The sequence below is a fragment of the Pogonomyrmex barbatus genome, unplaced genomic scaffold (genome assembly GCF_055798465.1).
Source record: "Pogonomyrmex barbatus isolate J1 unplaced genomic scaffold, ASM5579846v1 scaffold7, whole genome shotgun sequence".
NCBI lineage: Eukaryota > Metazoa > Arthropoda > Insecta > Hymenoptera > Formicidae > Pogonomyrmex > Pogonomyrmex barbatus.
This window is the reverse complement of record NW_028297171.1, coordinates 1,785,675-1,846,622: the sequence shown is the minus strand read 5'-3', so window position 1 is coordinate 1,846,622 and position 60,948 is coordinate 1,785,675. Positions and strand designations below refer to the sequence as shown.

The 60,948-nt window shown below is 30.8% G+C and overlaps 3 protein-coding genes, 3 long non-coding RNA genes and 2 pseudogenes across 10 annotated transcripts; 5 read left to right on the top strand and 3 right to left on the bottom strand.

Moving 5' to 3' along the window:
- Positions 1-9,786: 9,786 nt before the first annotated feature.
- On the top strand, positions 9,787-12,046 carry LOC148934878 (uncharacterized; annotated as a pseudogene). The gene is made up of 4 exons (XR_016140849.1): positions 9,787-10,320; positions 10,450-10,589; positions 10,712-10,929; positions 11,013-12,046. The product of XR_016140849.1 is annotated as an uncharacterized LOC148934878 (transcript).
- A 199-nt stretch (positions 12,047-12,245) lies between these two features.
- Positions 12,246-13,439, bottom strand: LOC112552392 (uncharacterized; annotated as a pseudogene).
- Positions 13,440-15,720: 2,281 nt separating this feature from the next.
- RpL23A (ribosomal protein L23A) lies at positions 15,721-17,466 on the top strand. Its single transcript, XM_011633958.3, has 4 exons — positions 15,721-15,879; positions 16,402-16,694; positions 16,894-17,021; positions 17,130-17,466. The coding sequence occupies exons 1-4, from the start codon at positions 15,846-15,848 to the stop codon at positions 17,389-17,391; spliced, it is 717 nt and encodes a 238-aa protein (XP_011632260.2). The 5' UTR covers positions 15,721-15,845; the 3' UTR covers positions 17,392-17,466.
- Positions 17,467-27,175: 9,709 nt separating this feature from the next.
- LOC148934877 (uncharacterized) lies at positions 27,176-29,139 on the top strand. The gene is made up of 2 exons (XR_016140818.1): positions 27,176-28,871; positions 28,954-29,139. It is a non-coding gene; the product is annotated as an uncharacterized LOC148934877 (long non-coding RNA).
- A 1,790-nt stretch (positions 29,140-30,929) lies between these two features.
- On the top strand, positions 30,930-34,023 carry LOC148934876 (uncharacterized). Its single transcript, XR_016140817.1, has 2 exons — positions 30,930-31,555; positions 32,104-34,023. It is a non-coding gene; the product is annotated as an uncharacterized LOC148934876 (long non-coding RNA).
- LOC148934875 (uncharacterized) lies at positions 33,839-34,427 on the bottom strand. The gene is made up of 2 exons (XR_016140816.1): positions 34,245-34,427; positions 33,839-34,164 (listed from the first exon to the last, which is right to left on the bottom strand). It is a non-coding gene; the product is annotated as an uncharacterized LOC148934875 (long non-coding RNA).
- A 170-nt stretch (positions 34,428-34,597) lies between these two features.
- SWIP (strumpellin and WASH-interacting protein) lies at positions 34,598-39,557 on the top strand. Of its 3 annotated transcripts, none has more exons than XM_011633956.3 (3): positions 34,598-34,739; positions 36,012-38,282; positions 38,367-39,557. In XM_011633956.3, exons 2-3 carry the CDS (start codon positions 36,043-36,045, stop codon positions 39,388-39,390), a joined length of 3,264 nt encoding a protein of 1,087 aa, XP_011632258.2. In that variant the 5' UTR covers positions 34,598-34,739; positions 36,012-36,042; the 3' UTR covers positions 39,391-39,557. The 3 variants fall into 3 exon arrangements, with proteins under 3 accessions (XP_011632258.2, XP_011632259.2, XP_088939173.1); XM_011633957.3 differs by having other exon boundaries at positions 34,622-34,764; XM_089083047.1 differs by lacking the exon at positions 34,598-34,739 and adding an exon at positions 35,518-35,654.
- On the bottom strand, positions 39,552-42,473 carry LOC105423949 (CUE domain-containing protein 1). Of its 2 annotated transcripts, none has more exons than XM_089083048.1 (5): positions 42,083-42,473; positions 41,866-42,000; positions 41,401-41,773; positions 41,235-41,318; positions 39,552-41,143 (listed from the first exon to the last, which is right to left on the bottom strand). In XM_089083048.1, the coding sequence occupies exons 2-5, from the start codon at positions 41,971-41,973 to the stop codon at positions 41,007-41,009; spliced, it is 702 nt and encodes a 233-aa protein (XP_088939174.1). In that variant the 5' UTR covers positions 41,974-42,000; positions 42,083-42,473; the 3' UTR covers positions 39,552-41,006. The 2 variants fall into 2 exon arrangements, with proteins under 2 accessions (XP_088939174.1, XP_011632257.2); XM_011633955.2 differs by having other exon boundaries at positions 41,866-41,997; positions 42,083-42,472.
- Between the last annotated feature and the right edge of the window lie 18,475 nt (positions 42,474-60,948).

Here is a 60,948-nt window from a genome sequence, read left to right as displayed (position 1 = left end):
TTCCATATCCTGCATATATATACTTAGGGTGTCCCAAAACTCTCGCATTTGGAGTACGTGATTCTTTATGCTAAAAGAAACTTTTTCCTTTAGCAAAATTACGATGAGTAGTTTTTATAGTGGATCAGATTAAAAGTGACGAATATGCACGCGTATATACATACATAGCGGTCAGGATCGGCGCACGTTTCTCAGACCGGCGCAGCCTGGTACCTAATCTTGACGATTTCGCATACTATATTGTTTAAAATATGATAAAAAAGTTAACAAAAGTTAACAAAATAAGTATTATTTTCATCTTTTACGTAACGATTCAATAAAAAAATTGTCTGATTTCGTAGCATTATCTAGAAATAAAAATAAATGTAAATAATATGATGTATGAACTGAGAATTTTATTATTTTAATTACTGCGCAATTGCATATGACAATAAAAAAATACTGAATTTAACGAATTATTTATAATTCGTTAAATTTTTCGTTAATTTTAATTATTCGTTAATTTTTTTTTCGTTTAATTAATTTTTTAATTATTTTTTATTTTGGAAGATTTGTCATTAAATATACGTCGAACTATATTATTTCAACGTGACGAATCACCTCCTTATAATAGTAGACGTGTTAGACATCATTTGAATAAACACTTTCCAAATTGAATTGGTAGAGGTGGACCTGTTGCATGACCAGCAAGTTCTCTTGATCTAAAACGACTTTTTTTACGGGATTATTTAAAAATTTTTATTTATCAAGATTCTGTAAATACATTAAAAGAATTAGAAAAACATTAGAAAAACTCTACTATGCAATAGAAAGTATTACATCGGAAATGCTCCAGCTTACGCAAGATAGCTTTATTCACAGAGTCAATGCCTGCATACAAATAAGAGGATTGCACTTCGAACATCTTTTATAAATTTTAAACTTTTAATCAGCCCTTTTCAGGACTACAACTATTACTATTAAAACTTATGAATATCTCTCTACATTACAAATGCTTACGAATTGTGTTTTTTTTATTGTTTTAACCGTGTAATCAATAGAATGTTTTCTTTTAACGGAATATGTAACACTTAATAATGAGAAATTGAACTTTTTAATAATTATAAATAATTTAATCAAATTGTTTTTTATGAAGGAAAATTTTTTGTAGAGCATATACGCAATATGTATAATATTTTAAATACGATTATTTCAAAATATTTAAAATATTTTTATAATATTTTTGACATATTTTTAAAACAATTTGCATAACGTCTAGATCATTATCAAAATTATTCATTTTAACAAATATAATTTTTTATACTTTTTTTATTTAAATAATTTTCATCTTTTATAATTTTTTTTAACTTCTCTGATACAAGATATTAGAAATATTTTTATACATTTACGAAATATGTGACAAAATTTCAAGATATCGATACAATTGTTATTGAAATTTTATGAGATTATTTTATGAGATTAATTATTGTAATATTACAAAAATAAATATTTTTGTACAAATCTTTTGTTAATTTTTTCTGGAAAATAAGGAGAGAACCAATTCTCTCAAAACATCTTAAATTATAAATTTAAATATTTTATCTTTAAATACTATTATGAAAAAACCAATTTTTTCACTCTTCGTGATTACGTACTCATGTAATTAATAAGTATTTGTTAAATTCAGCTTTTTTTTATTATCATATGCAATTGTGCAGTAATTAAAATAATAGAATGCTCAGTTCATACACCATATTATTTACATTTATTTTTATTTTGAGATAATGAAATCAGACAATTTTTGGGAGCGTCCTAGATGCGCATATTTTCAATCAGACCATTCACATCAGCCGATGCCTAGGAATTTTCTAGTGACTTCATCCGTCGCTATACGTGTCTGTTACGACACAACACAAACACATTTTGACACAACTACAAAGCAGAGTCGGACTGTGTCTGCATCATGGTTGCCAATTTTTACGTTTGACGAAAACTTTTATGTTTGTAGCACTGAATAATGAAAAAGAATTTTGTCTTTCTCTCTGTGTTGAAATTAATTGTTCATTTAAGATTTGTTTAAACATCGACGAGATACTATTAAAGACCGACAACCGTAGGTAAATTTTAATTGAAGAACGTTGATATTATCGACGGTTTGACTGTTCCGTAGATAAATTAATAAAGATATAACTGTGATAAAATAGATATGAAAGATAAAACAGAAATTATCATATGAGTTAAATTAGAAAATATTTTATAATTTCTTTAATATTTAAATTTGTTTATTTAGTTAACAATTATATAAAAATGTATACACTGACATATATTAAATAAAATTATATAATGATTATAAAGGTAATAAATTGTTATTTTGATGTCAAAAATATGTGACATTTATAAAAAAAAAGATTCTATTACTTTCTCCTTGCTGCACTTGTACTCCTTTTATACACTCTGTCAATATATTATAATATATTACTTTGTCACTTTGTTGCTATATTCTGTCTACTTTATTTTGCCACAATTACACTAATGTTATTAATAATTTTATGACTATTTAATTATTTTTTTATCCTATTATTATTTTTTTGTAGAAAAGTGAAATTATATAATAGGAAAAATATACGTATAAATATATTTTATATACAATTATATGTATATATATATATATGTATATATATATATATATATATATATATATATATGTATATATATATGTATATATATATATATATATATATATATATATATGTTCTCATTTATATATAAACAATTAATTTTTTGCTGGAAAAGTAATAAGTTAAAACATTAAATTATTTTCTAAAGCTTAATGAAAATAATATTAATTAATTATTACTTATTAGTTGGCCGAATCAGTGATCGGTTTTGCCTTATAACTTAACAAATACTTAACAAAAAGTAACTTTATTAAGTTGTAACGGAGCGTATCCCTCCGCTCCATTCCTCCTCCGAATTTCCCCCGACCGACCATCCGTCGGAGACCGCCGAACACCAGGCGGAGTGCGGCAGTGGCCGCAAAGAGGCAGTAATGCCTCCTTTTTTATATATATCCATACGCGAACTCCGAAGCGTCGGAGAATACCACGAAAACATGTATGTTTTCGTGGTATTTTCCCACACCACGCACCGTACCACCGAGCGTGAACGCGTCCCGCGCCGCACCGACGCCGCGCCACGCAACCGAGCGAGCGTCTCGCACCGCGCCACGACCGCGTCCACAAGCGCGATACCATCCCCGCACCGCGCCGTTACCTTCCCACCGAATTCCTTCCCTACCTTTAATCATCCCCCGCTCCTATCCCCAAAAAACCAATTATACCCGGTTCTTTTTTCCGCTCCTGGGGAGAGGGATGTTAACCCCGAGATCGACCAATCCGACCGATCCGATCGAAAATGCCGAGGTCGATCTCGGATATAAAAAGGCATCGCTCTCCACAGGAACTGACTCCTCGTTTACTCCTGTTCCTAGTTCGTCTTCCGAGAGTCCGTCTCAAGGAAGCGAGCATCCGAAACTGGTAGCAAGCCTGAGATTTGTTGGGGCTCTCCCCAACGCGCCAAATTCGCTTGGCCTGGCCGAAAGCCGTCTCCGTATCTCGCACGACAAACCGCGAGTTGCTGGGGTCTCCCCAGCGCGTCGAGTTCGCTCGACCCGATTCCGCCGTGCCCGAGATTTCACCGCCGAGTATCGGGGTTCTCCCCGATACCACCTCTTCGAGCACCAGGGTACACCCTGGTCGGCCGAGTACACTCGGCACCGCCACTTTCTTCTCCGCACGCAGCCGGGGCCCTCCCGAGTTCACTCGGCATTCACGCAGACAGACGAGGGGCACACCCCCGTCAGCCGAGCTCTCTCGGCAGGGAACGGGCACACCCGTTCTCCGATTTCAATGATACGACGACCTCGCGAAATATCCACCCTCGCGACAACACCCGCGACACGCGTGCACGTTTAAATCAACGCCGATTTAAAGGCCCGCGACGAACACGTGCGACACCGCCGCCTCCGCGCCACCGAATCGCGCGCCGCGATCAATATCGCGACGACCGCCCGAGCGATATCTTATTTTATATCCACGCGCTATCCGCGCGCCGATCGCCGTCTCGCCTGTCCACGGCCACGAACAATTGACGCGAAGATTCGGTGCATTCCATCGCACCCCTATTGGTTAAATAAAGCATCGTTATTTGTTATAATTATCGTCTAACAATTTAATAACAACTTTCTGTCGCTTCCCTCCTGGCAACCGACTGACCGCTCTCCGCGCGGGAAAGCGAGACCGTTTTAAAGTTATAGTGTTTTGGAAAGCTCTCGAGATAAGCTACAAGAATATGTAATAAAAAAATTAAGGTTTCCACTTAAAAAAACATTAATGACCTTGACCTGATTTTGACAAGGTCACTCAAAGTCAAGTCCACATTTCCATTATGTATCCTCCTTCAACCATGCAACTTTCGTTTTCGAAACATTTTTCAATAAAATCACCGATTCGCGAGATAATCGAAATAAAACCATATAACTTTAAACACCTTTAACTTTAAAACACCTTGTATATATATATATATATATATATATATATATCTATATATATATATATATATATATATATATATATATCAATATATTATTGTATAATTGGGACAAAAATCTTGATTATTAAAACAAAAGCATAATATAATTGTTGATTTTTTAGGATGTTGAATCATTGATTTAATTAACACCTCTTTAATGTGACAAAATATTTCTGAAATCGTTAATTTTGTAATTTTATAACACAAAAAATATTAAGTATTAAGTATTAAAAATATTACAAAAATATTAAGTATTAAAATAAAAAGTTAAAGAATTAATAATAAAGTCTTCCTAAAGATTAATATTTAATGAATGAAGTAATAATATTTAATGAAAATATATTCAAAGTCTATTTTCTATCTATTAATAAATTATATAATATCTTATATGTTAAATAAAAATTTTTTAATTAATTTTTCTTCGTATTATTTCTTCTTAATAGTGTTATTATATATCTTTAACAGCTTGAAGTGTCACAATAGCTAATCAGCTTACGGTTGTCCGTAAGAGCGTAAAACTGCCACAATGCTTTTCGTTGCTAATGACATCAATCATTATCGATAGTTACATATGGAATATGGCTTGAGAAATTAAATTAGACAATTTGTTACAAAACAGATTTTCTAAAACATGTAAATTCTAAACATTAAATTCTTTTTCAAAAATTCTTCTTTTCTTCTTTTCTTCCTTTCTCCTTTTTCTTATTGTTGTTTTCTTTTAAGTAATTGAGCGTAAATTAATTAAGAAAATTTAACGAACCTTTAGTAATACATAAATATGTATTTACAGTATGGAAATTTAAGGACTATTTTTATTTGTGAAAAAATTATGAGATTATCCTAGATTGCATTTAAAAATAATACAAAAAATTTTGCGGTGATTTAGAAATTTGAATTTAAAATTACTTAAATATAAAATAAAAATGTGTTTCAATCAAAATGTAATTAAGAAAAAATGATAAAAATTACGACTTTTTTTATATAAGTACTTTAAGATTCAAAAGATTTATATACTTTCATCGTGATGCAAAAATTAGTTATTCTGCTAACTTAAATTTTTATTAATCTGAGAATAGTCACCTGGGATATTTTCTACATCGCATCGTCAAAAAAAAAATGAAATCACATCACAGTTACTTAATGTTCTTTTTCCATTTGTTTATTATCTTGGTTTTTCTTTATTTTGTTCAAAAAATGTTGATTAAACCTATATTCATACCTATATTCATTGATTAAACCTATATTCATTGATTAAATCTATATTCATAATATCTTTAGATATTAATAAGTTATAGAACAATCAATAATTACAATAGGTAATGAATAACAATGACTTTTAATTGGGGTGTAAAAAACATCCCAAGTGACCGTTTACGCAAAAAATAAGATGACTATCCTCGGGTTAAGAGTACAAACAAAAGAGTGGTAGTACAAATTAAATAAAGTTTTTCTCTACAGAACAACTAATTTCTGCATAAAAAGTTTAAAAAATGAATAGTTATATAAAAAGAATTAAGATTTTCGTTATTTCTTAATTACATTTCGATTAGAGCACGCTACTTATTTATTTAAGTAATTTTTGATTCAGATTGTAAACCTTGCTAAATTTCTTGTATTATTTTGAAATGCGATTAGATAAATCTATAAGTTTTTCATAATGTTTTTATTGTGAATGTAAGAATTAGAAAAATAAATATAATACATCTTTAACAGAATCAATGTACCAATAGATTTAAGTTTTTATATATTTTTAAATAAAAATCCTGCTATTTTTTCTCAGGATAGTTTAATTTTTATAAAATAATGATAATTTTTAACAACTTAAGAGCTTCTCATTCAAGTATTCAAAGTCCAATGTATATTTTCGCTTATACTAAATAAAAAAAAACGTAATACATCAAATTGATTATTTTACATGTTGTGCAACAATCTCGTCGACATTGTAATTATTATTAACTAAAACATAGTAAATTAAACTTTTAATTTATTTCGAATTTTTAAGAAAATAACGAAATATATATTACAATCGTATTAAGAAAATAATTTTATATATATTCTTATTTATTATATTGTTTATATATAATTTTTATACATAAAGTTATATACTACCTTATTGTAATAAATATTATAAAATATAAAATATAAAATATATAATCATATATAAAGATTTTCGTTTCGTATTATCAATTCTGCAATTCATTCATATTATTAATACTGTTTGTTACCGTTTTTTTTTTCAATGGATACGCTATATGTCAACAATAGCGAGCGGTAACCGAAAACGTAGGAAACGCCAAACATCGTACAGTGCATTGAGGGCGAGAGAGTACGATAGTATCTCTATTCTCTTCTCGCACACGTCAAGCGCGAGAAAGTACGATAGTATTTCTATTCTCCTCGCGCAGCGCTTCGAGTGTGAGAGAATAGAATAGTAGTCCTATTCTTTTCTATCGTCCAAGGGTAGTCGAAATTGACAACGTGTACTATGCAACGTACACGGATATAGACTCACGGTTCAGTGTATGCTGACACACACACGCATGGCCCATGTTCGTGTACTCTGCACAGCGTAACGCTGCGTAAACAGATGGCCCGCTAGCCGAGTCAGGCATTAGCTTCGAGTGATAGAAAAGGATATATGATCTGTTCTGTTTTCTCTCTCGAGCTTATAGCAAAACTAGTAATATGATGTTGGACCTTAAGTTGCCGAATTGACGACGTGCGACATTATTATCAATCTATTTTCAAAACTTTTACATGTTTCTGTAAAATTATTATAATATATATTTTGTACAAATATGTAAATATAAAAATCCGCTGAATGTTTATTTTTAATTAATTATTTAATTTAAAGTAATTACCCAAATAGCAAGATGACGCCATTATGATGATGATTTAAGGTCATTTTTCGTCATTCTACGTCAGTATACAAATAATGATGTAAAATAAACATAACATTTGTCATGAAATATTATCGTCATAAATATATCTTCATTATTTTTAAGTAATTTTTAATGAATGAAATAACATTATTATTACTATCTTTCTTAATTAATTATAATATATAAATAAGAAAAATATTTCTCATATTTAACAATTATTAACAAATAATTAAATAAACAAATAAATAAAATATATACAACAATTTATAAACAATTTTTATAAAAACAATGATTCTTATTAAAAATAATATAAATTCACGACTCTATATATATAATTAAATTATCTACAAAAATTACATATGCAATCGAGATTTTAAAATTGAAGCTATTTATACAACATAGTAACATTCATTAACCAGATCTATCATATTTTATGTCAAGATCCCATATTCACTTATATCATCATTTAGTAGCAGATTTCATCCCATATGCAAGTTAAGCAACATCGAGCAGGATCCCAAGTAAAGATGAGTGGACCGTTTTAGAAACATACGGCGATAGAAGATAAAAGATATTTTTAGCACTTTCACTTTTTTTCATTTTTTCATTTCTTTTTATTTATTTTTCGTAAAAGGTGTCACGTATATTATAGATTTTTAATATTAGCAATCAATATCGGAACATAACCGTTATTTTGTCGTCATAAGTATCACATCACCGGTCTGTCACTTATAGACGTCATTATGTATTCCTTTTTGACATCTTTTATGACGTAAATTTGATGATAATAATGATTTAAAATAGACATTATATTGACGACATCTTGCTACCTGGGTATTTAGTTAATTTAATTACTTTATTATTTAGTTTATTTAATTATTATAATTATTACTATTATTTAATTAATATTATTTAATTAATTATTTAGTTAATTTAAAAGATGTCCCTTATATTAAAACAAATTATTTCTAGTACTTTTAATAATATTTAGATATTAATTAAAATTATAGTTTTTAATATAGTTTTTTATTTTTCTTTTTAGAACAAATATCAACAAATACTTTTTCAAACAATAGTTTTAACAAATAAATTAATTATATTTTAATAACTAAGTAATTCATAGTAATATACAATACTATTATAGTAAATATTTTAGTCTTACCGACAATGAGAAAAAAAAAAGTATATGTAAAGCTGGCGTCTCATTTTGCGGAAAAAATCGTACAAATTATTGAGAATTCTGGCTTTCTTTTTAATAGTTCTACAGTTCCTGATAGGTTAAACAAATAATTTTTGCATTAAAGCAAAAAAATCGGTTTGGACAAAGTGGACGCTAGGTTCACGCTGCGGCTCATTTTGTCCTAAACAAGTTCCGACGTTTGCAAACGTAAGATTTTGAAAAATTTATAGTTCTATAAGAGTCCTCTCATATAAAAACAAAAAAAATTTTTAAATAAGTTGAAGTTAAAGTAAGTTCAGTGCAATAAACAAATTAAGCTGAAACGCCAATAACTCAGAGTTTTGGTTTAACAAATATACTTTTCGTATAGTTCTGAACATATTAAAGGATTTTCTAAAGAGTTCTAGGCATTGGCGATAATGTACGATTTTTAAATAAAGAAAAATCGGCCGAGCGTCACATTCTTAGATGGAAAAATATGAAATCTCGAAATTCTGATTTAACAAATATACTTTTCATAGTCCTGAACATGTCAAAACGTTTTCTAAAGAGTTCTAGGCATTGGCGATAATGTAAAAAAATGTACGATGTTTAAATAAATAGATACAGCCCAAATGAGTATTAATATGAGACGCTGTTTAAATGTCGGCACATCTGATAGTCCAATACACTTTTCGCATACTTCTGAATGTATTCTAATGCTTTGGTAAAAATTCTAATCACAAAAAATATTTCGACCAGCGTCTTATACTTTTCCGTTTGTCTCTTTGTTAATTTTTAATTTATTAATTATACGGAGTTCTTAAATTGTATTGTTTCTAAGATTTATGTTTTTTTTTTTATTTAATATAATTTTGACTTTTATAAATATAATATATAACTTATATAGTTATTTTTTTTAACTTAAATCTATTTTTATTTTCTTGTAAACTATTATTACGTTATTAATTTTTACATTATTTGCTATGCCGTACGAATTCCTTAACACTAATAACATTTTGGGATAAGAAAAGTGAAATGTATTCACTGTGAGTCTAATAATATCTTATCGATATGTTTCTTATTTTGTTTCCTCTGACCGCAACTTTTCGAAGAGGGCATTAGCGTACAGTGAATTTTTCCTGCCCTGTTAATTCCCGTAAGATCGTTAGTCTTCAATAGTATCTCATCGGTTTAAAGCATTAGGTCTATTCTCTAACGACAATTCAATATCATTAGTGTCGGTCCACAATAGATGATTTAAGCTTTAAGAAGTAAGAAATTGACCAATTGTAATCGAATATGAAAAGAATACTCGACTATGATTAGTCAATTTCTTACGGCTTAAAGATTAAATACTTATTGTGGACCGACACTTACACTGTCCTTGCACGGATTTTTTGTATTATTATTATTATTTCATTTTTTATAAAAAATCTGCGCAACAACAATATAACGATACCGAATTATCTTTAAGAGTTAGAATAAGCCGGACTAAGAAAGAAGAAAAGATTATTTCTTCGATTATTGCTGATACAATATTTTAAATAAATAAAAATGAAGTGCAGTCACTATTTTGAAGAAATAATATCACTTGATAATGCTTCACAGTATTCATGTTTTATTAGAAAAGATGTATTTATAAATAATGGAAATAATTTATTTACACAGACAGAATAAACAACATAAGTATGACAAAAAATAAACAACGTATGTCAATCTTTTAAATTGAAATTTTTAATTTTTCGTTTAATATAAGTTTTAAAATTATTTTTAATAAACAGAAATTTTATTTCTTTTGTTTAATTTACTAATGAAATTAAATCATATTTTTTACAGCTGCTATTTGGGATAGAAACGCTACATTAGCTCTTCTCAGTCTTTATGAAATTAAAATAGATATATTGGATCATCCAAAGAAGAAAAGTAAAATATGAGAAAGTAGATTTATTGATTTACAACATGATTTTGGCATTCAGGTATAAAATAAATCTGAATTTTATACTAATAATATTAATATTAATATTAATATTTTATAATAATATTTTGTATTTATATAATTAAATTATGTATGTATAATAATGTTCTTTTTATTTTTCAGATGTCTATGGATCAAGTGCGTTGGAAAATAAACGCTTTGATAAAAAAATAGAGTATATTGATAATAATTCTAAATTAGGGAGAAGCTTAATGACCTTTGAATGGTTTGATCAACTGGATGAGATTTTAGGACAACAAAAAAATGTTGCAAAATATACTGTGTCATCGAAATTTATACATTTGTCATCAAAATCTTCTACTTCGTTGGCAAATTCATTGGTAAAATCTTTTACTTCATCGACAGCTTTATCAGCAAAGTCTTTTATCACCAAAGCCTTCTATTTTATCAAAATTTAATTTAGAATCTTCTACTTCAACATTAATTTCAACAGATAATTTCGATATTTTATGAGAAAGTTGCAATGAAAATTTACAAACTATTTTTAATTCTAAGTCTACATTAAATACAAAAAATAATAGAAAACGTCCATTACATGGAAGTGGATCTAATTTAGCAAGCAAGAAAGTTGCATTAGAAAATCAATTATTAGCATATTTAAAAACAAAAGATGAACAAGACAAGATAAATGATGAAAAACATGCAGATATTTTAGAGCAAAAGAAAGAAATAATAAAGTTAAAGAAAAAACATCTTGCTTTAAAAGAAAAAGAAATTGATCAACAAAAAGAATATTTCATAGCTAGATTAAAAGAAAAGGAAAATAGACATGCAGAAAAAATGGCAATAGAAAAAGAAAAATATAAACTTCTAAAAAAATTACTTAAAACTGAAGCTTCAGATTGTGATTAATTTAGATGCTTTTATATAGTTAACATTTTGTGCAAATAATTAATACAATATATTTTAGATTTTTATATTTATTTTATTATATGTATTTTAGTATTAATTTTTGAAATTTTCTTTTTTTAAAAATTTATTTTGAAGTAAATAATGTCAAAGTATTATTAATTATAAGGAATGTTTTGTTATATGTAAGAATTTTATTTATTTTATTGCAAAGTTATTTAAGTAAAATTTAAACAAAAGGAAAAGAAAATAGACAATGTGTATAGGTGTATAGGTGTATGCACGTGCGTGCGTATACGTATAAAGTATGTGCAAAAAAAAACAACATTTAAAGTTAAAATCGCAGTTTTTTTATTTTGTCGATAAATTGATATAGATTTATTTTTATGTTGAAATTATGTAAAATCACGTGAAGTTTTGTTGATATTTATTTTATTTTAAATTACCTAGTATATGTATTAAAAGCTAAAATATTATTATTAATTATAAAATTTTATTTTGTTTATATATATATATATATATGCACTTTACTATTACTTATATTTAAAACTTACATATAACATTTTAATATTACTTATAATATACGTCTAAATTTAATGAAAAAAGAAAAATGCAATTATAGCCTTATAATAAAAATATCTTTTTACATATGAAATTATATTATTGTTTCCTTATCGATATATTTGAATATAAAATATAACTATAAAAAATAAAGATATTAAAAAACCGATATTAAAAAGATATTAATAATTTTTCAACATATTTTACTTGTAATAATATCTTTAAATTATTCAATAGAATATATTTCATTAAATAATTGCATCCTGTGATTTATTCCTATTTCACAATTAGGAATATCAACTTTATTGTTATATACATTTATATAATCAATATCATTATATTCGGAAAAATCATATACATCATCCTTATCAATACAATAATTATATAGTATGCAAGCTGCAATCACTGTATTAGTAATGAAAGTCATATCACAATATTCTGTAAAAAAATTTTACACATCAAAAACGTCCTTTCAACGTCCAAATGCTTTTTCAATAATTATCCGTGTCGATGAATACATAAAATTGAATTCTATTTGTTGAGGTGTCAAATTTCCATTATTTCGAAAAGATGAAACAAGCTATGATAAGCACGGATATGCCGAATCACCTAACAAAAATGTTTGATTAGGAAATAGTATATTTTTATTTTCAGTAGCTGTTTCATATAAAATAAATATAAAAGTGATCTTCTAAATACGCGTGCATCGTGCAGAGAATTGGGTTCAATATATATTAGTAAAATGCATGTCTGCCTCTATAACGGCTTGTAAATTGATAGAAAAAAATTTTTCTATTAATAATTCCACTATATATCATACTACTTCGTTAGAAGATTTTATAATTTTAATATGAGTACTATCTATCGCGCCTAAAACATGAATTCCTCGTTTTGTGCTAAATTTTTCGTATGTAATCATAACTTGATGTTCTTCTAGCCATTTAATAATTACATCTAGTTTTGCTAAAAGCCAAGCTACAATCCATCGAAGAATCCAAAGAACAGAAGAGATTGAAACATTAAATCTGTCAGATAAAATTCGTAATGGTTCTGTGTTAGCAATATACCATTAAAAGAGTAAAAAACTTAATTTTGCTGATATTGGTCTTACATCAAAAGAATGTGATGGAATATATCCTGATAATTCTAACTCTTCAATTAAAATTGAAGCAGTATCGAGTTAATATCGTAAATATTCCTTGAATTCTTGATCTCCAAGTCCAGGTCCAAGAATCAACAATTTATAAATAATTTTCAATACGATGTCTTTTGGTATTCATTAAGTAGCGTAGGTCAAAGGAAACAATAATACATCTTCATTTTCCTCTTCAATATTTATTGATGTTAGGCTATTGTCATCAGTGCTCTTGAATATAATAGTGTTTGATTCATCACTACTCAAAGTACTAAACGCTTCCATTAACTGATTAATTATTAGCCGGTCAATCTGTTTAGAAATTATTAATATTAACAAAATTAAGATTATATTATATCTAGATTATATTTACATCAATTTTACAATTTTTACAATTTTATAAAAATTTAATACATTATTAATGTTGTATAAATAAAATTTGTATTAATAAAATTTGTAGTAAATGTGTAAAAATACAAATTATCTTTTTCTTTCTTTTAAATTAATATATAACATATTTTGATATATTAATAGGTATCGCAAATTTTTTTTAAGTTATATCGAAGACGGTATGATTACAAAATTAATTGTCTCGTAAATATATTTCATAAATAGGTCGAGGGCCAAGATTGAATCTACTATCCACCGATTGTGAATCAAACACCGAACGTAAGCCGAACGTGCATCGCTCCCAGATGCAAATATTTTAGGGTGAGGTCCAATCGGACACATTGACGATTGGTCGATTAAATAAAAAAATTTTTGATAGGTGGCTCACTAGAAAATTCCTAGGCATCAGCTGATGTGAGTGGTGTGTCCAATTGAGAATGTGCGCATCTAGGACGCTCCCATATTTTAAGAGTTATGTTCGAGAATAAAGCAACCAAAACCTTCAACAAACTTCAATTAATGATTATATCTAGAATTAAAAGGCATTCCATCAAGCAGACATTGTGTTTAATTGTGTGACACAGTACCTATCTGTGTCTTCTTGCTTCCAGTGCTTTCCAACAACGACACGACATTATACAGCTTAAAAGCTAAGTTGCTTGTACGTCAAGTACATGACTACCAACTATTTGGAAAAGATTAAAATTAATGTGCTATAAAAATTTGGCAATTCTGGAAATAAATAATACAATCATGATGTAAAAAAAAAGGTGTAACATCACGCACGTATGCGCAGTCTCGACCAATAAGAATTGAGTCAAAATGCTGAAAAGCAATATGGCTGCAGCGCGAAATTCCGAAGTTTTTCCAATTAGTGCAGAGAACATTAACTTATATTAGAGACGCGATTTGTATCATTTGTTTCCTGTAAATGATTGCGAGCAAATAGCTATTTGTGAGTAAATAGCAAAGAAATATATAGCTGCAGATGATATATCGAATTGTTACAACAGCCACAGAATTTCATCACTTCGGATTTTACACACACACACACACACACACACGCGCGCGCGCGCGCGCGCACATTATTGCAAATAAAAATTATATTATTTATATAATTATAAATATTATCTAAAAATTCACATAAGTTATTATTTCTCTCATTATAAAGGAATTTTTGTACTACGTTTGTATTATTCAAGTATTTTTATACTATTTTTTTAAAAATACTGCAGTTTTAAACACATGTACATGTATGTTAATATTCTATGCCAGCAGATTGGCAGCAGAAATCGAACAGATCCTGCTGCAGGTTGCGTCAAATTGTCGACAGAAAGCGAGCAGGACCTGTGCGGCACAATTTGATTGCAGGATCTGCTCGATGTAAGCAGAATGGGACCTCAGATGAAGTCAGTCTGCTAATATTTTCTGATTAAATCTGTTGCCAGTTTGCCGACATTCTGCCAATATTTTGCTAATTGGGTTATTATTAACAAATATTTATCTTACATAAAGAATATGAATTGCGATATTTTTCAATTTTTTTTATAGAAAAATTGAAAGGAGTGCAATAAAAAATTGTCATGATTTTGCTAATAAAATTAAAATCCGTTTTATTAAGTATAATATAAAAACAAGTTGTCATTTAGGACGACTGGAAAAATCGATTTTTAATAGCAAAATCATGACTATGTATTCATTAATTAAATAATATTTAGTACATATAACTATGTGGTTTTACTATTATCTTATTTTGTATTATTTTATTTTATTATTATATTATTTATTTTATTTTATTTCAATAACATTATTATTTTATTTGCTAATAAATATAAATTTATAAATATAAATATAAATAAGTATAAGTATACATTTATTTAAAAGTTATTAAAGTATTTATATAAAAGTGTAATGTTGAAATGTTTATTTGCTTGTGTTTCTTCCGTTTCTGTTTTCCTTTCTTTCGCATACTTAGTCAGCGCAGATTGGCTACGCCATTCTGTATCCAGTCAATCAAAAATTGGCCTATCGTGGCCAGTTTCTAATTTCTAGTGTCTTCAGTTCCGTTGAATGCATCTACTCAGGGAATTCACTACGATTTTATAGTGTTTTTTTTTCTTTTGTCGATCAACAATTAACGTAGTAGGTTGCGTTCCGATATTCATTGCCAGTACTGAAAATATATAATTCAAGTCACGTATATTATAGATTTTCAGTACTGACAATGGATTTTGGAACGCAGCCGTAGTCGAAGTGTCGAGTTAGGCATTTCCGTCATATGTACACGCTCTCTTTAGTAAAATGGCTCCGAAACCGAAACCTACGGAGAAAGCAGGTAAATTTGAAACCAATTTGCTATGTTTATCACTTTTTTTTATATATGGTTTTTGAGATAAACCGCAAATATTGATCAATGCGTGCACTGTGTATGATCGTTGCGATAATGCAATTGCCTATTTGAGGATAAGGAAATTGCGGACCACATGGTCGGACAAGTCTCATGCTATGTATCAATGATCTGTTCAAAAAAATGTTTCGTATAATTTTATGATTCGATTTTCTGCGGCTTGCATTTGCCACATAATCAATTACAATTTCGTATTTGTGTATATCATAATTAATAATGGGAAAGAGTAGATTTTTGTGTTGTATAATTTAAACATTATTGGATACATTTATCTATCTTATCTTTCAATAGAATCTTAAAAACCGAAAAAGATTAGAAAGGTAAAAAATGAAAATATAAATTGTGAACAATACTATTTTTTAGAACAACATGAAGATATACTTTACTGCTTGGGTTTTCTAATGTGCTTATTTATTAATATAATTATTATTTTGTAAACATAAACAATAGGCAAGCCTGTGGAGAAGAAAATGGAAAAGAAAGCTGAGAAAAAGCCAGCTGCAGCGTCTACTTCCAAAGTCACAAAGCCTGCAGCAAAGCCTATAGCTGCAAAGAAACCAGCAGCTGCCAAACCAGCAACTGCTGCTAAATCAACAGCAAAGCCAGCATCTAAACCTGTGCTTAAACTTGCCAGTAAACCATTGATCAGCAAGCCCAAAAAAAATGTACAGGCTATCAAGAAAATACCAAAGGGTGGGAAATCAACAATTCCACTTCAGAAAGCTCTTAAGGCACAGAAAAAGGTATAATAAAAATTTAACTTTGAAATTATCTATCTGGTTAATCTTTTGAGCAATATACTTTCAATGATGATTTTAAGTGTGGGAATCTCTTTGAATTTTCATGAAAACATTTTTTAATACAATACTGAATGATCAATGGCTACATATTGCATATAAATGTTGGATATTATAAATGCTAATTACATTTTTAATTTTACAGATTTTGAAAGGAGTTCATGGATCCAGAGTACGGAAGATCAGAACATCTGTTCACTTTCATAGACCGAAAACTTTCAGGCCACCAAGGAATCCTAAATATCCACGTAAATCTGTTCCAAACAGAAATCGGTAAGGGCTCGAACGAGTTTCCTGATATATTTATAAAAATAAATATATTAGCATATATTTTTCTTTAAAAAAATATATTTATATTTTATCTTTGCTGACTTATTTCAGCATGGACGCGTTTAACATCATAAAATTCCCGTTGACGACGGAAGCGGCGATGAAGAAGATCGAGGATAACAATACTTTGGTTTTCATCGTGCACACTCGCGCCAATAAATATCATATTAAGGCATCAATCAAGAAGCTTTATGATGTCGATGTAGCAAAGGTGAATACTTTGATTAGGCCGGATGGTAAAAAGAAGGCGTATGTGCGTCTGACGCGCGATTATGATGCGCTCGATGTCGCCAACAAAATTGGTATCATATAATTCTTTATATTATCTTTTTTGTTTAAAAATAAAAATTTTGTCTGATAATAAAAAAAAAAGATTAATATGGACAAATCGAACTTCGTTATTTCACAATCCTTACTGCAAATAATAAAGATAGAAAAATTTTGTTAACACATGCACAAAATTTATAAAGTGACACACGATACAATCACAGTCATCTCCAGAAAATTGATTTGTTAAAGATTAGATTTATTGATATATTCAGAATATTTTAAATTCTAATTTTTATTATATTACTTTGTAAAAAAAATCAGACAAAAAATAATCATTTTTACCGGAAATCCTTTTGATAATTGAAGAAAATATAAATTACGCATTATATATAAGTATAAATTTCTCTCTAAAAAGAAAAGATCATTAATATTTGAATTAGAAAACTGGAGAAAGTAGGGAGAAATAGAGATATTCAATTAATAACTATTAATTGAACAATTAATAAAGATCGGTAAAGCATGGTCCACAATGAGCAATCGTAAGAAAATGATCAATCACAGTTGAGTGTGAGACAAATAAATCAACTGTAATCAAACTGTTTCTGATCAATTTCTTATGGCTTACGATTCATTCACTACTGCTACTGTCCATTATAGATCACATTTAAGTATGCTATTACTATTACTATTACTATTGCTACTACTACATTACTTTTTTATGGTCATGACTTTCTTCCCATGCCAATATAGACTATGACTATTTTTGTTTCATACATATATATCATGTCAATTAATCATTTTTCCACTGAATTAGTGAATTTCCTATAAAATCCATATATTACAGAAGTAATCTATAAATGAATATCTTGACATAAGGGATCTTAATTTTTACAATTATATCATCAGTCATATATAACATATATAATACATTATATCATCAGATATATATAACGTATATAATAGATTTAATACAATAAAATGATAAATATGATAAAAATTATAACATAATGAAAATTATGAACTTTATTAATTGGAAATGTAGAAAAAAGATTGAATGAGTAAACTGAATGATTAAATAAATATTTTATTAGAACTTAATAAGTGACGATATGTCAATAGGTTCATTGCCTCTCATATTCTATCAATGTCGACGACATTATCTTAGCTTTCAGATTAGATCATTAATATTTTAAATACTTGTAAAGCTATGAGTTTGCAATTTGCAGTAGAATATGAGAATAACTGTAATTTGAATTTTTTGAATCTTTTACTGAGAAGATTAATGGTAGAATTATTGATCGATTTTACAAAATATATCTTTTCTGGCACATATCTTTTATGTTTCTCAAATCATCCATTATGTCAAATAAGATTGAAATGATTTGTGTCTGGTTGACAAAGCAATTCTTTCTTTTGATTTTATCTCGAATTTCAGTGAAAGAACCTTAAATTTTGCATTGGGATATTTTTTGACAATAGTTATATTCTTTAAAGCTCCTGAACATTAAAATATATTAACTGGAAAGAGCCGGAGTTGCCAGATTCAGCAAATTTACAGTCACACAAGCGCCCGCGGGCGCCCGTGCCCAATTTTGTTTTGCCAAGCTCTGTCTTAAGTCAGAGGTCGGCAAGTCGGCAAGTGGGCGTCCAATGCCCGCGGGCAACAGTCGAGCGCGCTGGCTGGTCGGCGGCTAGGCGCACTAAAGTGAGGAGAGAGGATAGCAGGAACGTCTGTTCATTGAACGTGCTAGGAGTAAAAAAATATTGTGTTGCACAAATTCAGATCAGAATTAGCATAAATTAATAACTATCTATATTTTAAATAAACAATTGTAAAAATTAGACGACCATAAGCGATCATGAAAGAGATTCGGAATATAAAGAGCTAACAGAGAGGAGCCGTCGTGATCATGCAGACTAAGTGTCAGATTAGTAAACGAGGGAGTATCCTGAGTTCAAATCCAGTCGGTCTCCGTTTATTTTTCCGAATCTAATAAATATCTTTCACAATTCTTACAATAATATTAAATAAACAACTCTTATAACATTTAATTAGTATTTGATTCATAATTTTCCGATATATATATATATATATATATATACGATATATCAAGTGTTATCGTTTTGAAAACTTAAACGAATTATTGCAAAATTCAAATGTGAATCTGTTAACTATTTGCGTAATCGCGATTTATTTAATTTTATAATAGAAAATAATTGTTCACATAAATATGTAGAACCTACATACTCATTAATTTTTGCAGCACAAGTATGTAGTCGAGAAAAACGTTCTTGAGATATATATGAATAAAATTGTACGATGTCAATTATTGTATAAAAACGATTTTTAAGAGCAGTGTCACATTTTAAATCTATTAATTCTAATTATATGTCTGCAGGAATAATATTAATATCAACAGTAAAAGATGTCATAAAAATAAGTAAGTCTTCTTCTAAAACATGCATTTCCCTAAACCGACAATCGAATTCATTATGTAATAATTGAAGTGAATTTATATATTCTTCATTTCTATTGCTTATCTTGAATGTGCAGGGCAACAGATAATAAATTTGAAAAATGCAACAACTGTCGAGATTGAAATTGATTAATCCATAAATTAAGTTTCATTTGAAACTTTATCCCAAGGTATTAAAAATATTAGATACGCTCCTAAAATGTGCAGGGGGGCACTCGCGGGCGCCGTACCCAATTTCAGTATTTTGCCGACCCCTATCTTAAGTGATAGCTAAAGCGTACACGATTCTTCGTGTTACGCCTGCTCTCCGCTCATACACACACACACACACACGCACACGCGCGCACATATATATATAATTACATTAATTTTTTTAATAAATAAAGAAGGGATATACATATATATATATATATATATATATATATATATATATATATATATATATATCCTTTCTTTATTTATTAAAAAAATTAATATAATTATAAATTTAATAAAATAAATGTAATTATTAATAGGATAAATATAGTTATATAGTTATATATTTTCCAATGAATAAATATTTAAAGTAAATATAAATGTATTAGAAAATGATGAAAAGCAGAAGCATAATAATAATAAATAAATTTAAAAAAATTCACTCTTGGCAAATATGTACGCATTTTTCTTAAAAAAAAAAAAAAACCTTTATTTTCAATATAAGAAAATGACATTTTTAATACAGAAAACGCTTAAAAGTTAATTTCAATATTATTTGTTTTGTAACTATTCAGTGAGTACACTTTTTATTTCATCAATCGCAAATATAAATAACGTTAAAAAAATGTAAATGTAATAAAGGAAAGTACTATTATTGTAGTAGTAATTTTATTGCAGTTTCATTAATAGATTACGTATATATTGTTGCTCAATGGAAACCGCGAGAAGGTGGTGGTCTCTTCCGTTAAAAAAATGTTTGTCACAACACAACGTGTTTGTATTTTCAAAAAATAAATGTATAGAAAAGAATAGAGAGAGACAGAATAGTAGAAAGGATAAATGGAAAGAAAAGAGATAGGAAAAGTATAAAAAGAAATTACAGGATAGAAAGAAAAAATAGAAGGAAAGAAGAAATAGAATATAAAAGAATAGAAACAAGAGATAGCAAGAAAGATAGAAAGATAGAAAGATAGAAAATAAGGCAGGAAAAAGATACATAGAAAGTAATTTGATTACGTAAAGGTTACTTTACAAAATTTATAACTCATGACAAAATTTCATTAAGAAAAATAAAACCACTTAGAAAATACCTTAAAGATTATGTCTATAAATAAATAAATAAATAGATAAATACGTTAATATATATGTATATATAAAATTTATGTGTGTACATGTAAATAAAACATATGTTTGTTTTGATACAAGTTCTCAAGAAATTTGCTAGGTGTTAATACTACTTAAACTTAAATTTTGATTTATTTTATCAAACGCCATATGTACTAAAATGTTTCTTTTTATTCAAGAAGTGCTCAAAACTATAATTATTTAAATTTTGTTCAAATGTATTTAACGAGATATAGATCTTGATTTATATCATAGATATCGTGTCATAATATTTGAAAAATAACAGCAAAAGATACACATTTCTACGCAATTTTTAATATCAATATACAATTTTAGTATCAACTTTAGTATCAATATAAACAACATTGTAATTATTATTGCATCATGTTATAGAGTGAGCCTACATTTCGTAAAAGAAATACATGTAAGAATAATAAAATTATTAAGCAAGAATTATCCCTAACCAATTTATCATAGGTAGCGCAATACCTTCTTGTATGGGCTCTTTCTTGTAAGGATACTTTATTTAATAAAATAACACAAATATGCAATATGAATAGTAGTACAATATTACAATAAAATTTTTCAAGAGAAATCTTTCTTACCGCCAAGAAATATATATAAAACTCAATATCACTTAAACTTATATTTTTTTGTATAATGATGACAAAAATGTGAAAATTCTTTTAAAATAAATTATTTCTTATATTTAAGAAATTATTTTTTTAGTATAATTTTGAAATTAATAAATATTTTCTATTTTCATAGAAACGGCTTGTACTAATTATATAATAATGTAATATGTATATATGTATACACACATACAAAATCTACATATGGGTATGTATATGTGTGAATTACATATTTTTGTGATAAATGTGTTTAGCCCCATATTTAAAAAAAAATTTTTAGATTAATATTGAGATCATTATTACTATTACTTTTTAAATTTGCAAAATGTTAATTAAATTTTTAAAAAATGAAAAATGACGGCAGATTGTCATATTTATGTTAAGTGATATTAATAATTGTATGTATGAATTATTATATCGTGTTATATAAAGCCAATATTTCATAAAATAATATATTAATTTGATAATTATGTCATCAACAACTAAATATAATTTAACACGCAAAACAAATTTTTTATTTATTTCAAGAAACATATCAATATAAAAAAAAATAAATAACTGTTAATGAAAATTTAAAGATCAAATACATTGAAAAAACGAGGAAAAATTATAAGAAAAGCAATTTTAAATATAATTTATCTGCTCTTTTATGTATTTGAAGAATTAATTTACCAAAGAAATTTCTCAGTCTTCCTTTTTGTTTTGCAATGGACTAACTTTCATCACTAATGGATTTAGCAGAAGAGCTGCATTTAGTCATATGGACTGAGTAGAAAAATTGAAACATTTCAATATTTTTCTACGTAATTGAAGAAACGACTTATCGAAGAGAACTCTGTCTATCTTTTCGTTTTGGAATGGACCAACTTTTATCTCTAGCGATTTTAGAAGAGCTGTGTATTAAATTAAGCAAAATCAAGTCATGCTGACATTCTTTCATGTTTCATTGATTGAGTGTACTTATTTATTTAAGCAAAGTTTGTACGTCATGAGTATCAAATTGAAGCATTCTTTTATGAAATGTAAGCTCATCCTATGATCCGATGCAACAATAATTATAATGTTGTTTATATTGATACTAAAATTGATAAAATTGTATATTGATATTAAAATTGCGTAAAAATGTGTATGTTTTGTTGTTATTTTTCAAATATTATGACACGTTATCTGTGATATAAATCAAGATCTATATCTCGTTAAATATATTTGAACAAAATTTAAATAATTATAGTTTTGAGCGCTTCTTGAATAAAAAGAAACATTTTAATACATGTGGCGTTTGATAAAATAAATCAAAATTTAAGTTTAAGCAGCATTAACACCTAGCAAATTTATTGAGAATTTGTATTAAAACAAACATGTTTTATTTACATGTACATACATAAATTTCATATACATATATATATTAATGTATTTATTTATTTATTTATAGACGTAATTTTATTTTCCAAGTGGTTTTATTTTTCTTAATGAAATTTTGTCATGAGTTATAAATCTTGTAAAGTAACCTTTACGTAATCAAATTACTTTCTATGTATCTTTTTCCTGCCTTATTTTCTATCTTTCTATCTTTCTATCTTTCTTGCTATCTCTTGTTTCTATTCTTTTATATTCTATTTCTTCTTTTCTTCTATTTTTTCTTTCTATCCTGCAATTTTTTTCTATACTTTTCCTATCTCTTTTCTTTCCATTTATCCTTTCTACTATTCTACTATTTCTGTCTCTACTCTCTATTCTTTTCTATACATTCATTTCTTGAAAATACAAACTCGTTGTGTTGTGACAAACATTTTTTTGACGGAAGAGACCACCACCTTCTCGCGGTTTCCGTTGAGCAACATTATATACGTAATCTATTAATGAAACTGTAATAAAATTGCTACTACAATAATAGTACTTTCCTTTATTCCGTTTACATTTTTACTTTTTTTTAACGTTATTTATATTTGCGATTAACGAAATAAAATGTACTCACTGAATAGTTACAAAGCAAATAACTTTTAAGCGTTTTCTATATTAAAAATGTCATTTTCTTATATTGAAAATGAAGGTTTTTTTTTAAGAAACATGCGTACATATTGGCCAAGAGTGAATTTTTTCTTTATTTATTTATGCTCCTGTTTTTCATCATTTTCTAATACATTTATATTTACTTTAAATATTTATTCATTGGAAAATGTATAACTATATCTGTCCTATTAATTAATAATTACATTTATTTTATTAAATTTGTAATTATATTAATCGTTTTAATAAATAAAGGATATACACACACACACACACACACACACACACACACACACACACACACACACATATATATATATATATATATCCCTTCTTTATTTATTAAAAAAATTAATGTAATTAATTATATATATATATATACATACATACATACGTACGTACGTACGTACGTACGTGTGTGTGTGTGTGTGTGTGTGTGTGTGGGGGGGGGGGGGTAGGTGGGTGGATGGGTGGGTGGGTGTAGGTTTATATATATATAATATGTAATATATATATATATATATATATATATATATATAATACACACACAAGTATGTGTGCGTGCGCGTGCGCGCGCGCGCGCGTGCTTGCGTGCGCGCGTGCGTGCGTGCGTGCTTGCGTGCGTGCGTGCGTGTTTGCGTGCGTGCGTGCGTGCTTGCGTGCGTGTGTAAGCGGCAGGCGTAGCACGAAGCTCGCGCTTTAGCTATCGCTTAAGAAAGAAGAAGGACAGGAAGCAAACAGAAAGAGACAAGCAGAGAAAGAGTCAGCAGTACAGCTGTCCTCTTCCATTGTCCGACGCTAGTCGAAGTGGCGCGAATCGGCGCGAGCACATGTACACGAGCTGCTCGCTTGTGTGGCATGCTATGAACTTCCCGAATCTGGCAGCTCTAACTGAACGAGTGCTCCTTTGTGCCGGCGTGACATGAGAAAGAGATCAGACGTACTAGAGACTCTATAATCAGAGATTGGCCATGACTCTGATTCGTCAATCAAAGACTCTGATCCGCTATGTTTTGGCTAAATCCTACGAGAAAGAAAGAAATATATACACCATCTCACTCTAACCAATAACGTGTTTTGATTAGAGTGAAAGGAATATATCATCTCATACACCATCTCATTCTAATCAATAGCGATATTTTTTACTTTGCATGTGCATTGATTTAAGTATATTGTACATGTGTATTAAACACATGAAAAGCGTGATAATATATTATTAAATAATAGAGATACTAAAATTGCAAAATATAATCATAAATTAATTAATTGTGATAAATCAATATAAAAAATGGATGGATATTTTACTTAAGTTTTATTTTATATTGTAATAAAATTTGTTTATAATAATAATAAATATGTATAATAATTCTTTTTAAAAAAAGGCATGACATCAATACTTGCATCTCTCGAAATTTCTTCGAAGTTTATTGTTGACGCTTTTCTGCGATGGGTTCTCTCGCTGCGCTAACTTTGTAAATAGCTGTCATTATATTGATTTCACAGAGGATCGTTTTGACAATTGCGTAAAAGGTTAAAAATATTATAGTGTAATAGTAGTATAATAGTATTATATTAATTTTTGCTCTTGTGTTGAAAAAGATAAATAGCGAAAAAAAAATAAATAAATTTAAAATTATTTAAAGAATATATTAATAAATTGATAATATAATTATGTAAAATAAAATTTTATAAATATACACATTTTATTACGTTTAAAACGCTTATGTTTTTAAATTATAATATTACAATTTAAGATTAATATAGTTAATGTATTTGAAAATAAGTGGAAATAGCCAAAAGATGGCGGATCAATCAAAAGTTGCTTTTCGTGGCCAGTCTCTGATTATAGTGTTTCTAAGAATACAGTCACATGGAGCGTATAGCGCGTATCGCGAATCGCGCATATCGAAAATCTGACCAATCGCGAACTTTCTGCTGTTTTCGGTACGCGAGAGCATCGTTCCTACAGTTCGCGATTACATTTTTGATATGCACGATCCGCGATACGCTCCATGGGACGGCACCCTAGGACGGACTATTGTTTTTCTTTATTTGACCCACAAAATGTACTCTGTGTACTCGAGATTAAGGAAATGAGGTACAGTTGAGTACAGTCATATCAAGAAGTGATGTACTTCAAGTTATGCTTGCTACATTTATAGTTAGTTTATTATAAATATTTTGCTACAATTAATATTTGCTACATTTTGCACATTATTATTAGTAAAATATTAAACAAATAACGGACCTAAACGTGCGAATAATGGATAGCTCGATTGGACATTTTTAAACGTTTCTTATTTGAAAACTATTGTATGTTAACATTTTAGTATTACAATTTTTGTCTCTAAATGACTTCAAGAATCTGCCATTAGCAGGTGGTACGTTAGGTCTGGGACACCCTGTATATATAAGAATGGCATAAAGATTGATATGACATATCATATCAATATGTTTATATAATTTTTATATATATCATCATTCTTTTTAATTCTACAATAAAATATATTCAATGAGATCATCAAAGTTTTTCATTTCTTATAATATTTTGCACCATAAATAAATCATTTTATTTGTATATTTTATTTTACTAGAACATAACAGGCGCGCGCTACGCGCGCGCCATTAAGCTTTTCATATTATATATTTTTATATTATTCGTTGATGGTAGCGACGTACCGTCGTGATGAAAAATAGAAATTTTCATTCATCCTTGTTCATCTTGTCCTTGTCCAAAACCGATTCAAAGTTTCATTCGCTACTAACCTCGCTCACCTTTTACAAATTGTCGTTTGTAAATTGACAGTAACTTACGAAATTAGCGCAGCAAAAGAACCAATCGCGGAAAAGCGACAACAATAAACTTCAAGAAATGCGAGTAATTAACTTAACATCTCTTTTTTTATAAAAGACTCACGAAATTAGCGCAGCAAAAAAATCAATCAGCAGCGCGGAAAAGCGGCAACAATACCTTTCGATACATTCGACTCCGACAACGCACTTCGGGCATTTTGGGTGGAGCCCGTTTGATCACGTTGCAATTGACCACCAGCCACTCATAGCGTTTGAACAGAGGAAAACCTCTAGGCACCAGCCACTGTGAGTGGTTGTGGTCAATCGCAACGTGATCAAATGGGACGCTTCCGGGCATTTTCATGGATTTTTTTATTATAGATTATTATAGATTTATTATAGATTATAATATTATATTAAATGTAACATATATAAATGAAATTATATAGTGTATCTATACATATTATTTCATTTATGAAAGAAAAGAATGTGATAGTTACAAATCAGGATATGTAGCTTATCTTTAGAAAATAATTGTTAGCTTTTGGTTTGGACTGTACTAAACAAAGATCGAACTCTTCCTCTCGTGCCAGCACAAAGAAGCGCTCGTTCCAATTAGGGTGCGTTCGGGGAGCTCGCTACCGTGCTATCAATGCTACCGACTGAGTTCACGGAATCAAAATAGCGCCATCGAATGCGAACTCCATGAACAGCGATAGTGAATGTAGCGTTAAACCTAACCAAACGGCAAAATAGAGCAAGATAAAAAACCTATTATTAGCAGCAGTAACACTTAAAAATGCGAGAATTAATAGATTCTTCATCGTCTAAAAGCGATGATGAAAAATTAAAAATAATAAAAAGAAATATAAATCCAAGAAGACATATACCGAATCGAAAATTATACAAAAAATAAAATTTAAAACAATTATTTTAATCCTAAAAAAAATTAAATTAATTAAATTAAATTTTAATCTTTTAATTTTACATTTTTTATTAAAATTTATCAAAAACTTCAAAATCTTTGGATTGGCAGATAATTCAGGATAACAGACAATTCACTATTAATCTCTTAGCTACGGTTGGACTTTCCGCGACATTGTATCTCTACTAATTTATTTATATTTATTTTCATGTAAAAGGTTTAAAAAAACATAAAAAAAATAACATACGCGAGAGTTACTATAGTGGCGTACCATTCAAAAAGATGACATATACGAAAGCTACTATAGTGACGTTCAATAGTTAAGAGGTTAACTACTGTTCGCAAACACTAACGCTACCAAACGCTATCCGTGCACTACCTCGGAAGTGATAACATTGATAGCGCGTTATGACTAATAAAAAATGCTACCACTCAGCAGCACATAACATTGAAAAAAAATGTTGATGAGACGTTGTAATGTTTCATATAGATGTGCGGATTTTTTTTTACATTTAATCTGTGTTAGCTTTTCAACATTGATGTATATAGATATATATATGCATATTTAATGCTGTAGCAACATTTTACAATTAATGTTAATATACATAAATATTCATTAAAATTTTTTTCTGAAATCAGACAAGAAAGGTCGCCAATTTATTAAATTTTCATTGAAATTTTTTTACATCAAAAATAACACGGCCTCAATAAACAGAGCGACACGGATCTTTTGCCTGACAATTATCTGCCTGTCTTTAACCAGTTATTTCCGATTCTTTCTTTCCTCCTCTTCCTATTGTTCCGTCTCCACACACACACATTTTTTTCTCTTTCCTCTTCTCCTATTCCTTTTCTTGTCTCCTTCCTTCAATTCTGTATATCGGTTTGTTTTACACATCTTTCTGACAACAGTAATGATTACTATTTGATACAGATTACTCGACTTTTCGCTCATGGATATTTATTCACTCATTTTTATGGACATAATGACTTTATAATTTTACAATTCAACATAATAATTTTTATTTTTTATTTATTTATTTCTTATTTAATTTAATTTTTTTTATTTATCTCTTTAATATTTATTTCTTATTTATTTTTATTTTTATTCTTTTATTTTCCCAACCTCCGACTTTTTAGTTTTTGACTATTTGTGATTTTCTCTTATCTGACTTTTAATATGTTTTAATATACATATTTTAATATGTTGACGGTTTGTGTAATTTAGCACTTTAATTGATTTTTATATAATTTAGACACCATTTAATATCTTTGGGTATTTGTCTGATCTGATTTTTGTTTCTACCTGTTGGTCAGTTGGGAGCAAATGACTGAAGACTTTTTTATTTGTCTTTTTGATTGATTCTATGTAAGTCCAATAGCAATATCTCATTTTAATGTATGTAACACAAATTTATTTTAAGATTTATATATTCTATGTTTTCCCTCAGATGTTACTGAAGATAACCTAATACAGGTCGAAATGTTTAATGTTGTTACTTCAATAAACAAAAATTTTTCAAGCAAGAAGATTCGACTTAGCTTATATGCCTCTTATTTTTCTCATTTGTATTAAATAATGTTTTATTTTATTATATTATATCATTAGTCGTATTATATTATATCGCTATCTGAACTTCCTTCTTGTTTTATTCTCCTTGTTATTCTTTTTTTAACTCATTAATATATTAAAAATAATTTATATTTAAAAGATTAAGAGATATAATTTAGAAATATGCTATTAATAATGCATTGAAAAATAAGGAATATAAAAGTCAGGAAAGATGTAAAATATAAAATATGTAAATGTAAATGTAATGTAAATGTAAATGTAATGATAGGTTAATGCGATTTAAAAATATAAATATTATACTATAAAAATATGATGTGTGTGTGTGTGTGTGTGTGTGTGTGTGTGTGTGTGTGTGTGTGTGTGTGTGTGTGTGTGTGTGTGTGTGTGTGTGTGTGTGTGTGTGTGTGTGTGTGGGAGGAGGGGGTGTTACATAATGTAACAAAAAAAAGAAAAGCTAAATGTAATTATTATGTATAAAAGTATTATGTGTTACAATAATTTTATGTATTATAATAATAAATATACAAAAATTTATATAGAAAGATATTCAAATGTGAAAATAATGAAAATAAATATTTTAACGGGTAAACCACTAATACTTTTCTAAATACAAAATATGATTATATTTTTTTACAATAGTAAGAAATATAATTTTATTTTAATTCATTATTTCATTTTATTAAAATTTTTTTATATAAATATTATATAAAATAAAAAAGTCGCGTTATACTTATAAATACTAATTATGCATTTAATAAAATCAATAATGTGACTCAAATATCAAAATATTAAGACATAAATGTTACGAATATCACAAAGATTTAGACATTTAAACAATATATTTTGTTAGAAAGAGAAAGAATGAAGAAAGAAGAAGTGAAAAAGAAGATTAGATGGCATTGACTGGGCAACTTATTTATTTCGCGCATGCACACTCCGTTTTGGTCAACATAAAATTGGGAGAGTTGCGCTCATAGACATAGTATAGATAGACCGAGCATACTATATACCAGGCAATGGACGACATGTGCGAATGAAAAGAAACAACACCTGATTTTTTTCTTTCTCTCTAATAAAAGAAGGTGAAACATTAAGTGGGGATTGTGTCTATGGTCCCTATTATAGACTTAATTTACACCCAGTCATTCAATCCCGATTTACTTCGAATGAAGTAATATTTTTTAAATGTAAACGGATTAATTTCGATCCACTTTAATTCTCTTTTCTTAGCGGATCAATCCAGTGTAAATCCACTCTCTAAATCCACTTTATTTTGAAGTGAACCGGGACGACTAAGTGTAAACACAGTTCCCACTTAATGTTTCCCCCATCTTCTTCTATTAGAGAGAGAGAGAGAGAGAAAAATCAGGGTTGTTTCTTCTCACTCGCACATGTCGCCCATTGCCTGAGTATATAGCATGCTCAGTCTATCTGTACTATGTCTATGGTTGCGCTACTGTACATACTGCTTTGAGATATAGACATGGGATGCTTTCCAACAAGGAGAGTTTAGTGTTACACAGTGTGACACAGAGAGACACTGTAAAACACAGTTATAGAGTTTAATTGGAACACATAAGTTATTAAACACGCTCACTAGAGAGCGTAAAAGACGTAGGAGAAGATCATCACGCATAAACATGAGCGCATTTTTTCGTTATCACCCATTATTGCCAGTGCATTTTTTGAAGAATTATTGACATACTGAAATAAATTTAAGTAAATTATATGTATTGATTATTTTATTGCTGGCTACAAAGCGCTTTATTTTATATTTGTAAAATAACTATGATCTTTTCGATTTGACATTACATGGAATTGAAAGATATCTATTAGATTCGGAAAAAATTAACGGAGACCGACTGGATTTGAACTCGGGATCCCTCGTCTACCAATCCGACACTTAGTCTGCACGACCACGACGGCTCCTCTCTGTTAGTGTTTATATTCCGAATCTCTTTCATGACCGCTTACGGTCGTCTAATTCTTACAGTTCGGCCATTCTGCTATTACATTCGTCCCGAATGTACCGAGTCTTCCTCTATCGGACTTTTATCCGAAACTTGGAGCTTCTGCTCCCGACTTTCGATCACTTTCTTGAACGACCGACACGACTCCTTTGGAGTACTACTCCACGACTTTTTTCCCGTTCATTTCTCTTGAACGACCGACAACGACTTTGGAGTACTACCCCCGACTTTTTCCGTTCACTCCTGAACGATCGACTTGTCAGGTAACATAGGCTGAATCTTCTCTGAGGTAACATAGGCTGAATCCCACTTCTGAGATTGAAAGATATCTATTAGATTCGGAAAAAATTAACGGAGACCGACTGGATTTGAACTCGGGATCCCTCGTCTACCAATCCGACACTTAGTCTGCACGACCACGACGGCTCCTCTCTGTTAGTGTTTATATTCCGAATCTCTTTCATGACCGCTTACGGTCGTCTAATTCTTACAGAATCTTATTCATTTCAGGTGAGTATAATTTCTTTTCTCCTTCAAGGAAAATTTCTTTTCCTTTGAAACAAGCATGATGCTTAACATCATCTAATGTAGGAATAATTTCTTTACAATATCGACAAAAGAACATATCTGCAATAAAACTTAATCCAGTAGAATATGTACTAATAATGGGTCATCAACAAATACGTAATGTTTTTAAGCTTATATAGTTCTTTAAATAAAAAGAAACTGAATATTGATTACCTAAGAATTCCGGGTTCGGTACTACGTTATTTGAACGCGACGAAGACATTTTTTGCAAATAAAGGATGTGTTCCGTTTCTCGCATGATGCGCATGATGTATCATTTATCCTTATCATTATATATTAAACAAGGATAAATAATGCATTATGCGCATCATGCAAGAAACGGAACGCATCCAAAATGACAATAATGACCGGAATACATTAATATATATTAATATATATATATTAATAATATATATTACTAATGTACCACACTTAAAAAAAATAATTTTGCTCGATATGGCGCTATTGACATCTGACACGGCCAAACTTAGGATCGAGCTGTGTCTCTCTGTGTCAAATGGAAAGCATCAGTATAGACACTGTGTTACACGATGTCGCCTGTGTACGTTATTGGAAAGCACCCATGGAGGAGGAATTGCCTATATTTCCTATAAGTCGAAAGTGTGTTCAAAGTATGTGTGAGAGAGAAAAATATACGAGTGATATTTGTCATCTCTGCACATGCATCAAAATCGTAAGCAATAGCTTATTCATTGAAATTGATGAGAAACAATTATTTGCTGATATATTTGACCACAATTATTTATCAACATTAACACTACTACATTAATACTCAGTCCATCGACGATGTACTTAAATATATCAATGGATTTGTTGTAAGAAAATTATTAGAACATATTTGTCACATTTGTACAATTTTTGTCATTGCAAAATCGACTGAAAACATAATGCTCTGAAACAGTTATTCGATCAAATTAATATAATAAAATATAACTCGCATTAAAAAAAATATTAAGACAATTATGAAAGTGACAATTATAAAAGTATTTAACGATGTTTGTCATTCAGCGTTTAATGACATGTGTGATTTAATTTAAATGAGTTGTAATAAATACCTCGGCCAATATGAATATATAAGCAAATGAAAAAAAAAGATGCTCCATTAATGTGAATGTTGTGTATTAATCAGCCATTATTAACATTTTGTATAATATGAATAATTCTATTGAATACATAAGAGGTGTTAGGACAATAATGTAGAGAGAGAAAAAAGCCTCTGATTAATTGGGTAATTATATATAAGCCTAGTAAAGAACCTATATTCCAGAAGTAAAAAATATTAATAGGGATTGGTAATATTAAAGATTTTTTAAATGTAGATATTAATTTATTCATAAATAAATATATTGGTGTATTTATAGTGTATATTTTGGGTTATAAAGAAGAAGTAAGTTAATGATATATTGGTTTTAAATTAAATAAATATAAATAAATAATTTTTATATTATGTGTTGCTAATTAAATAAATTAATATATTATATTAAGTGATATATATTAATAATGTTTAAAATGAAGGAGAGAATTTAAAATACATGAAAATTTAATTGTATTTTTGATTTTTATATAAAAAAATTATAAAAATATAAGTGCTTATATGCTTATATATTATAATGAATAGTATAAAGTGATAATTATAGGGGATTTTTGAAGGTTAGATTTAAAAATGTAATATAAAATTTAGATATTAAAAATAATGTTGTAAGTATATTAATTTTAATTGCTGTAGGTCAGTTAGTTAATTATTATTATTATTTGATATTATTAAGTTAAATTATTTATTTATTTTTCGTATAGATTTATTTTGAATTGAACAGATTTTAATGGTTATAAATAAAGTGAGTAGTAGAAGTAGAATACATATAATAGTGAAATATCTTCAAGGATTGTGATATATTATTGTAATGGTAGATGAGTAGTCAGAAGGAGTAGTAGGGGAAATGGATATAGTCTCTGTGGACTGAATTACAGTTGAAGAATAGCTTAGATGTTTATTTTTTAGAATATCAGGGATTAGTGGTGATTCTCTTGGCAGGGAAAAATTGTGTCTTTTTTAGTATGAATTTTAACATGCGGGTCAATTGTAACAGCCTTAATGGCTGTGTAATGAATTATATATGTTCTTAATAATAATATTAAGAAGACAATAATGTTGATGGAGATAGATAATTGGATGAGCGCAATGACAGAACACATTTTGTAACAAGATGTGTTTGACAATCATAAAACGCAATTTATTAAAAGCATAATTGTAATTTATGTTAATTTGCGTTTATTCCATGAGGTGCGCTACCGATTCACAAAGACAAAGATACACAAAGATTATATTAGATGTAAGTTTACAAAATTGATTCATTTTAAACATCAATAAAAATTATTTTCTTGTGTTATAATGGTATATTAATATTTATTATATATTAATATTTATTTAACATTTCATTATTACATCCCTATATAATATCATTTATGACAGTTCTTATTACTATTGTTCTTCATATCACACTATGGCTGAATTCCAATATTCACTGTCAGTACTGAAAATATATAGTTCAGGTCACGTATATTATAGATTTTCAGTACTTGCAGTGAATATCGCAGCCTATATATTGCTTGCCTATAATATTTGTCAATTTCGATGCAGAAAGAACGAGTATCACTCGTATATCTTTTTCTCTCGCACATACTTTGGATACACTTTCGCCATATTCCCGCTCCATGTCTATATACTCAAAGGGTGCATTCCACTTATCGCTCGCAACGATCACGATCGCAATATTTACCGTTCCACTATCTTGCGGGCGCTGTAAGCGAAATCTTAAACGACCGCGCCGACTCACCTACGAATCATAGCATAGCTCGATGCGGTCGCGATTAATGACGTCATCTATGACGTCATCTATGACGTTCTGATCGCGACCACACGATCTCAGTCATTATGTGGAACGGATTTGCGGACGCTGCGAGCGTTAAGTGGAACGCACCCAAAGATATACTATGACCGTGTGCCATCAGTTTTACTTTATTATCTTCTAAATGCAGAGCAACGATTTTTTTTCTTTATTTATGGATAAAGTGGAATCGAATGAGTGTATTCTTATTACATTTTAAGGTAGGAATTTTTAGATAGAGATAAGGTAGGAAGAAAGTAAATATTTTTTGGTAATTGTTTAGAATGGTCAGCTCACCTCAAATTTTAATAAAAAAAATGTATTTTTTCGACGCGTTTTCACTCAAGACGAAAGAATCCGACAGAAAAACGCGGTTGTCTGCCTACGAAATAAGTTATCAAGCGTTAAAGTTTGAGATTTTAGAGGTTAAGATATCTGATATTGACTTGATACAGCATTATGTGCATACTTAAGACGAAGATTTATTTATAATTATGAAAAATAATAAAATGAAATAAATAAATATGTTTATTATAGAATTTAAAATATATGAATATTTTATATATATATATATATATATATATATATATATATATATAATATATGCGCATGTAGCCAAAGTACTATAGCATATGTACACATTTAAATTTGGTAATAAATACGTTTATACATATATTTATAGATATATTTGATAATAAATATATTTATAAATATATTTATATATTTTTCGTAAGTGTAAATAAATCTTTGTCTTACAAAAATAAATGAGTTTACGCTGTAATCCAATGTCAATTAATTCATAAAAAAATTTTCTGCTTTAATTACACAAATTTTCTTTTACAAATTTTTTGCTTTAAAACGCGATCTGCTTTAAAAACATTATTTTCTTATATAATTTTTATTTTTAAAGCAAAGAATTTTGAAGTAGAGAATTTGTGTAATTAAAGCAGAGAATATTTATTTTTAGGAATTAATTGATAGTACGTATACAGCGCTGTATCGAGTCAGTATGACAGATATCTTAACTTCTAAAATACCGAATTAATGGTTTTTAAAGTCGGTTTGACCGTTGAGTGGATAGGACGTCTTTTGTCCCCATACGAATTTTTTGCGTTGTGTCATGCAAATTTTTAGAGGTAAAGAGAAAGTTAAACGTGGATAAAGAGAAAGTTAAACTAGTATAGAAGAATATAGACAAATTTATTAATTTAAAGGGTATAAGTCAGGAAAAAAAAGGGGAAAAAATAAGAACAAAGAGAGATAAAGAATCTGTGTCATATAACGTTGAAGTTTGAAGAAGAACTAATTTAATGACTTGTTTCGCAAGGCAGGCCGTCGCGTTTTTCTGTCGGCTTCTTTCTTTTTGAATGAAAAATGCAATTTGAGTGCATTGAATGAGTATACTTTTATCAAAATTTGAGATGAGATATTCTAAATAATTATCTTTTTGCAATAATTTAAAAAAAATGTGTATCTTTCAACAATTATTACAGATTGTTAGAGTTGCAATTTATTAAATTAAAAATGATAGAGGCACCGTCATGGAATTCCAAGAAAGATGAGAGTATTTACAAAGCTGCGGGTGCTATACATCTACGAAAATATGGAGAATTCTTTGAGAACTTGTTGGAAAAGTCCTGGAAGAATGACTCGATGTTGGAATACATTATGGAAGGTCCTCTACGCCTAATTTATAAAGCAACAGAGGACATTGGCATCCCTTCACTGGTAGAGATGGAAAACAAAATTCTGTCCAAATTATTGGCAGCTGTGGCAGGAACATGTAGGGAAATCAGATTGTTGAAGGTAGAAGCTACTGGCTTCTATGCGAAGCTCTTTGCTCATGGGGAGAGGTGCTTGAATGAAGATCTCATTGGTATATCAACTACCAAATTGCTGTCGGATCTTTTGGATTTATCCATTTTTGCTAATCGGACAATAGCTGTTATATACTTGACTACACAACAATTGGCAAGTTTGTCTGGCACTGTCCATGAGATTTACTTGCCCGTCCTGCTAGAAGGCTTCATTGATCTATTCATAATTCTTGTGACTCTCGATGAGATTGTTGATGCTCAACCGACAATATTAGATCAATGGAAGAAGTACAGAATGCATGTACGCTCCATGATACACAATCCACTACAATTTGGCGTTGCTGAAACAAAGCTGGAGACATTTGATCACCTACTCAAAGATCTGCAAGAAAAATTACTGCGAAAGAACATGTTTATTAAAACGATTGAACATGTAATGGATATAAATAAGGGTGCAATGATGAATGAACAGATTGTTAGTTATCTAAAAAATATAATCACAGATATAGAAAACAAATCTAATGATTATGCATTGTTGAATAGAAACTGGATAAGAGCTAACATCGGCATTGCTTTGGTAATAAAGCTATTTGGCACTTGTGATAAGAAACTAATCAGAAGAGTATTGGATACTAACAAGAGATTCTATGCAGTTACATTGGTGGGAAATGTGATGTGGGTACCTAGCAAATTCCTCAGCAGTATTGTACCGAAGGAAACTGGCAGTATCATTAATCTGCAAATAGGTGAAAAGATACTGCAAGCGAGAACACAACGATTATCGGTCACGATAAATAATTTGATACAACGAGGGATGACTTGGTGCATGGAAATGCAAAGCATCCTTACAAGGACTAATCTTCAAGTGTCAGATATTGGGCAGAAGCGTATACTGTTGACAGATTTGTTGACTTTGCTGTCTCAGATGCAAGAAACCGTTGCATTTGTGACAAATTTGCATGCCTTATTATCAAAGCCAATGAGTCGCGGCACAGTGCAGCTGATCTGCAGACTTATAGAGCTGCAAAAATCTTTGCAGACGATGTTCTATGCATTTGGGCCGGTTGTGGTGCAATCACAGGCACAGGTACTCCAATATCTAGCTTATTATATACTAATTATGTTGGAAACAACACGTAAGACTCTCATTCAGAAAGATAAGAGTTATAGCAGGGAACGGCTAGATGCGTTGTCATTAATAGGGCTAAGTATGCGGTTGATAGCAGGACCAGCCAGCGTGGATAGGCGACTGATAGTGCGTTGTTCATTGGCGTGCGCTACTCAGTTGACCGATACATTCCGCGAGGAAGATGTGGTAAAACTGCGATTCTTGTTGGATAGTTATGATGCTGTGGCCGAATTGTATGAATTGGTCAATGAGCATAGTGACTACTCGCTGCTGTTACATCATCAAAATATGCTGCCTGCCTATCTGTCTTCGATCGTCGATGGCAATAGAAATATTTGTCACATCACTCACCTGTTTGCCGCTTTCAACTGCGCCATGGACGAGCAAAAGTTCGCTGAATTAAGAGTAAAACGTATCGAGGAGCTCCGAGATAGCTTAGTGAAAAGTGTACTGAAGCCGGCTTGCCACGAGATTGAAACCAGTTTACGTTTACACGTGCACGCACATCTTAAACTGGATTCTACAAATCCTTTTAATATTGGCGCCAAAGATGGTGGTAGGGTGGTGCGAGCTCCGCCGTTTTCTTTGGCCGAAAATATGATCTGCACTAAAAAATTCATTGAACATTATCTGGACGATATGTTCTACAATTTGACGACAGTGGCCTTGCATGATTGGAGAACTTATCGAACCATGCATGCATTGGCTAGTTATAAGATGGGTTTGGACACAGTGCAGGATCATCTACCGACGCAGACTCTCGAACAGGGTTTGGACGCTCTAGAGATCATGCGTAATATTCACGTGTTCGTTTCTAGGTATAATCAAAATTATTAAATAATCTAAAGCTTTATAATTAATATTCGGAAATTAATCAATATTCACATTGTCTTCCATCGTAGGTACTTATACAATCTGAATACACAGACATTTGTGGAGCATAGCAGCGGCAATAAGCATCTAAATACCATTGGTATCCGGCACATTGCCAATTCGATTCGCACTCATGGCATCGGCATCATGAGCACCACGGTGAATTTCGTTTATCAGTTCTTGCGTGTCAAGTTGCACACTTTCTCACAATTTCTTTTTGACGAGCATATCAAATCGCGGTTGATGCGCGATATTAGATTCGTTCGGGCACAACGAGAAGCTGGCGCCATTCCGTACACTTACGAGCGAGCAGAGGAATTCCAAAAAGGTATCCGGAAATTGGGTATGACTGCTGACGGATTAAGTTACCTAGACCAATTTCGCCAGCTGATCACACAAATCGGCAATGCGCTCGGTTACGTACGGTTGATTCGTTCCGGTGGTCTCCACGCTAGTTTCAATGCGGTATCTTTTCTGCCGAACATTGAGAGAACGGTACCATTCGAATCACTTTGTCGTAGATTAAATTATAGTACCTCGACACAGGCTGCGGCCAGGCGATTGGAGAGTGATATTGCTGATTTGGTACGTAACTTCACCGAAGGTATCCAATACTTTAAGTTGCTAGTCGATGTATTTGCATCGGCGTTCCGTGCCGCTAAGTCCTACCATCTGCAGCAATTTTATGCCATTGTGCCGCCACTGACGCTCAGCTTCGTCGACAATTCTGTCTCCAACAAGGAAAAGATGTTTAAAAAAAATCAAACCGGCGCAGCTTTCACTGATGATGGTTTTTCTATGGGTATTGCCTACATTAATGCACTTCTTGATCAAAGTATTGAACTGGATGGTCTGCATTGGTTCAAGACAGTGGAGCAGCACATTGCTCAAGAAAAACTCACTGCTGAGTGTAAGGATGATCATGGCGACGAAAAACTTCAACAGACTAGAGCGCTCACACTTCAACGCCTTACTGAGAGAAATGCTGAATTTCAACTATTGTACTACAGCCTGTCTGGTGCCAGAGTGTTTTTCAGGCAATCTGATACATAGCATCCAGTGCTCTTGGGTTAATTGAGTCAATTTTGTAATTAGAAGAGAGATAGGATAAATTGAATTGGATAAATTGTGATGATTTAGATAAATATGCGTTTGGAACCATTTCTTCTCTAATTTTTTAATATGAACGAAATATTTCGAATAAATATTCCACATTTTAATGTCTCTTCCAATTTATTTTCGTACACACACATTTTTCATTATAGCACATATTGTAAATTATTCCCTAGGATTAGTTTTATATTCTCCACATTCAGGACATTGTTATATCAAATTTTTGTTTAATAAATAATGGCTAGATTGAATGACTAGGTGTTACATCTAAGAAAAGGTGCAATTACTTGCAATCACAAGTATAATTGAAAAGATAAATGAATGAAGGCATCTAATATTCATATAGTGTTTGAAACTTTTAATTCAATTACTCATCACAATATTAATAGATATTATTTAATGAGATAGATTATTTATGATAATGCAAATTTTAAGAACGCAAACCTTCATCCATTTCACCGGATCAGATATTTCATCAAGCTAGATCTATATCTTTTTAAGGACTTAATTTTTAAAAGAATCAACTTCTTTTCAATCGATAATGTATTTCTTAAATTTTCAATTAACTATCTTGCATGTCTAATTAATAATAACGCACTATCGGCGTGTGTGTGTGTGTGTGTGTGTGTGTGTGTGTGTGTGCGCGCGCGCGCGCGCGTGTGTATATGTATGCGTGCGCACAAGTGCGTGTATACTTCATTACTTTCACCATATATGGTAAAAAATAAATGTGTTACGTATTTTGCGTATATTAACAATTTTATGTGTTTTGTCATGTTTAAGTAAAATAGTTACAACGTTCTTTATTCGAATTAAGTATTTTTGCAATATCAATAATTCTGTCAAATTTATCGTTCGATAGACATCTATAAAATTTTTTCGTAACAGTCTTCGAATAATTATATGATAATATAAATAATCGCAAGCAACGCACATTATAACAAAATATAAAATCTATCAAAATAAAATTTACATATAAAAATTTACATTATAATGTCATATCACACAAAATTTATCAGAAACAAATCTGCATCTTTACTAGAAAATACAGATTAATTAGCGCATTAATTAATCTTAATTAGCGCATTAATTAATCTTAATTAATGCGCTAATTTCGCATTAATTAATCTTAATGCGCTAAGATCGATTAATGTTTGAAGATTAATTTCCTACATATATCTGCATAATTACCGAAATACAAGTATTTTGATTGTACTATTTTAAATGTTTTACTTGATATTCACTCTTGCTGATCTTTCGCTTCCTCATTAATACATCTTCACAACCTTGAAATTTCATTATCTCTGTGACTAATTAACAGTTGTTGAAGGATGTAGAAATCTGAATCGCTAATTAACTTATATCTTATATGATTCCGATGCAGTTATCCTGTTTCTCACAAGAAACAGCATAGATATGCTTGTTTCCGAGACATATCTAAATTACATTAAACTACAAATCTCATTTAATTTTGCTATCCTCATGGTAAGAGACAAATACAAATAACACATCACAAATAACAAAATCCCAACAGAATTATAGATGTAGATCTCGTCTTATAATTGTGGTTTGGATGATTCTTCCGGGTCCAGGAGATCATCACAAGAAGCCGCCGGTGGTAACAGTTGTCTGCCGCCACGTTTCTTACTACGAGTGAACACTTTCGTAAGTTGCGCGAATTTACGTCGAGATACTGTAAGAATCATTTATTATTATTGGAGAAATTAATAAATTTCACATACATAATTTTTTATATAAATGGTTGTAATTAATTCTTTGCTTACGTTTGCCCATATTTTTCAATCTTTCTTTAAATAGATCTTCATCGTCATGACCAGCTTGACTGCTGCACTTTTCCAGCTTCGAATCTACAACAAAAAAATGTTCTATTTATTCTCTCTCTCTCTACCATTAATTTTTTTAATTATAACTTCCTTTTTGATTCTTTACCATGTTCTAATGTAGAAAGAAAATCCTCATTCCAACGAAGTTCTGCCATAAACTCTTCATTTTGTAGAAACATAGCAATTCTCTCATCTTCCAGCATAGAGTTTTCTTGCAAATACGTTGAGTCGATACCATCATCTGACATTTGGTAAGGAAGTCTCAGAAAAGTGTCCGGCAATGGTCCTAACAAGGGAGGTTGCCATTTATATATGTTTTTTAACAATTTACTGGAGTCTTTCTTAGATTTTGTAGCAGTTGGAAGCTCTTCTTTCTGTTCCAACTCGCTTCTGATTTTCTCATTCTCATTATCAGTACTCATAGTGAGCAACTGATCAATTGTAGTATCTACAGCTCCTTGATTCGATCTCAGTACAGCCTGCAACAGATATATAATAAAAATACAAATGTTCATAGAATAAAATAATGTAGCAATGTCGATATAATTTATCCTGTTAATTATGCACCTACCTCTATCACATCATCATCCATTTGTGGAAACATATTTTTGAAGTCAGTCATTGCTTGATAAAATTCCAGTGTTGTCTGCTGTTGCTGCTGTTCAGTGGCAGAGGCCATTGTAAAGTATTTGGAGTAACAAGACTGCTAGTATAATTGAAGTTGTTTGTCAATACAATATTTTATCAATGTAATGCACGGATATATAATTTGCATGTACTACAACCACCTGCTAATGATCTTCAAGACGTGATAGTTACGGGAGTGTTGCTCATGCCTGTGCACGTCAGGTCTACATTGTTGTTCTTTGGCACGTCAATCGACATAATTAGCATGTCATTGTTTTTCACACAGTTAATTCAAATATGCGCGCAGAGTTCGAAGTACTGATGCCAAGTTATGTCATCGTACAAACAGCATATCAAAAACATCAGAAATATCTCCTTTTCTTTGATTAGAGCTGGCACTAGATTTTTAAATCAGAAGCCTATATCAAAATCAAATAACATAAAAATAAAATTTAAGGAAATTAGCAGAATCTATGCATGAATAGCATGCACCAGCACTAGGTAACATTAGTAGTGTGAAAATGTAGGCTATGTTCCAAAAATTAACTGCTAGTACTGAAAATCTATAGTTCACGCGACGTATACTATACATAAACAGCACTGATAGGCTGATGGCAGAGACGAGCGTAAGCGCTTACGTAAGTGTCGGTCCACAATAGGTGATTTAAGCTTTAAGAAGTAAGAAATTGACCAATTATAATCGAATATGAAAAGAATACTCGACTATGATTAGTCAATTTCTTACGGCTTAAAGATTAAATACTTATTGTGGACCGACACTAAGTGTCGGTCCACAATAAGTATTTAATCTTTAAGTCGTAAGAAATTGACCAATCATAGTCGATTATTCTTTTCATATTAGATTATAATTGGTCAATTTCTTACGTCTTAAAGCTTAAGTCACCTATTGTGGACCGACACTAACGTAGACGTAGGTTAAGGATCGACAGGAGAGACTATGGAAACCTCTATCGGAGATAAATTCTTTTTCCCATATTACGGCCAAAATGCTGCGAGAAGGAGCTATATAATTATGATATTTATAATCAGAATATTTGCCTGACGAAAGCTACAGAACGATTTTTGTAAGAAAATGTGTGAAAATAAATAATTCATTTATGCGTAAATAGATTTGCACTATAGGACAATAAGATGCAAATATTTTCATCTATTGTAAATTTTTTTTAAGAGTCAAATTGCAAAACTGGCTCTGTAGCAAGAGTCATAATTTTATAAAAAATATGTAGAAAAAGACTCGTGGCAAAAAGAATATTACTTCTACGAGATAATATATAGGTACTCAAATATATATTTGCACTGTAAATGAGTAGATAGTTACATTTAATTATTTAAGAGCTAAATTGCAAAATTGGCTCTGTAAGTAACTTCATAATTGTAAAAGAAAGTATCTTAACAAAGTTTCATGAAACATCGTTTCTATAAGATAAAATATAATTGAGTACAGATACATATCTGCACTGTAAATAAGGAATAGATAATTATTTTAAATCAAATCGGAGTTAGTCCGTCACCCTGCCGATCCTTAAGTCTGTTCTACAATGCGTCGCATGTCGCAAACAGCAAGCCACAATAATTGACCAATCACAGACGAATGTGGGGAGAATATTTGATTGTGATTGGCCCACGACCCACGATATCGACACACCGCATTGTAGAACAGGCCTTAACCTATGCTAAGTTTACGGTAATGTAAGCGTTTACGTCTTGTTCTCTGCTATCAGTCATAATAAATTTTGGAACACTGATATAGTAATAACATAGACATAGGCATGGTGTAAAAAGAAAGATGGACTATTGCGCATAATGGCGGAGGCTGAAATCTTGACTAATCAGAGCTTGAGCTTTTATGCAGCGCGCTATTTACAAGTATCAAAAATGAAATAAGATTGTCTAATGCAATTTGGATAAAAATATATTGTATTTAATATTATAAAAATAAAGTATAATTATACAAACCCAGTTGTTGACAGTATGATTTACGCTTTTAGAATTCTTACTTATATATTGACCGAATTTAATTTTTATTATATGTCAAAATTTTAATCTGATAAGATGTGTCTTATGTCTCTTATGAGTTTCTGTTGGGCGGTTTTTTTAAACACGTTCTCATATTTAGAAACATTCTATTATTATTTCTTTTGTTCATACAACGTTTAATCAAGAGACACGGGTGGTGTCTCAACGCCAAGTTTACGCGCAGCGAAGTTCGCGTAGAACAGTGGCGAGATGTCCGTGGCTTTATTTACAAGACCCCGAGATAAACTCGGTCTATATTTTCATATCTCAGCAATAATTGCATTGATTAAGTTTTAATTACGCTTAATCGACAGCTGAGTATCAAATTATATCAGAAAAGTGTTTTTATTTTTTTTCTCCGTGTTCTATAAATTGAGATATCGCGACGCAATCGTGACACAAAGTTCAAATTGATAAATTTAAGAAACGTCCTGGTCGTCGTCGTGACTCTCCTTTTTCTGTCGCAAAAGGCGACAGGTCCCTAATGAATGTTTCTGTATGACAGCTCTTGCAGCGCTCATTTTTTTGATTTGATATGTCTTTGACAGATGTCTTTCGTATAAAGTTGTACGTATTGATTAATAAAAAAGAAGATATAACATATGTCACATATAATAGTAAATAATATTGTAATATTGTAAGTAATATTGTAATAATATATAATACATTGAAGAAAGAAATAGAAATAGAATAAGAAATAGAAATAGAAATAAAAATAGAAATAGAATTAGATTTTTACAACAAATTATTAATATTTATTAACAATTATTAACAAATTATTACATTAAACATAAATTAATTAAACATAAATAACATAAATTAAACATAAATAACATAAAAAAACATAAAATATAAATTAATAACATATAATATAAAACAACATAAATAATATGTTATATGTTATATGTTGTAATTATATGTTATGTTATATGTTATGTTATATGTTATATGTTAACGGCATTTGAAATTGCAAAACAGTTAGTTTAGAAATATCTAGATAATGAATTGCAAAAACAACAAGATGCATCTCAAGATGAATCAGAAAATGCAATAGGTGTGCAAAATATAGAGGCGGATGAAGCCATGCAGGACTTTAAAGATCTTGGAGCTAAAATTAAAGAAGAGGATGTTTCTGAAATGATAATAAAATTAAACACGGATCAAAAGAGAGTATTTGATAGAGTTATTAGCACTATTAAATTAAATAAATCAGTATTACGATTATATGTTAGCGATGAAGGTGATACTGGAAAAAGTTTTCTAATTAAGACTGTTAAGTGTTAAATAAAATAAATAAAACAAAATCTTAATAAAGAAACTGCTGTAACAGCACTTACAGATATTGCAGTATTTAATATAGATGGTTTAATAATTCACAGATTGTTCCAATTACCTGTTGAACATGGTCATACTCCTAAATATAAACAATTATTTGATCATATATTGAAAGTTCTACGAGCGGATTTAAATGATGTTATACTTTTTATAATAGATGAAATATCAATGATATCTAATTTAATTTTAATGTATATACATCTTCAATTATCCGAAATATTTGACACTACTGAATGTAATGATGGCTGCCCGTATGGAAAGGAACTATTGGGAACTATTGAGAACTGAATAGTATTTGAATAGTAACTGCGACTATTGGTGAATAATTTTGAAAAGTAACTATTAGAGACTACGTGTATGAATAACTATTCATGCATAATCGCCAATAATTACTACTCAAGTTTAATAATTACTACTCAATTACTACAGAAATTGAATGGTAACTAGAAATCTGAATAGTTCTCAATAGTTCTCAATAGTTCCATACAGAGGTGTAAGGAAAATGCTGTTGCTTTTTAAAAAAACATGTAATTGCATATTACGAATTAAATTAACTCTTTTTTAAAAACTATATATTTTCTATGCACTAATTTATTTATCTTATTTTATGCATAACAGTATTAAGATATAATAACAAAGACTGAGTTTATGAGATATTTTATATTTTATGTTGAAATGTGCAAAAGTAAAGTGTAAAGTTATTATTTTTTTGACAATTTTATCTTAATAATTAACGTATGTTCAGTTTCTCAGTATTTAAAAATTTAACGAACAAGAGGGACTAAGAAACGCGCGGTAAACAGTGCGCAATGAACTTTATAAATCTTCTTGATTAAAAAATCTTCTTTATTCAATCAAACATTTCGGCTCTGGTATTGAGCCATCTTCAGTGATAAATAATAGTCAGAAGGCAACTCTAATGTGGTGATAAAAGTACGTCGCTCACGACGGTTGCTAAGTCGTGTGAGGGAACAAATCTTTCTGTCATGTCCCTAATGAAGCGGCACCAATATAATTGAAGTCAATTTCTAACAATTTTTTATTTATAATATGAAATTTCCTTATTCACCACATTAAAGCCAAGTTATACATAGTAGATAGTGTCAATTCAAAAAAGTAAAAAACATTACAGAAATGTTACAGCCACGAGTACAATTATTAAAAAACGTATCAGTCAAAAGACAGTCATATATTGTATGAAATCAACCGTGTAAAGGAATTAAGTTGAAAATAAAAAACAAGCCAAAGATCAAGAAATATATAAAATTATAATTTGTCAAGAACAGAGATATAAGCATGATGAAGGTATTCCGTATCCGTTTGTAGATTTAGTGTATTACTGTTTTGCAGTTTGATAAATAATATCTCTGAGATTAAATGTTTATCATAATCGCGTTCAGAATCTAAAATTTTAACACTATTCCAAGCAAACTCATGTCCACTTTCTATTTTGTGATTAGTAATAACTAATTTAGAGTTCGTATTCCTTCGAATATGACTGCGATATTCGTTCAATCTCGTTTTTAGCTGTCTCTTAATTTGTTCCACATAACACTTCTCGTAATTCTTACATTCAATTTTGTATACTACATTTTTTCCAATCGGATTTCTGTCCTTATGTGCACGGATTATCCCACTCAACTTGTTCATACTGAAAAAGGCTGGTTTGGTGTCTAGATCGTTGATAATTTTTTTGAATTTGTTCACATTAGAAGAGTTAAATGGTAATGTGAACTATCTAGTTTTTTATCATTGTCAATAATTTCCCTGTCGTTATTTTGTGTGTCATTATTTTTAAAAAACAACTTTTTAAGCCTTTGAGATATACAGTTGAAGACAAATTCAAGAGGATAATCGTTGTTTAACAAAATGGACACAATTAATTCCAGATTTTTTTTGTGATATTGAGGGTATGATAAAGAGAAGACCCTATCTATTAAACCACAAACTATGCCTTTCTTCTGGGACAGAGGATGTTGAGAGTGATAATTTAAGAACTACTAGAAAAGGTTGGCTTATGGAACCAATCAAAATGAATAACGTTATTAGCAGTTTTCATGGTAACTTCCAAGAAATTCAACTCTCCCCCAATTTCACATGTGAATTGTAGTCTTGGGTGGAAAGAGTTGAAAATCTTGAGAGTAGTTTCAATCCTGTTAAAATGAATAGCCAAAGCGATATCGTCGACGTATTGGAAATAAAATGATAACTCTGTGTCAATCCTCTCGATAGCCATCTCCTCAAGATCCCTCATCACCAAATCAGCTACAATTGGGGACAATGGAGAACCCATAGATAGATCGAAAGTCTGCTTGTAGATTTGTCCGTCAAAAATAAATAGAGTTCGGCGCCTTCTGACTATTATTTATCACTGAAGATGATTCAATACCACTCAATACTACAGCCGAAACATTTGATTGAATAAAGAAGATTTTTTAATCAAAAAGATTTATAAAGTTCATTGCGCACTGTTTACCGTTTCTCATTACCCTTTTGTTCATTAAATTTTTATCTTAATACTTTTTTATATGCAGAATAATCGGAGAAATCATGTATTAATTTTTTTCGAAAATTAATTTTATTATTTGTCTCCCTTCAAAACGTATATCTTTTATTTCAAACGTTTTTACGTTTTTCTTCAATAATTTTCGAAAAATCTCCAATCCGTCATTTAAAATAAGACATCCTGTACATACATCATAACATTATTTAAAAAAATACAATAAAAAGATTACTAATGAGAATATTTGCATACTATCCTGTAATTGGCATATCATTTAATACTAATATCAGATTTCCATGATTTTTCACAAAAATCGCGAATTAGTAACTTGTAGTTATTTGTAGTTATTCCAATAGAATAGCAAACTATTCATTCTAATAGTAAAGAAACCTTTATAATTACTATTCGCTCCAATAGTAAACTATTTACGATTCTAATAGTAATAAATAGTAAGTGTCTACAGTTACTATTCGTTCCAATAGTAAACTACTTATTCTAATAGTAATGAATAGTAAATGTTTATAGTAACTATTCATTCAATAGTAAACTATTCATGTTTCCAATAATAAATTATCCCATAATACTACACAAAATTTCAATAGTTTTCTGAATAGTTCTGAATAGTTATATTTCTCAATAGTTCTCAATAATTTTTTTCCATATGGGTGGTTTGATAGAAAACATATTCTTTTATTTGGAGATCTTCTTCAATTACCTTCTGTACACGAAGATTTTGTTTTTGTTCATTTATTGAAAGAAAAAATTGATAAATATATTGGCACTTTAGGAACCATTAATTTATGGACTACATTATTTGAATATGATGAATTAATATGCGACAAGGAGATATGGTTTATCGTGAATTGTTATCGCGTATTCGTATTGATTTATTGACAAATTCAGATCACGAGATTCTTCAAAATAGAAAAATATCCTTTACGAATACTTCTTTTAATTCAAGATTGGATGAAATATGTAATTTTATTATCAATTTACCAGTTAACACTGTATGTTTACTTCCTACTTGTCATATGTGTGATATTTTAAACACTGCAATGTTAAATCGTATTAATTCAAAAGAAATATTATTAATTGCTGAAGACACGATAAATTGTATTCCATACTTAAAAAAGAAAGTATTGAAAGTATTATCGAAAAATGATGAAGATGATACTAGAACAGACTTTCGAAATAAATTATTATTAAGATTGAAGCAAAAGTAATGATAAGACGTAATATTGATGCTAGTTTGGGACTGGTAAATGGTACAATCGCGAAAATAATATCAATTGTTCAAGATATAAATACTGAATATGTAGAAAAGATCAAACTTTTATTACCTACAGGTTCAGAATACTTGATTGAAAGAGTCAGCGTTTCAAGTGATGGATAGAGCTTACGTTATCAGAAAACAATTTTCATTATCATTAAGTTATGAAATCATTATTCATAAAAGCCAAGGATTAAGTTTACAAAATGCTATTATGGACATTGATAATTCTGTATTTAATGCAGAACAAATTTTATTGCTTTGTCACGAGTAATATCTAGAGAAGGTTTGTATTTAATTAATTACGATTCCTCATCTATAAAAGCTAGTGAAGATGCAATTATTGAATATAATCAATTAAAACAAACATATAAATCAGAAGCGAAATTGATTACTATTTCAAAACAAAAATATACTAAAATAAAAGATACTTTATGGACATTATCAAAAGTTATTTCTTCTATTCAAGAATCACATGAAACGGTTCAAAAAAATACTGTTTGGGTAATACATGGGTTCCAAAATAAGGATAAAGTTTCATCTTACTCAGTAAAATGCAATTTTGCAATGTTTTTTGCATTTAAATGTTATTAGAAAACAAATTTTTGAGTGTGATAAATTAAATGTTTTAGGTATATTAATGAATCGATATGAAATCGGAATCTGATTTGAATACATTTACAGTACAACAAGATTTAGGAGGTAATTTTTCTAACTGTATAAAAGATGCATCTGAATTTCTCATAGCTATCTGTAAAAAATATGATTATACAAAAAATCTAGTTAAGCAAAGTAAGTAAAATCTAGTTAATCAAATTCGTTCCACTATACGGTGCAAAACTTGTGATAATACAATTGTTATTACTAATGATAATATTCTTATTTCAATTCCCATTACTAATTTTAAAAAAGACAGTGACGATCTTAATGATTTATTAAATATTACTTTTTCGAGGTGGTATCACTCTCATAACCTATGTAAAAATAGTACAAGGAAAGATATATTTAAAAAAGAATTAACATTAACATGAGAAATACTTATCATTTATTTATAATTATTTTTAGAACAAAATGGTAAATTAATAAAAATAGATCAATTTAATTTACGTGCAGTACCAACAACTACAATATCAGTAGGAGGACTTTAAGGTAATGAATTTTTTAAGGTAATGAATTTTATAAAGTAATGAATGCCATTTTTCATCATGGATCATCTATTGAAGATGGTTATTATACAAGTATATGTAGACATGAAACATGTAATGGATGGATAGACATTGATGATGCGCAAATTAACAAGAAAAAATGGCCTAGAGGAACAAAAAATGTGTATATATATTTTTTAAAAAAGATTATTAAAAAATAATGACTGAATACTGATTGTTTTTTCTAGTATAAAAAGTAAAAAAATGTTTCAAATATGCTAAATAATAAATACTATTTGTTACTAAAAAAATGAGTGATATCCTAATAAAATTACCTTTTAAAAAAGGTAAAAAATGCCGTGTGAAACGCCAAGTTCACGCGCCCGTTTTCTTATTTATGTAAAAGAAAGAATTTTATACAAAAATTTCCATCTACAAAAATCTTTTTAATAATAAATTTCATATTGGTATAAAAGATATGATACGAATAACTGGCGCCAACTTCTAATTTAATAAAATAAAAAGAGCTTTACATTGAAATACATTTTATTTTGTAGTTCATTCTTATTTGAAAAATCGTTTCATTATTTCTACAAAAAATCAAAAATTGGCACAAAAATTTGGCACTTTTAATTATATGAAGTAGAAAAGAAACTTTGCAAAAGTGAAAAAAGATGTTATCAATCCAAAATTAATGTCAATTTGTAGTTGTCAAAAAAATTTTATTGAATTATTGTACTTGTGTTTATATATCATGTACGATTTTGCGGGATCATGTAACTCTCTCAAACGTGAAAATGTGAAATTTTTTACGTGAACTTTTTCGCCATGTATCTTGGTGACGGAAAAGCGGAAATCTAGGGAATTAATAAATATGCTTCAGAATTAGAGAAAATTAGGGCTGCGTTAGGATTAAGTGTACGTAGTACATATACAATTGGTTATTAAAAGATGTATTATATTATAGGTACATTTTGTTCCTGATTTGTGGCAACAAAAGTCTGAAGGAAAAAAAAAATTAAACAAAAATGCTTAAATCTATGGCTGTAAATATTTTTTTAAAATAAATTTTGTAAATTTAAAAGTGTTTTTAATTTTAATAATTATTTCCTATTTTTATTCAAATCTTATTTAAGATAAATTTTCTTTTAATTCTTAATAGAAAACATTAAATATAAAAAATTATTTTAAGATATAATCTAAATTAATATAAAAAACAAATTTTAAAGATTTTTTTTTCATATTTATCATTAAATATTACTTATATTTCAAAAAAGAGAGTAATTGAAATTTGAATTTTTTTTTAAACGGGAATTGACGAAAATTATGGACCAATCAAAAGTGACACTCTCATGGTCAGTCTTTGATTAGAGGGTCTCTAGCTAGAAGTAAGGATCCTCTAGTAAAGGATCGGACAATGCATCAATAAAGGCCGTGACATATAAAAAAATTTAAGCAGTAAGACTTAAGCAGGTAAAGAAATCAATGTCATGGATTTGCTATTGTTTATGGGGGTGACATCCGTTTGATCACATTCTGATTGACCACTAGCCACACAGCGCTTGAACAGTGAAAAAATTCTAGGCGCCAACCCCTGTAAGTGGCTAGTAGTCAATCGGGTGTCACCCTTGCTTATGTTACTGTCTTACATTCTCGACTGTGATTGGCTAATTCGCTTGCTGTTTAAATTAAGTTTTTTTATGTGCCATGGCCCTAAGCTGCGGATTGATCGTCGTCATTTGTACGGAATTGAGATGCCGTTCGCTGGAACGACCCTCGCCTGAGGATTCGATGGGTGATAGAATGACGAGAATTCTTGAGACAAATCACATTAATTTAATAAGTCAGTTATTGCCATGTTGAAATGTACAGAATATAGAGTCTGATGGTGGCGTACACGTTGATAAAATAGAACAGATGTTCGCTAGGCAGATTGAATACACAGGGTTGAATATGTTCACATGAATTGCGCGGTCACGTGATTGGAGAATGTCCGCAGCGTGATAAGAGAATGGTCGCAAGCTCTTTCACTTTGATCCAACCTTAGCGAATGACGACGTGCTGCTTCGTCAAGCTGAGATACGCGCACTTGTCACTGAGAATTCGCTCTTTGAGAATGCTCGCAGTAAATATTCTTGTCGAGTTTGAGGCACTAGAATCTCGATGTGACGAGAGAAAATGTGAACTAGGGATTCGCCACGATTCAAAATGCTTCAAAATGCTTCGAAAAGTCTCTCGCAACGACGATTTACGTAACATTATTATAAGACGAGCGATATGACAAGTCTAACTTACGATACGAGCTGAACTTACGAGTACAATAAAAGCGATAGAGAACAACAAGAGCTGACTTGACGACACGAGCACGGTATACTTTTCAGTAGCAAGATTTATGATCGACTCTCAGAGAATTTTGGGTAACGAGGGTTTTTCGAGAAACTTGCGGGATTTCCTATCAGTGATTGACATGACGAATCATGTGTGACGTATGTGTGTGCTATCGATTTTCGGCTAATCGATAGCACACACATACGTTTCATCGAAACAATGCCGCCGTTGAAGGGTAGCTGATAAGCATAATTACTTCCGCGTGATAGGTATTGACGGGCTACCTGGCGCCATCGATCGGATGATTTAGGACAATCGATCACCGCGGATCGTCACGTGCGCTTGTCGTGTTCCGCGTTTCGCTTTTAGGCGCAATTTACTTCTAGCAATTTCAAACATACCGCCCGCCTCGGATTTTACATCCGAAATTACATCAAGTGCCGCCCGCCATGCAGGAATAATGATAAGACAATTACCTTAATTCCTACGGAGTTACAATCAACTTGCAATAGCGCAATTTCAATTTTCGGAAATGTTGATCGGCAAGAAACTAAGTTTAACAATTGGTCGTTTGAATACTGAACGTGCCGTTTTAACGGTGACGACGCGAATTAGTCCGTCTGTGCCAGAGTGGCATTCTATGATTCTTCCAAGCTCCCATTGACAAGAAGGAGCAAGCGGATTTTGCAATAATACAATGCTACTTTCGCAAGGTTTTATACAGTTCGCCATTTTGGTCGTTCATGTAGAGTTTGTAAATAGTCGTTAGATCATTTTCATCAAAAGACGGATTGCAATCGCTGAATCAATTGCCATCGAGATAGGAGCGTTTCCTTCTCGTCAAGAAGCATCGGAAACGGTATGTTTGTCAAGGCGGTTGATCAGGAAATGAGCAGGCGTTAAAACAGAATAGTCTTCATAATCGTCCGAAAACGGAGCAAGAGGATGCGAATTTAAGCAGGCTTCTATTTTGCAAAGCAACGTGGTCATTTTTTCGAAAGTGAACGTGTAATTTCCTACAATCCGTTTTAAGTGAAATTTGACGCTACGCACTCCGGCTTCCCATAGTCCTCCGAAATGAGGAGCTGCCGGGGGAATAAACATCCATCATATCGATTTGAAAGCTAATTTGTTAAGTACGCGAGGATCGAATTGAGTGGCCTTCCACATGCTCAAAAGTTCTTGATCGGCTTCTCGAAAGTTTTTAGCATTATCTGAGTATAGGCATAACGGGATGCCTCGACGAGCGCAAAATCGACTATATGCAGCTAAGAACGCATCCGTAGAATAATCGCTGATGAGCTCTAAATGAATAGTTCGGACAATCATACATATAAATAGCATAATGTATGCTTTTCGGGCTTTACATCCTTGTCTCGCGGAGGAACGAACGAGAATGAGTCCGTATAATCCACTCTGCAATGCAGGAATGCACGAGCACTCTTCCGAACGCGCATATCGGGCGGATCTCCCATGAGTTCATGCGACTTATCAGTCCTCTCGCGTGCACATCTTAAGCACTCGTGTATGATTGATTTAACCTTTTGACGAGCGCGGAGAATCCAAAATTCATTGCGAAGTACGCAGCGAATGATTTGCGTACCTGCATGAAGAGTTCGGAGATGAGCGTGCTGAATGAAAGGTGAGAGTAGAGAATGTTGCCGAGAATAATCAGATGTTTCGCTCCGGGAACTTTGAGTGACGGAGTTGTCCTCTGATTCGAATCAAACCGTATTGGTCGAAAAAGGGATTAAAATTTAGGCTTACTATTATTAGCGAATCGAATTTTCGCCTTTAGTTCTTGGATATCGCGAGGAAATGTGCGAGATTGCATGTATCGACACCAAAAATGTTTGGCGTTGATCACTTTGGATTGGTCTAATACTGTTGGAGTCGGAGCGTGGAGATCCGGAGAAGAGAATGCTTACTTTAAGTTGTAATGTTGACAAAACGAAAAATATACGATATGACGCGAATTAATTTTTGTCACGATGAGAATCGTTGAGCGAGATCCCATTCATCTTGAGTATCAATTCCAAGACTGACAAGATGAGACTTGGCCTCGAGCGAAAAGTTCAGAGGAAGAATAACATCAGTTTGAGGCCATTGAGCACTTGGTAATTTAAGTTATTCTGGACCCCTTCATCAATCGGTCTTATTGAGCAGACTTTGTACGGGAATATCTCGCGACGCGCAGTCAGTTGGATTCTCTTGAGTTGGCACGTAATGCCATTGAGAGTTCGGAACTTTAGATTGTATCTCGTCAATTCGATTCGCTACGAATGTTTTCCATTTGGATGGATGTTGTCTTATCCAAGCTAGAGCGACGGTGGAATCTGTCCAACAATGACATGGAATGTCAGTTAAATTAAGAGATTCTCGAACATAAGAAATTATACGGGCTAAGAGAACGGCAGCCATTAATTCTAACCGAGGGATACTTAGACTTTTCAAGGGAGCGATTCGAGATTTCGTTATTAATAAAGAAACTTGACGATCATTTAAAAAAAAGTCGACCTTAAAATAGATCACGGCTGCATAAGCAAATGTGGATGCGTCCGAAAAACCATGCAGTTCACAGTATTGTGTGTCATGACCTTTTCCGGTCCAGCGAGGAATTTCGAGCGAATTGAAAAGTTCGAAAGAACGATAATATGCAAGTCATAAAGGATATTAGAAGGACCTGCACCATCTCAGAGAACCTTTGCACGCCATAAGCGCTGCATCAGAATCTTTGCCGTGATTATGATGGAAGTGAGCCATCCCATTGGATCAAACAATTTCGAGATAGCTGAGAGAATTGTGCGTTTGATTGATGGCAGCGAATTAGACAAGGTTACATTGAATTGAAAGACATCACGCGGTGGATGTCATTTGAGTCCTAAGACTTGGAACTGATCGTCGGACTCCAAAGATTTAGTGTGAGATAGGCCATGGTCACATGGATCGATATCTTGGAGAAGATCGAGACAATTGTTGGACCACTTTCGCGGATTGAATCCAGTGAGATTTAGTAACTTCATCAATTGATCGCGCGTTTGTTTAGCCATAGGTTTATCATCTGCTCTGAAGATGCAATCATCGACATAGATGTTATGCTGAAGAAAATTGAGCGACCGGAAATGAGGCGCCATCGGTTAAGGCTAATTGTTTAAGAACGCGAACAGCTAGATATGGAGCGCATACGATTCCATATGTGACAGTGATAACCGATAGGCTTGAACATTTTGGGACGAATCTAATTGCCAAAAAATTCTTTGGAAATCGATATCTCGTTCGTCGATGAGAATTTGGCGGTACATTTTAGCAAAGTCGGCAGTATAGACATAGTGATACTGACGCCAACGAAGAATGATAATGGTCAGATCTGTTTGCAATCTGGGTCCAATTAAGAGATGATCATTTAACGAAAATCCGTTCGACGTGCGGTTTGATGCATTGAACATCACTCGAAGACGCGTGGTAGTGCTGCTATTGCGAATAATCGCATGGTGAGGAATGTAAATGATTTGTGAGCGAGAGGTTTTCATATCATTGACGGGAACCATGTGATCTAAGTTTTCATATTCGCTGAAAGCACTGTATTTCTTTGCCACTTCGGGCTAAGTTTCAAATCAAGTTTGAGTCAAGCAAGACATGAAAACGAAGAAAAGTGAGAATCTTCGATATTCAACGGAGGAGGCGTCTTGAACGATAATCGAACTATGAATCGACCTTGCTCATCTAGGCTTCGTCGAGTTCGAAGCACTAGAATTTCGATGTGACGAGAGAAAATGTGAATTAGGGATTCGCCACGATTCAAAATGTTTCGCCGAAAAGTCTCTCGCAACGACGATTTATGTAACGTTATTACAAGACGAGTGATGAAGTCTAACTTACGAGCTGAACTTACGAGTACGATAAGAGCGATAGAGAACAACAAGAGCACTGACTTGACGACACGAGCACGGTATACTTTTCAGTAGCAAGATTTATGGTCGACTCTTAGAGAATTTTGGGTATTTTGGGTAATGAGGATTTTTCGAGAAGCTTGCGGGGTTTCCTATCAGCGATTGACACGACGAATCATGTGATTTTCGGCCAATCGATAGCACACACATACGTTTCGTCGATTGCGAAACAACACCGCTGTTGAAGAGTAGCTAATAAGCATAATTACTTCCGCATGATAGGTATTGATAAGTTACCTGGCGCCATCGATCGGATGATTTAGGGCAATCGATTGCCGCGAATCATCACGTGCGCTTGTCGTGTTCCGCGTTTCGCTTTCAGGCGCGATTTACTTTTAGCAATTTCGAACACCATTTAAGGGTCACTTCCGATCTTTGAAAAATACGCGCCAAGCTTTTAATAGTTTTGACATTTCAATGTTTATTTTTATTTTATTCTTTTAAAGTTTTTTAATCTAGAAATATAAAACTATTATATTTTTTGTTTGTTGGCATATATTATAAAATAAAAAATTATGCAAACGTGTTTATTGCAATAATAGTAGTAGAAAAAGATCTAAATTATTTAATTTTGTACCCACTACAAACTGCATAGTACTATATTATTATTGCATATGCATTTATTATTTTTGTGACATATATTAATATACAAAATTCTTAGCTGTACAATAAATTTGTCAATTATTCTTCTTTGCAATTATACATGATGTATTTATAATTATTTATAATTATTTTTCTCTTTGTTTTAAAACTTGTTTTTCTTTTCCACAGTTATATAGTTTGATCGTACTACACAACAACAAATGTATTATGCTTCTTTTATATAATAAGTAGATATGTATTTAATAATTGCTACTGATGTGATATTAATTAACAAACAGTAAACTTATATCTAATATTCTTATGTTCATGGTCTCATGTTCATGCCTTATGTATTTAAAAAAATATATATGTTTTGTTCTCATTGAATTTCTTATTCTTTATTTATAGTAATTATTTATAAAAAATTTGTTACTACGATATTTATTATTTATTACAATATTTAATATTTATTAAATCAATAAAGCGAAAAGCTTGTATAAGATAAACAATAAAAAGGAGGGAAAGGCCGACAAACGAGCGAGAAATTAAATGTTGTACAAACACAATATTTATTATCGTCAACAAATTTTTATTATTTATATGAAACAACGAAAGTCAACAAGAAAAATAAATTTAAAGTTGAACGTTTCGGCTTCACAGAGCCTTCTTCAGCAACCATTTAAGACACGATCAGAAAAGCTCAATAGAAAATTATTAAAGAATATAGTATTACAAGGCGAAAGCAACTTTGATTAAGTTACATACATCAAACAGCGCGTCTAATAATAATGTACGAATGAGTTTATACCGGAAATGAAAAAGCAATGCGATACATAATTATCACATCGAAATTTTCTTATATAACGTCACGTGTTAACAACAAAAATATATGCAAGATAGAGAGAGAAATATTGTATGTTGGTATGAAGTAGAAAACCTCTGATTCCGTCGTTTCTATTACGCTGATGTAGTCCAATCTCACGTTTTCGGAAAGATGTAAAAATTATGAGATTTACCAGAGTATTCATCGTTGATAGGCGCGAATATCTCCGAGTTAAAAAGTTAAAAATAGACGTTGATTGTCAACAGAATTAATAGTCCTTATTTAAAACGTGTAAATCTATTAAATATAATAGAGTAAAAAACAATTTAATCATTATATAAATCTATACGATTGAACCGATAAAAGTCGAATGCTATAGTATAACTTACGTATAAGTGAAACCGGAAAAAACGTGAGATTTAGTGAACGGAATATTGTATGTAATAATAAATGATAGCCTAATCCTCGGAAATTCCTTTAGATAAATCTCGACTATCAGACAGTAGAAAGTAGCAACTCGCCAACGAACTCTGAGATTGTAGTTCAGACGAAAAGGCGTATAGAATATATTGTAAGAAACTGGTAGGGAAAGGAGTAGGAGAGGAGAGGTTAGAAAGAACAATAATGTTGTCAACAATTTTTAAGAATCAAAGTACACGTCGCTGAATAGCTCCGTGTCTTTGTGAGAATTAATGCCCTTCTTCTGTTCCTTTATAAATATCATTTCAGCCTCTTATGATAGTTAGGTTTGCGATTTAAAATCTGTATATTGTCAATCATATTCATGATTGAAAGACGAGACATGTTCAGAAATCACAGTATGGACACAGCTTGGACGGATCCGATTTAATGTTGATCATATATTCTTTCATTCTCAAACCGTTTCATTCAAAAACCGTTTCGTCTGGCCGACATAAGAAGCGCAATAGTCTTTACATTTTATTTTGTAGACTACATTATTATTAAGCAATTTTTGATCTCTATCTTTGTGAACCCATATTAATTTACTGAGCTTATTGATGACTCAAAGCTTAAAGTAATATACGGATTGTTAACTGCCCGGGCTATCTTCTCAGTGATTCCCTTCACAAAAGGGACAACTAAAAAATTTTTTTTAACGTTATTATCCGAAGGTAAAACATTGTTGGCGTGGTTGTCGCGAAAATTTAGTCCATCATTGAGAAGAGTTTTCAACCTACGGTTAATGTTATTGAAAATAAAATCAATGGGATATGCATTATCTATATTCGGATACAGAATTCCACGTTTTTTTGAAAGAATTGAGTGTGTGATAGAAGTAAAGCTCTGTTCAAAAGATTGAACACAGCCCCTCTTTTGTGACTGATGAGATGATTCGAGAAATATGAGAGAATTCTGCCCGAAAAAGTATTCTTGTGGTACCAATCAATAAAGATCTCGTCTTTGATCATTTGAGATCTAAAAAATTTAAGCTGCGGTTACTCTCTCTCTCTCTCTCTCTCTCTCTCTCTCTCTCTCTCTCTCTCTCTCTCTCTCAACAGTGAACCCGAATCGAGTGTGGTAATTATTAAAAGCTTTTAAAATTAAAGAGAGATGTCATTGTCTGATACCGACAACAAAATGTCATAGCGGTAATAAAACGGTAGAGAAACCGGAATTTTTCGCAAACACGTTGTCTAATCTTGCATCACGTCAGCAATGACAGGCGATAATGATGAACCTATGGGAGTGTCAAAAGTCTGTTTATAAATTCTATTGTTAAATGTAAAGTAGATGGAACCAAGAATAAAACGTAACGCGAAGATAAATTCAGATAAATTCCTTGAGAATGCTGGTACAAGGTTCAATAAAAGACCACCTGTCATTAATGCCATCGATCGCGAGGTCCAGGGACACATTAGTAAAAAGCGAGATAACATCGAACGAAACTAGAACGTGGTTTTGGAATCTTTATATTGGAGAGCGCTTCGAACAATTCCAAGTTATTAACGTGAGGGGGTTAATGGGCTGGCTGAGATGATATTGTGGAGGAAGGATGTCAAGGAGTAGAGAGCCATGAGGAGACGATAATTCTGAGTGAGCAGTTGATTTTGTGAATTTTGGGTAAACCATAGGTTTTGGGGAGAGGAGAGTCTGAAGAACGGCGAAAAAAAATCTTTTTGAAATATATTCTTTGAGATGCCATTTTTTAAGTTGTTCAATTTTCTTTCAAGGCTGGACAAATTTTTTGGACCTCAATATCTACCTTTGCAACATCAAAACCTTTTATAATTTTCTTAATGAGAATCTCACAAGAGCGAAGAACTATTCCGAGCGATATGCGCATGATGTTCGAAACGAGAGAGTGATCTAGCGAGAGTACGCAATAGAGCAGGAAATTGCGAGTACGCTCATGCGGCCAATTTCGGACGTTCATGAATAATTCATGCGTCCACGAGATGCTGCCATTTGAGAAAGAGACGTCTGCGTGCGATTTCATTGATAATACAGGCTCATTCTCGAACAAATACTATTTCATATTTCATATCGTTATATATAGAACAATCCCTCCTATATTTCTATTCTCGGCATTATATCTAATTATATTATAATCCGACACGTTCACTTTACTGTCTTTAATTTCTTCAGTCAATCTGATTTCGGATAGTGCCAAGAACGCAGGATTTAATTTCTTCAAAATCTGATGCTGTATCTTATCTCTATGCATCATTAAACTTTGCGCATTCGTATACAGCATTAGCTCTACTTCCTTCCGTAATTGCTATTTAGCGTCCTTCCAGCCAGCTCTCCTCTTCTCCTCCTGGTCATCGCCCTCTTAAAAGTCGGACATTCTGTACTAAGAGCGTCATGTTTGTCATTTATCTTCAAATTGTATGTTCGAATTTGAAACATACAATTTACACATTTCTTCTCTGTCATCGTCTGTCACAATCTATTAAATTATGATTTCCTGCACATTTATGACATGTTTCGTCTCTTGTACAATTTTTTGCAAAATAATAGTATCCCCAACATTTGAAACATCTTTTAATACTAACATGATTAAATACAGGACATTTCTTCCATCCCATATTT

Coding starts and splice junctions, on each gene's coding strand:
- SWIP (XM_011633956.3), top strand. CDS start 36,043: ATGATAGAGGCACCGTCATGGAATTCCAAGAAAGATGAGAGTATTTAC. Junction 38,283..38,366: donor ATTCACGTGTTCGTTTCTAG/GTATAATCAAAA, acceptor CTTCCATCGTAG/GTACTTATACAATCTGAATA.
- LOC105423949 (XM_089083048.1), bottom strand. CDS start 41,973: ATGGCCTCTGCCACTGAACAGCAGCAACAGCAGACAACACTGGAATTT. Junction 41,774..41,865: donor TGGATGATGATGTGATAGAG/GTAGGTGCATAA, acceptor TATCTGTTGCAG/GCTGTACTGAGATCGAATCA. Junction 41,319..41,400: donor TCTTTCTACATTAGAACATG/GTAAAGAATCAA, acceptor TTTTTGTTGTAG/ATTCGAAGCTGGAAAAGTGC.
- RpL23A (XM_011633958.3), top strand. CDS start 15,846: ATGGCTCCGAAACCGAAACCTACGGAGAAAGCAG. Junction 15,880..16,401: donor GAAACCTACGGAGAAAGCAG/GTAAATTTGAAA, acceptor CATAAACAATAG/GCAAGCCTGTGGAGAAGAAA. Junction 16,695..16,893: donor CTCTTAAGGCACAGAAAAAG/GTATAATAAAAA, acceptor TTAATTTTACAG/ATTTTGAAAGGAGTTCATGG.